This window comes from Taudactylus pleione, unplaced genomic scaffold, assembly GCF_031769625.1.
Source record: "Taudactylus pleione unplaced genomic scaffold, aTauple2 ptg000065l, whole genome shotgun sequence".
In the NCBI taxonomy this organism is placed as follows: domain Eukaryota; kingdom Metazoa; phylum Chordata; class Amphibia; order Anura; family Myobatrachidae; genus Taudactylus; species Taudactylus pleione.
The window spans coordinates 13,050,382-13,122,470 of record NW_028284467.1 but is presented as its reverse complement, the minus strand read 5'-3'; the positions used below and the strand labels follow the sequence as shown (position 1 = coordinate 13,122,470).

The window sequence follows — 72,089 nt, the reverse complement described above, 5'->3', positions numbered from 1 at the left end:
CATTAACTATGGTTTCCGGCTTTTTCAATACATGTACTGTAATATGGTTTACGGCGTTTTCAATACATGTAATATGGTTTACGGCTTTTACAATACACTTTACATTGTTTCCGGCTTTTTCAATGCATTTACTATGTTTACGGCTTTTACCTTCTTCCTCATTTGCGTATGTTTTTTTCTACAGCTGTATGTACATCGTACACAAAATACAACACTTAAGTGAGATGTTAGCAACCCCATGGGCCACCAAAACAACACCAAGGAGGGTGCAATTGGGTACCCCTTCTTTATCCATTTGTTGGAGTGCGTGTAGTGATGTCACAATAACTTTATGATATTTTGGAGCTGACATCTATATAGTGCTGTTTGTTATCACCAAATCATAACAATTTAATTAAAGCAGTGACCTATTTTATTTCCCATAACCAAGTCTCTCTCTGTTTGCACATGTACATAACAATCTTTGGGTAGAATGCCCAGGGAGAGGGAGACATCAGAGGTGCATTGAGTTATATGCTGTATTATAGCAGCACTTTTGGAGCCAACTACAGATGATTTGTACAGTTTTGCAATAATCTTGTGGGCACATGTATCAACCGTACCCAAGGGCGTATTTATCACAATCCGCATTTTCAAAGCAGATTTGATGTGAAAATGATGGGGGTCATTCAGACCCGCTCGCAGCGCAGGACGCTCACAAGTGGGTCGATGTTCCTCCACTGCGCATGCGCACGACGGAGGGAGCTCCGTCGTGCGCATGCGCGAGACCCGGCGAGCGACGGGCTCTCCATCGCTCCGGGTCTCGCACCAAAGGGGGCGTGCTGTCGATGTTGATTGACAGCACGCCCCCTTTGGTGGGCGTGCCGGGGGCGTGCCTGCCAGACGGAGGCGTTCCCGTGGGAACGCCTACGTCTGAAGCCGGCCCCACGGACATCACTAGTGATGTCAGTGGGAGTGATATTGGCTCTTATAGAGCCAAAATCACTCCAGGGCTTGCGGCAGCGAGACCCTACCGCAGGGTCTCCGTCGCAAGCCCGATGGTCGCGATGGTGAAGACCATCGCGACCATCATCATGGACGCTCGCATATGCTGTGGGTGGTCACCCACAGCTGTTCGAGCGGCCAGGAGGCCGCTCTATTTTCATGGAGGAGGGCCCTGATTCAGAGCGAGCGCTCTGGGCAGAGCGTTCGGCTCTGAATCAGGCCCTATGCCTCAACTCACAAAGCCAAGATGAGTATATTTGCTGCATTTATCAAAGTAGGGGTGCCATCACAGAGCTTCCAAGAAATCCCTATCGTGGCAAAGCTACCACTAACACTTTGCTTCTGGCAAGCAGACTGTACATGCACAGATGTAGGGCTGCACCTGAGCCAGTTTTGGCCAATAGTGAAGGATCTTTCTCCGCTAAAAAATGTGCTGCAGAAGCCCACATGCTACTATGGGCTAACACTATTTGAAGATGGCTTTAGGTGCCGGGGTCAAGCTCTTGAATGCTACATAACGTTGTCAATTTAGTCTTTGGGGGCTGTTTTTTCTGTAGGAAATAACAGCAAATATCTGCTACAATATCCAATACCTGTTACGGAACTCACTTCATACATCCTACATTTTGCATGTATTCCCCACGAAATTAGTTTCAGAAATAAGCCCCCTAACCTTTACAGCTCATAACAGAGAACAACCTACTTTGGACATGAATGGGTCATTGAAATTACAGGCAATGACCTGTCTGCCCATTATCACTGCCATGCTCAGCTGCGCACATATCAGCCAGTTACAGAACCTCCAACATTTTTTTCTGTGCACCTCTGGATGCGATGTGCCATTCTGGACCAGCACATCACCTATAACTGAATTGCTCACGAAGAACAATATGTTTTAATATCGGTTAAGAGTAGATGAAAGCAGAGGTTACATGTGATACATGTGATATTCCTGTAAATAAATAGAAGCAGTTGCCAGAATCTTGAGTATGTGTTTTTCTACAGTTGTACAGTATATGCGGTATGCAGTCGGGATGCCAGCGGTCTAAATGCCGACCGTCGGCATCCTGACTGTCTAATCCCGGCAAGGGTCTAATGACAGGCGTCGAAATGCCAATGCCTGTCATTTTACCTACACCTGGAGCCCAACATCCCGATCGAAGGTAAGCCAGGCGCGGACGCGTGGGGGGGAGGTTTAGGTTAGGGGCTCCCGGGGGGGACTTAGGGATAGGCAGCCCCCCGGGAGGGTTAGGCTAGGGGAAGGGGGAGTTAGGGTTAGGCGCCCCCTGGGGGAGGTTAGGCACCACCTCGGGAGACAGGTTTAGGCTGCGGAGAAGGGGGGGATAGGTTTAGGCACTTGGGGGGGAGGTTAGGGTTAGGCATCCCTAAAGGAGGGTTAGGATAGGGAATTAGGTTAGCGATACTTACCTAAATTAGCAGTCGGGATCTTCCCCCCTGCCGGGCTTCCGCTGTCGTATATTCTGTATATGCAATTTACACAAAATTCATCACTTATTACGATTTATTTTGGCAAAATCTTCTTATGAATTGACAAAAAAAGGTCATACACTGATGTAATTGGGCTGGGGATAAACCCTACAAAGTTCTTTTGAAACATGTTATTCTCAAAGTTGATTGTGTTGCCTTATACGGTAATTAAAGTCTTTCTTTGTGCCACAACAGCAAACATCACTTGCACTCCAAAACGAGATCATTCAAGGTACAGTATGATTATGAATCAAAAATTTGAACTGTAGCTTGAGCCAGTGATGCTTTCAATAAAGACAAAAGTGCCAGTTCTAGCCCAATCATGATGGTGGGCAGCATATTGCAGCACACAAGCATGCTGTGGGGAAGTAGTGCAAACCATCATGGAAGTAGTATGTGTGGCTTTGCTATGTATACTGGGTGTTTTGTTATGGAGGCTGAGGCTACTAGGAAATTTGAAGGAAATGTTCATAGTTTAAACAACGTTGACTTATACACAGGTATTATGAATGGCATGTAATTGGGATTCTGACTGTCTGTATTGTGATCACAGGCATCCCGACTGCTGGGATCCCGTACCCAACCCTTATGAATGTAATGTCACATATCCCTACAAACACAACTAGAGAAGTGGTACTAGGTAGTAAGTAAATGGATAACAAAACATGGCTCTCTCTTTTGGGCTAATGGTTGGTCCTGCACCCTGTGAGCCACAAATCTACCACCAGATTTGGTCCTGCAACATAGACAATGCACATATGTTATGTGCCAGTAAAAGGGAGGTGATGCTGACTGTATACAGTGTTATCATGCTTTTCAGTGATGCAGTGAGTCATTGATAAAGAAGAAATACATTTACAATTTTTTTGAACAACTTCCAATAAATTTGGACAAGAAAACAGCCCGGTTAGATAAGTAACTTACAAATAGATGGGTTAATAAGGAAATGAGTAAGGAAATGTTAATCCAGTATGTACACATATGATATGGGAGTGGGGGAAAACATGTTAGGGGATATCACCAGTATGGCAGCCATCTTGGATCCAACTCTATTTTTTTTTTTAATTGGGAAGATAGTCATGTGACATTAAACAGACGCAGAATTTCATAAGAAAAACAATGCTGTTCTTTGTTTAACATATCTATTTATTCTCGAGTTTTAACAAAGTTTATAGAATATGTTCGAAGTGCTGTCCATCATGTTGCAGTGTTAAGGCTAGTCTCTTTTCCCTTTCCTGAATCTGAGCACAAGCATTGACAATTTGTTGTTGCAGATGATAACGACCTTGTATCTTCACAGCATAAACACGTTCTCTCAGGTAACCCCACAGAAAGAAATCCAACGGAGGTTAATCTGGGGATATTGGTGGCCACTGGACTGGACCTCTATGGCCAACCCACCTTGGGGAAACTGCACATCAAGATATTTTCTGACAATGAGCCCATAATGAGGTGGGCACAATCTTTCTGGGAGAAATTAGGATATGATCCATCCTCTAATAACAATGAGGGAAAAATCTCTTCATCTAACAATCTCTCCATGAATGAAGATTGGTCCCACAATACGGGTACCACACAAACGACACCATATCAACTGTTTTGTAGAGGCTACAACCCTACAGGCATACATCCAGTGTGGGTTTGTCTCTGACCAGTACCTGTGGTTCTGTTTGTTTACCTCACCATTGACAAAGACATTTGCCTCATCGCTAAACAATACCTGGTGTGGTAAATGAGGGTTCTATTGAAGTTGCTGTGTTAAAACACAGGGAAAATGGCGGCCATTTTTCCGGTGACTCACACATGCGCAGAAAAGATGTTCCAGGGAATAAGGCTCTGGCATCATTTTCCCGGAGACCCGCATGCGCAGTAGATTCTGCATTAAGATGTGGGGGCACAAATGGAGGCTGCTTCTCTTAAAACAACCCTGAGTCTGGCGTTGCAACATCTGAAGCTTGTAGGGGTACCATTTATATGTGGACAAATCTCTCGAAATGGGCATTCGGCTAACCCCACATTCATGAGACAGAGTGCTACGTTGTGGGCTGCGGGTGTATCTACATGCGAAACGCTATGTTACAATTTTGTAACATTTCACATGCAGATACACCCGCAGATGCACAGAGAACATAGATATGCTCAGGGGTGGATTCGGATAGAAAACCAGCCTGGGAAATTTCTGGATGCAGCCCTAATGGGGGCCGGTCTGTTGAGGAGGTGGGGTCTGTGGAGGAGGGCAGGATACTCCCTCCTCTTAGGGCCTGGAGGGGTTTTTCAAGCCACTGAGAGGAGCAGAGTCGGCAAAATAAATCTTGGTGAATGATACACTGTTTCTGCCCCCCATCATCTCATCCCATCCCTCTGCACTAGGTACAGTCCAGTCAGTTTGAAAGTTTTTTCTTACCTATATGGTGATTTCTCTGCAACGGGAAAGCTCTGAAGACTTTGAGCGTCACTAGGCAGCATCTTCATTGTCTGGAAGATGCCCGTTTATGTAGAAATATAACCAGTGTCATCATCATAACCAGATAATATATAGTAACAGAAGTTTTTGTGCAGGACAAAATGTGAAGTTCCCCGATCAAACAATTTCTGTGTCAGAGTGTCGCTCCAGGCCCCTCTGTGTTACTCCAAACTCCCCTATGTCTCCATCCACAGGTCCCTGTTATTCTCCAGGGCCCCTGTGGTTCTCCAGGCTCCCTGTCTCTCTCCATCTCCAGGCCCTCATCTCTCTCCATCCCCAGGACCCCCTGCGCCTCTCCATCCCCAGACCCAGTGCGTCTCTCAGCCCCATTCCATTCTCCAGCCCCAGCGTGTCTCTTAGCACTAGGAAGTTTCTCAGCCCCAGTGCGTCTCAGCCTCATTCTCCATACCAAGTGTCTCTCAGCCTCAGTGCACCTCAGCCTCATTCTCCAGCCCCAGTGCGCCTCTAAGCCAGGCCCAGTGCGTATCAGCCCCAGTGCATGTTTCAGCCTCATTCTCCAGCTCCAGTGTGTCTCTCAACCCCAGTGCATCTTAGCCCCAGTGCGTCTCTCAGCCAGCCCCAGTGCGTCTCTCGGCCAGCCCCAGTGTACCTTTCAGCCAGCCCCAGTGCGTCTCAGCCTCATTTTCAGATCCAAACACCCCATCGCTCCCGACACTTACCTGCTGGTCTATTGTTTGGCTGCCCGCCGCTTGTGTCTGTGGCCGATCCACATCACCGTGCAAGCTGCCTGTTGTCCTGGAGGCAGGACCGAGCCTCAGAGGGGCTGGAGGTGGAGCCGTCAGTGGTTCCCCCGTTGTCCATTTTAAAAAAAAAACTTTTAGATAAGCTTCTGCACATGCGCACTGCGCAGAAGCTGGAGACTACTAGAGGCTAGAGCTGCCTGATCGAGCTCTGATCGTGGCAGAGCTGCGGGCGTGGGTGAGTGGAGGGCGGCCGTCGGCCCCTGTAGGGACCAGCCCAGTGGGAACCGACCCAGTGTCCCGGTGGACCAATACACCCCTTAGCATGCTGCATATAATTTTAATTAGCAGAAGCTGTTTGTGCTAGCTATTCGCATCACTGTGTGAATAAGACACCTTTGAAGGTAATAAGTCGCACGAAAGATGCGCTACTGAGGCACACGGAGCTCCCGCATTGTTTTGCGACTTGTAGCGCATGAAGGATAGATGTATGCTGACACATCTGTATATCGTCAACTTTCTTAAATGGACTGATTTACCTACATTTATGCCTATGAGAGGGGATGTAGTTTGGAAGCCGACGGTCTAAATCCCGACCGCCGGCTACCAGACGTTCTAATCCCAGCATGGTACTAATGACAGGCGTCTAAATCTAGACGCCTGTCATTAACCAGACGCCGGAAGACCGACGCCCCCGCATCCCGATCGAAGTGATGCCGGACGTGGACAGACGCACGGGGGGGAGGGTTAGGTTTAGGGCTCCCGGGGGGGGGGGCTTAGGGTTAGGCACCCCCCCGGGAGGATAGGCTAGGGGAAGGGGGGATTAGGCACCCCCCCAGGGGACTTATGTTTAGGCAGCGGGGAAGAGGGGTTAGGTTTAGGCACTTAGAGGGGGTATTAGGGTTAGGCACTTGGGGGGGAGGTTAGGGTTTGGCACCCCTAAGGGAGGGTTAGGGTACGGGGGGGGGAAATTAGGTTAGCGATACTTACCTTAGGGACAATCAGGATTTTCACCCTTGCCGGGGTGCCGCTGTCGGACGGTAATACCTACTACACCCTATGAGAGAGGTGAGGTATTTTGGCAGATAATTTTCATCGATGTGTGGTGACTTTTTGGAATGTTATTGTATTCTTTATGTGAATGAGTACTTGGGTGTTTTTTTTCTAATATTTACGTTTAGTAGTTACTTTTTTTTATAATTTTATGTTTATTGGTGTATGTTATAATGGACATATTTGACGTTTTGCTGGTGTATTTTGAGACCACTTAATTATATATTTTTTTCAGTGCATACTAGAACCTTCTTTTACACCTTTTAGGTTTCTGATTATACTTGTTGTTGATATATACTGTATTTGTCCTAAAATCTAATACAAAAGGTGCATACACACACATCGATTTAGTTAATGAACGATTTTAATAAAAGATTTTCTACCTTGAAAAAATTAACTAAAATCGTTTACTAAAGTTGTTCATTTACTATGTTCATTTAAATGCAATGAACGATTTTTATGAACTACAAACGATTTTTGCATATTAACTTAATGAAAATCATTGAGTTGACAAGTCTGACTGAACTACAAACTACAAACGTGAACGCGCATGAATAAGCGTTCATCGTTTGAAAAAATCGTTCACTTTCTGAGTTAAACGATTATCGTTAAACAATATCGTTTAACGATAATCGTTAAAAAAATCGTTGTGTGTGTATGCTCCTATAGAGTTTCAAAAAAAAAAAGAATAGAATTCTGTGTAATATATAGAAGGAATCCTGGATATAGTGAGAATAAGAATGTGGCACACAAGCTTCTAGTGTAGCCTGCTTGTTGGAATCAATATAGGTATATAAATAGAGCACCGGAGGTTAGGCTCAGTCCAACATGAGAGATAATAACAACGAACAATACAAAAAATAACAAGCAATGAGAATAATATTAGCAATTGCCAGTGAATAATTCTTATGGTGCATACACACGATCAGATTTTTTTCTTCAGATATGGACGATAACGATTTAAAAATCGTTCAGTCGTTCATATCTGAAGGAAAATCGTTCATATCTGACATGCCTGAACGATGGACGATCAACGATGCGCGTTCCCATTTGTCAGATAACGATATCTGACATCTGATGGGTTTGCAGTCAGACTTGGACGATTCCATTCATTTTAATGCAGTCAAAAATCGTTCAATCGTTCAAATCGTTCAAATCGTTCAAAACTTTGGTAAAATCGTTCAAATCGTTCAATCGTTCAGTCGTTCATCTGACAAATCTGACAAGTCTGACAAATCTGACCGTGTGTATGCTCCATTAGGGGTATATTTACTAAAGTGAGAGTTATTAGAAGTGGAGATGTTGCCCATAGCAACCAATCAGATTCTACTTAACATCTAACTAGCGCCTTCTAGATCTAGAAGATAATAGCTAGAAGTCTCACTTTAGTAAATTTACCCCTTAGCATCATTGTGGCTGAGAGTTCCAGCAGTTGTAAGGATCTATAAATTTTTTGTTATTTCTAAAATTACTAGTTCATGTTTCAATGCCCCATCTCATATGGTATTCTCCTTATACAAGAGGTTCCCAAACTCGGTCCAGGTTTTTAGGATAACCATGCTTGGGCACAGGTGCCTTAATAAGTACCTCAGACAATTTGATTTAGCCATCTGTGCTCAACTATGGATATCCTTAAAACCTGTACTGTTAGGGTGCCTTGGGGACCAAGTTTGGGAACCTATTTATTTATTACCAGTTATTTATATAGCGCACACATATTCCGCAGCGCTTTACAAAAAAAAAAAAAAAAAAATGGAGCTTACACTCTATATTCCCTATCACATGCTCACATGCTCACACACACTAGGGTTAATTTGTGTTGGGAGCCAATTAACCTACCAGTATATTTTTGGGGTGTGGGAGGAAACCGGAGTACCCAGAGGAAACCCACGCAAGCACAGGGAGAATATACAAACTCCGCACAGGTAGGGCCGTGGTGGGAATCGAACCCACGACCTCACTGCTGTGAGGCAGTAACGCTAACCATTACACCATCTGCCTTATACCATCTATATTACATCATCTGTAATGGTACAGAAATACTAGTTGTCACGAATTGTGGTATTAGGATCCCATAGAGGGTTAAATGTTCATTCATTGCTGTGTCTAAAACCTCCAACAGCATATCCCAGTGATTACCGCTCACCTGGTCAGTCTGACCAATTACCTGTTACCACTCCCTATATAATTCCAGGCCTAGGACAGACTCATTGCCTGAACAACTGTGGATCATTCCAGAGCTTTCTCCTGTGGATATTTTCCTTGCTGAAACTCAACTATTATCCACTTATACCATCGCTGTGGCTTCCACGCCGCATACAGATAACCACCAGGACTGTGTACCATCGCCGCTGTATACCATCTCAGCGCCACAGCTTCCACGCTGCACACAGACCACTTGCACAGTGATAGATGGAATGCAGACAACGATGATCAGTCTGTGTGCGACGTGGAAGCCACAGCACTAAAAGATGATGCACAGCAGTAGATGGAATGCAGACAACAGCATCATCTCAGTGTCGCAGCTTCCACGCTGCACACAGGCTGATCATCGTTGTCTGCATTCCATCTACTGCTGTGTACCATCTATCAGTGATTCGGCTCTCACACTGCACACAGGCCGCTTCCAGTTCTGCCAGTGTACGTGCGGTGCATACCATCTGCTGTTGCCACACATCTAATCACCTGAGTGGATTCCCCTCTTTGTTGTGCAGGCATCATCTGGACTGTGTTGCAAGTATCACTACTCTCTGTGGCCATAGTGGGTTACTGCATAATATAGATTGACTATTTTGGCTATCCTGTACTGTGTGCTCTTGGGCTGACAGTCAGCATTGGGGTTCCAGGTCTGGATGGCATGATCGGGACACAGGGTTTTAGCATCGAGGTGTAAGTACTGTGTGCCTGTAGTGTCTCTCTATCCTGAGTTCCCCTTCTAGATTATGATCCAGGTCTTGAGTCATAGCTGTACCAGGGATATAGCTTCATTAGTTCTTCCCTGGTTACGCAAGACTTCAATTCTTGGCTTGGTTCCCAAGTCCAGACTGTCAGTACTACTGCCATGGCCAAAAGTTTTGAGAATTACACAAGTATTGGTTTTCACAAAGTTTGCTGCTTCATTGTTTTAGACCTTTTTGTCAGAGCAAAGCATCCTGAGGCCATTCATGTGTGGGGTTGCGTCTCAGCCAAGGGAGTGGGCTCACTCACAATTTTGCCTAAGAACACAGCCATGAATAAAGAATGGTACCAAAACATCCTCCAAGAGCAACTTCTCCCAACCATCCAAGAACAGTTTGGTGATGAACAATGCCTTTTCCAGTATGATGGAGCACTTTGCCATAAGGCAAAAAAGTGATAACTAAGTGGCTCGGGGAACAAAACATTGAAATTTTGGGTCCATGGCCAGGAAACTCCCCAGACCTTAATCCCATTGAGAACTTGTGGCCAATGCTCAAGAGGCGGGTGGACAAACAAAAACCCACAAATTCTGACAAACTCCAAGCATTGATTAGACAAGAATTGGCGGCCATGAGTCAGTATGTGGCCCTGAAGTTGATTGACAGCATGCCAGGCGAATTGCAGAGGTCTTCAAAAAGAAGGGTCAACACTGCAAATATGGACTCTTTGCATAAACTTAATGTAATTGTCAATAAAAGCATTTGACACTAATGAAATACTTGTAATTTTACTTCAGTATACTATAGTAACATCTGACAAAAAGGCCTAAAAACACTGAAGCAGCAAACCTTGTGAAAACCAATACTTGTGTCATTCTCAAAACTTTTGGCCATGGCTGTATACAGTGTTGAGTTCAGGTTCTTCTTGTCACTGGATTAGTTCTCTGGCCTGATTGGTCCTTGGACTATTAGGTGAGAGGCTGCCCGGTGGCTTGGGTTACTGTTCCAATTCCAGTATCCTTGCATTGCTCCGGTCTGTGATTCCTAGTGTTTCTAGTCTGCCAGTACCTGTATTACCTATGAGTCGTGGCATCTTGAAGCTTCCCAGTTTCCTGCACTTCTCAGTTATACCCTGGGCCCCGTGCCAGATCTACAGAATACCAGAACCGTGACACTAGTCAATTATGACTGCTTTATTGTTGGTGGTTGATAATGGTGCTGCTCTACCTTATGTATATAGTGTTCCCTTTACTTCTTAGATTGTAGGCTCTTTTTGGCTGGGTCATATTTACCATCTGTTTCATGTCCATTGTATCCAATTAATTTGTGTCATGATCCCCTCCATGTACAGCACTGCACAATAGGTCAGTCATTTTTAAATAAAATATAATAGTAAATTCAGCAATATATATATTCAAATATGTAGTATGGAATAAATACAATAAAGTAAGTGAATAATTACGGACCAATGGAATAAGAATCCAGAGTAGTTTGCTACTGTAGGTGCTGTTCTAGTTTCAGAAGACTTTTGGTATTTTTATGACTGGATGTCCTTCTTTTTTGTGTCAGAGGGGCAGGCAGCCCATGAACCATACACACAAGAGAAAATGTTTGTTGTAGGCAAAACATTTATTTACCATAGTAATAAAACATATACACCTACAAACTGCAATCAAACTCTTAGTGATCCAAATATAATTTCTGTTCAAAACAATTTAATGCTCCCAAACTACGGGCCTCATTTACTAACGAGTTTTATCACCAAAACGAGTGATAAATTTCACTGTGTATGATAAATGGTGCTCCAGCCAATCAGCTCCCAGCTGTTAGAAAAATGACAGTTGGGAGCTGATTGGCTGGAGCACCATTTATCATACACAGTGAAATTTATCACTCATTTTGGTGAAAACTCATTAATAAATGGGGGCCTAAATCCAATGTCTGCTGTATTTTTCTAAGTCTTGAGAGCTTTGCGGCATACTACTTTCCATAGAACAGCTTTTATCTTCTTATTGTTCTCCAAGTATTACTGTTGAATAAAAAAAACAAAAAGGAACATATTGTAAAAACAATAAAAAAATAGGAAAATCAAGATTTTATACTCACTATAAAATCAATTTCTCGGAGTCCATCTGGGGGACACTAGAAAGGTTAAGTGGGAAGGCTGAGGAGTAGGCAGTAAGCAGTTAATTCTATTGAGACTGAGGCTCCCCTCCTTCTTAAACCCTCCCGTCTCCACCTGCAACTCAGTTTTTACTCTTCCAAAGCCGTATGAAGAACACAATCATGCACCATGCAACAAAATTGAGACGGTATAAAAAATTTAGTTGGTATAAAATCTTGCTTCCTCTTGGAGTTGAAGCAATGGGAGTTTTCAAACAGGGAGAGGTACGCTCTGGAAATGCCATGCTCAAAATGGGATGCAGTCATATTGCCGGCGGACGGGATGCTTGCTGTTGATATACCGACGTTAGGGTTAGGCACCACTAAGGAAGGGTTAAGGGGGGGGGGGAGACGGGAGAGTTTGGGTACTTACCTTCCCTCGTTGGGGTCTCCAACTGTCGGGCTTCCGCGGTCGGTATTTGATTGTTCAGCTGCCGGTATTTCGATACCATTCCGCTCGTAACTGTCATCTTTAAAAACAAAAATGTGAAAACTAACATTTTGTAAAAGGTGTGCACAGAGTTCCAAGTAGCCATCGTGCACAACTGCTCAATTTAGGCACCCTGCTCAATAGCTGCTCACAGCCATCTAATAATGTGCCCTAATGGGATCTCTGCATAAAAATCGGCATTGCTACATCTCTGAATCAGGCCCTGTCTGTCTTGTGCAATGCTCTGACCACATCCAAGAGATGGAGAGAAGAATTTCCCTCTGCAGAATTTGACTGCCAAAATGCTTATATGACACTTGAAACCACCTAGAGTGAAAAATGTGAAATAGGAATTACAAGAGAGAGCTGCCAGCTAAGAGACTCTTCCTGCAGAAGCTATAGCTAACAAAAAAACAACATTCCACGTAAGCCACCTTACCTCTACCGCCTGAAGAGGTTCCAAAGGAGCTTGCTGTAACACCTCCAAAACCAGTTTCAAGTCCCATGGTGGAACTGGCAGAACATAGGTAGGCTGAATCCTAACAACCCCTTGCATAAGAGTCTGTACCTCTGGCAAAGGCGTACTTGTCGTGGCTGGTGCCTTACAATATGTTTGCAAATGTACAGTATGTAACAGATCTCTGCATTGATATTATCATGTAGGATGCAAGTCTCTTTTGCCATCCCATTTCAGTGTGCTGGGGCAATGTTTCTGGGTTTTTGTTTTTATACACACCAGGGATGGGCCAATAAATTGAGTGAACATCTACCAATCTGTGTATCACTGTCCTGAGGGGAGTGTATGTGCTCAGTAGCTGAGGAGTGTGCTGATCTTTGTAGATCCCACACGTTTATAATGGAGAAACATGTTAATGACTTATCCGCAGTCTTGTCCACTGTTGCCACAGATTCTGGTGACTCATATGAGACTAATCGGGACCCCGTCGATACAAGTACTTTGGATCTTTCACGCTAGTTCACCTGCGTCTCCCTCCCTAAATACCGGCCGATGATGTGTTGCTCCTTCTGACATAGGCCCTGATTCAGAGCTGCTCGCTCTGAATCAGGGCCCTCCTCCATTAAAATGGAGCGTCCACCTGGACGCTCGTATAGCTGTGGGTCACCACCCACAGCATATACGAGCGTCCAACAAGATGGTCGCAATGGTCTTGACCATCGCGACCATCGGACTTGCGAAGGAAACCCTGCAGTCGGGTTTCCCAGCCACAAGCCCTGGAGTGATTTTGGCTCTATCAGAGCCAAAATCACTCCCACTGACATCACTAGTGATGTCAGTGGGGCCGGCTTCAGACGGTAGGCGTTCCCATGGGAACGTCTCCGTCTGGCAGGCACGCCCCCGGCACGCCCACCAAAGGGGGCGTGCTGTCAATCAATATCGACAGCACGCCCCCTTTGGTGCGAGACCCGGAGCGATGGAAAGTCCTTCGCTCGCCGGGTCTCGCGCATGCGCACGACGGAGCTCCCTCCGTCGTACGCATGCGCAGTGGGGAACACCGACCCACTTGCGAGCGTACTGCCGGTCGCGAGTGGGTCTGAATGACCCCCATAGCTCCATCTCAAACATCAGGTGGATACATATACATCTTATGGGGAGCGTAATTCACTCAGGTATTGCCCTCCCACCGCTGCTACTCTGGGACAAAGAACTGGGGATTGAAATCTGCAAGGTGGTGAGGTTAATTCACGGTGAGGAGGTTGAGCATAAGAGCCAGCATTTGGGCTTATTGATCCTTATATTGGTCTACTCGGATAACTGTTTATGCTAATTTACAAAGTGGATCCCCACATTACAACGGATCTCTAAAGGCATAGTGGACTTTATATTTGTTCTTCTTGAGGCTATTTTGCCTTACTTTGTAAAAGTTTTTTATATATTCAAACTATTTTTGGCCATATTACGTGGTTTTACTATAGCATTTAAGGTGTAAAGTATATTTTAATAATCATGTCATATTAAATGAATTTGTAACCTTTTATTTTAGCGCTCCCTTGTGTATTTTTATTTTTGTTAATCATAGCCTGTATCACCGCATTTGAGAACCCTCTAGATCTCAAGATCTGGTTTTCAAGTTCCATGCCATTAAAGCCAGATGTTGCAAACTTAGGTACCAAAATGCCCCCCCCCCGAGTGTGCAGATCTTCTCTCATAGTAAGGCACCAAGGGAGATCCTCTAACATGGACAACAGACCAGTATACCATGCCCTTCTTGTCCAAATTGGAGAAACAGATAAACCATCTGAAATGCCCAAGGTGCCGTCAGGGCATCCACTAACGTGCTGATCCTTGTAGTGCCATATTGGTGGGATCCTGTGTTGCCTCCAGATGAGCTAGCTCTCAATTTAAAAATACCTAAATACATCATACCTTAAAACTCTGTGGAGGTAATTAGGTTTAGAACTCGCATGGAGTTCTAAACCTAATTATTCCTCCTCCCCATAACGATTTCGAAAAGCTGTCATTTTTGCAATGACAGCTTTTTTCGGGAAATAGATAGAGATAACTAACTTACCGCAGCTGGAATCCGTTCTGCGCATGCGCTGTTAGATTCGTAAAGCCAGCGCATGCGCAGCACTGCCTACAGCGGCTGTAAGTTTGTGTCCCGCCCCCCCCTCATCCCCGCACTTACCTGCCCACTGCAGTGCCTCCGGCGGCTGTGCAGACACGCGTTCTCCCAGCAGCCCACAGTACAGGTTAGAAAAAAACATATTTTTTCTAAACTTTGTGTTCTGCTGGGAGAACACGTGTCTGCACAGCCCCAGGAGCCAGAGGACAGACCAGAGCACCAGAGGGAGACGCCGGGGCACCTTACCAGCTGGAAGCAGGTAAGTGTCACCTGCTATTCGCCCCCTCACAGTGGCGGATAGTAACTCCATAAAATTCCGCAAATACATAATTTTCGGAATTTGATGAATAGCATAATTTCCATATCCCCATACTAATGTATGGGAGTGTGGAAATTAACGCAGGGGGACTTAGCACAGGAGATATCAGTGATATCTCCTGTGCTAAGTGTGTTCATGATGTCAGGGAAATATGGATCAAGATGGAAGCGAAGCTGAATGTGTAAGGGTTAATTATTTTTGCTGTGTTGTATAGACCTGTAAATGACTCCTTTATCTTTTCCCTCACCCTCTAGACATAGTATTACTTACATGGTACAAGAACAAATGCTAAATCTCCAATCTAAGTTTAAACCAAAAGGGGGTCTTTGGAGAGTTCATGATCTGTAGAAATGATGGATAATGTCTCTCTTTTGACATATGAACCTTGTATGACCGACCCTGAAGTCCCCCATGTCTGATTTATAAATAGTTGTGTTCAACCTGTCAGCCCTTCGTCATATTAGGAAATACCTTGTAATTAGTTATGCTTGCGTCTGATACCATGGGCCAAATGTAACAGGGTGAGAGTTTTGAAAAGTGAGAGTTTCTGACACTTTTTAAACTTTGCCAATGTAATAGAGTCCAAAAACAAAGTAAGAGCGAACTTGCATGTTTTTTTAGACTTAAAAAACTCTCACGATTTAAAATCTTATTCAGATGTTTTCCCATTTTGAAGATAAAACTCGACCAATGTGAGAGTTTACTGCTAAACTCTCACATTTTCTAAACTCTCACCCTATTACATTTGGCCCCATATGTGGGAAGAAACCTGCCTATTTAAGACTGGAAAAAGACTTGTGCAAATTGTCTCCTTTCATTCTGAATTTAAGCGGAAAAGACATCCATACATGTATGTATTTAAATAAATTACTATGTTGCTTCTAACTGATCTGAGTGTATTGAATCATTAAGCTTATTACTACATCAATGAATACTAAAATAACGTCAATTAAGGAAAATGTCCTTAAAAACTTTATTTTAGTGTTGATGAATAGGCCCCCCAATGTGGTGCTATTATCATGTAGTGTAGGACCACCAGAGCAAAGACGCCATGCTGTGGCTGATGGCTTACCATATGTTGCAAATGTATGTAACCAAGATCTTTGCATTGCTATTATCATGTAGGATGTAAATCTCTTTTGCTGTTCCATTTTGGTGTGCTGGGGCAGTGGCAGAGGACCCACCACACACCTGAGAAGCATGTGATCCTTAACCTAGATTGGTACATGTAAATAAGTGTCTTTGATGTTGCATGATTCTAGGAATTTCCTGCCCATAATTGAAGCAATTTAATTGGTGAGATTTAATCTTGAATGTGTCGACACGTAAATGACAGATTAACCCTTTGAGATTGAGCACTGGGCGAAAAGAGCCGTCTGTTTTGTAACCAGAAAAAGGGCACCTCCCACAAAATGATATCCACCTCAAAGAAAGGATACATAAAATTAAAACCTGGTGGAACCTTAAACTTTGTCAGGCTTTAGCCAGGACATCCTCAAAATGTGAAAATAAAGTAAAAGAAACTGCCTGCTTTTTCTGTTTGAAGAGGGCAGATGAAGTTCTTCCGAGATCTGTAAAGTCTGATGAATAGCCATAATCATATCCTAAGCTCACACACTATCAGGCAAGTCCTTGTCCCATTCAGAATATTGAAACCAGTTCTGAACTAAAGTCTCCTCCTCCTAAGAGGAATCTTCTGAGACTGCTTCGCCAGGAAAGATCGCTCCATGGTCCACCTGACGCTTCGTAGAGCACGTTGCCACTGAACAATCAACCAATTTGTCTATAGCATTACAAACTCAAGAGAGTCCCTTCTCAATGTTAAGGGGCCATCCCAGTTCTACCGTATTACCCTGATCCACAGTAATAGGTGACCTGGGAGCTAACAATGCACAGGATGCAGTGGAAACACTTACCTCTGTGTGCCGATTTACCTGATGGGCCAAATCTGCTATGGGCTGAGCCCTGACCTTCGCCCAGACAGGCATCTCCTTTAAAGCAGGCAAACCCAGGGCCATAGCGAGCCTGGCCAGGCCCGGGTACTGGCAAGGAGTGTGGCCTAATGTACTGAGGCCACACCTCCGTTATAAAAAAATATATTAAACCCCCCCCCAAAAAAAAACAAAACAAAAAAAAAACAGTACTTGCAGCTCGTGCTTTGCAGGGGCAGATCCAGGAGGGGGAGCGCAATCAGTGCGATTGCTCCCCCCTTCCCTCCACCGTACAGCCAGGGAAGAAATGCTGATCAGCGGCAACAGACTTTCCGCACCCCAGCACACAGAAGCGTATGCTGGGATGGGAAGACACTGCCGCTGACAGGGCCCCTCCATCAGGCTCGGGAAGTTAGTACCGCTTCCCCCCTCTCTGCGCCACTGGGCAGACCCTCAGATGGGCGCTGACTGAGTATCTGAGCATCGCATGCTGCACAAAGGGCATCCAGACATACTTGCCGACACTCAGCTCCCTCCTTCAGGGAAGGAGCTGAATGCCTGCATTCTGCGGGGGGCGTGGCCAGGCTATGATTCTGTTTTGTGGGCAGAGCCAGGGCGTGACCACACGATCGCATCATCGTGGCCCTGCCCCCTCTTCACAATGCCGAAAAAAGGCATTGTGAAGCAGGGGGCGGAGCCACGATGACGCGATTCACGTCATCGGGCCCTCCCGCAACGGGGGTTTTTACTAGTTGTCCAGGGGGGTAGGCGGCAGCCGGGAGGCTTGCCTGCCTTTCCGGGGGCGCGGGAGCGGCACCCGATATTCGGGAGGCTCCCGACCAAATCGGGAGGGTAGGCAAGCCTGCATCCAGATCTGTGCTTCCACCTAGAATTTTGGTATAACATTTTGAACATCCATAATGCAAAGCCTGAGCAGTCCCCTGCGTTACTTTGGAGTGCTTACCCGCCATTCATACACAGAAAAGAGGGATAACTTCTGCCTAAACTCCAAAGCGACAGTGCAAAAATCTTCATTTTGTTTTCAAAATCAGAGCTCAAACATAAACTTAATCATTAAAGCAGGGCCTGCTCCCCTGTCTGCAACAAAAGTTATAGCGAACACTAGTATTTGAGAGAAAAGAAAAACCCACTCCTGGCAACGTATGGAAATATTAGCAGAGCCGAGCAGCCTCCTTATCCAAGACAACCCCAGAGACATTCACAAACAACCTACATGCAGAGCCGGATTTAGACCTCATGGGGCCCTAGGCAAGATACCGGTTTTGGGGCCTCCCTCAGTCAAACAATCCATATCACCATTCCTACAGTAATTCATGCTACTGTACAGAACCCAGAAGAAAAGGTCCCCCGCGGCCCAGAAATGTCGGCTATGGGGTATATTAACTAAAGTGAGAGTTCTTAGAAGTGGAGATAATTCCCACAGCAACCAGTCAGATTCTACTTCACATTTAACTAGCACCTTCTAGAAGATAATACCTAGATTCTGATTGGTTGCTGTGGGCAACATCTCCACTTCTAAAAATTCTCACTTTAGTAAATATACCCCTATGTATTTACAATACACTTGATCTTCGCTAGCTATCGCTAAGCTTTTCCAAGTTTGGCCCCTTTGATTGCCCCCTCAATTAGCTCTCACTGCCAGTCCATTCCATATCACACTGACCTACTGCCCTCTCACATCACTCACTCACTCAGCACACTGACATCCATCCCTGCTCACTCATTGCCCCCCATAGCACACACACTGACCCAGTTACTGCCCATCTTACTACAGCACCATATATTGCCCTCTCACAACTCTCACAGCACCACTTACTGCCCCCTTCACTGTCATTCTCACATCACAGAACTCCTCTCCCCTCACATCACAGAACCCCTCTCCGCACCTCTCCCCTCACATCAGACAACTCTCAACCGTTAAGCACAGACCCGCTCCCCCTAACAGCACAGAACCCCTCTCTCCACGCAGCACAGACCCCACGCAGCACAGACCCCTATCCCCTCACAACACAGACCACCTTCCCCTCACAGAACCCTCTCCCCTCACAACACAGACCCATTCTCAGCAGTTCCCCTCTCTCCTCACAGTAGACCCTCTTTTCCCTCACAGCACAGAAGACCCCCTCCCCTCTCAGCAGACCCTTTTCTCCCACAGCACAGAACACATCTCCCTTCACAGCACAGACCCCCCTCACCTCTCAGCACAGACCCCCTTCACCTCTCAGCACAGACCCCCTCACCATTCAGCACAGACCCCCCTCACCATTCAGCACAGACCCCCCCTCACCATTCAGCACAGACCCCCTCACCATTCAGCACAGACCCCCCCTCAACACATCCCACCTCCACTGAAAACACAGGCTCCTCTGCCTCACAGCAGACCACTTTAGCAGAGACCCCCCCGCTCCTTTCTCAGTACTGATCCCCCCGTCACAGCTCAGACCCCTTCCCATCCCCTCACAGCACCTTTGTCCCCTCTCCGCCAAACTTATCTGCCGGGGACGTTTGTATTAGCACTGCTGACCTCCATGGCTCCTCGAGTGGTTCTTCCTCCGTCAGTGTAAAATTGTGATGTGACGTGATGACATCACATCGCATTACGGAGCAGTGCCTCGTGATAGCGCAGGGAGAGGGGATAGTCAGCAGTAACAGGCTGGCTGGCCTGTAACAGGCGAGCTGGCTGGCCTGTAACTCCGCCTCCTCCTCCCTCGTGCTGCTGCTTACAGAATGCCTATGTGTGCGTCCAAAACAAACACTGCAGCCAGCAAGTACTTCTTCAGGACCAGATTTCAGGGAAGCCCAGCCACGGGCCCCTTGGGACCGGCCGGGCCCTAGCCGACAGTCTAGGATGGGTAGCGGTAAATCCGGCCCCTGCTTACATGTAACCCACTCCTCACCTTCAGCCACAAACAGGCATGAGGAGGAGCTTTTTTTATATGTCCCTGCTGCCTCAACCAAGATGGCTGTGCTTATCTGTAATTTCCAATCACAGTTCACCAGAGGTGTTAAACAAGGCAGGGCCGGATGTACCGCTACCCATCCTAGGCGGTCGGCTAGGGCCCGGCGGGTCCCAAGGGGCCCGTGGCTGGGCTTCCCTGAAATCTGGTCCTGAAGAAGTACCTGCTGGCTGCGCTGTGCAGCACTGGAGGGGGACCAGAGACCTCTCCAATGCAGCTCTGGCCCCCAAATGAGCTTCCTTTCCCTCCACTCAGCACTACCTGGTGGTAAGCTGTAGCAGGATGCAGCGGATCCGACAAGATTGTGCCATCCATTACCGGAATACGCGGACAAAGTGACGGGATTAGCTGTACTGCAGCGTGCTCCCTCCATTGTCTATCGCCTGACCTAAACCCCACTGTGGCAGGTTCCGGTTGGTGTTTGTACCCCCCTGACACATCCAGAAGTGATCCTCAGGTAGGCATCACTTTACGGCTGAGAGTTCCTGAGATGGGGGTCTTTAAAAAGTGCAGTATTTTGAGACCCATGCCATTAAGAGAGTGGCCATTCGGAGCGGGCTGCAGCCCTATAGGGACAACACCAAGCTACTGGTACTGTAACCCCAGCTCTATGGGTACACTGACTCCCATAAGGGGTCTGAGGTGCCATGGGTAAAATATTATATAAAATAAAAAACTGGAAACAAACAAAAGCCACCGAAAATCGTCATGCCTCTCCTGCTGGCACTAAATAAAAAAAAAAACAGTGAATTGCAGGTGGAGATGGGAGGATTGAAGGGGGGGGGGGTTTGTCCTTGAGAGAATTAACCATTTAATACTTACGCCTCAGCCTTCAGACTTAACCCATTGTTTACTGTGTTCCCCAGATAGGACGAAAGAGGAATAACCTTATGGATAATCACCTTATTTGTTAAAGAAATTATTTTGTACACACACACACACACAAATATATGAAAGGTTTCACAGACCAGAGAGCAGATTTCTTTTGGGACATTGGCTACAGAGCCAATTTGTAAATGGTTTACTGATCAAAATTATGTGGCCAGGTTAGTTTACTAAAGCAAGAAGTAGAAAACTGCTCATACATTTAAACCACCATTTCACGGTTAGCCATTATATCCAGCTTGTAGATTTGCTGAAAGTCCCATTACCCATCTTTAGTAGGTGTTTGGTGGGTGATCCCTTGATGAAGCTGAGCATTCACAAAGTCGGCCCAATCTACAAAGTTGCCTGCATTATATTGACCTTACTTCTTACTAACTTGTAAAAGTTACATTTCCAGTCAAATGTAATCAGGGATCTCGCAAGGCAGCAGAAGAGGACAACAGGGAACAGGCTCCCTACTAAACTGGAGTAAACCAGTTTTATTATGTATTTATTTTTAAATCCACTTTCTTTAAAAATGTAACACATATACTAACTACATCTTGAAATACATCTTAAATGCCTTAACCATTATGTAAAAATAACCTTTTTATTTTTGGTGTTAGACAGACATTTTTTCATCCCATGAATAATGGTTAAATATGATTTACGTACCACTTATTTTATAGCACATCCAACTATGTGGTGTTTGACGGGGCTCCATTTAAATGGAGCGATAATGTGTCTAAGTTTCAAATGTGAAAATTTCGCTTTTTCCAGGTATTTCCATGTTTCCTTTGTAAGTATACATCCATCCAATAGGTGTTTCCATGTTGGATCCAAAATTATCTGGAAAAAATAGCTCCATGAGGAAGGATCTGCAGTAACGTGCTCCAAGAAGTAATACGCACCTCCCTGAAATGAAACATTTGAGAAGTCAGAAAACCTATAAACCAAGATTGTTGGTCTCTAGTAAAACATAAAAGTAAAGCAAAGCAGCACAATATAACTGAGTGGAAAGGCAAGCTGTCTGAGTACACTTTTGGACAACCCCTGTACACCCTGCTTTTTGTATTAACCACCATCCCAAGCCAATCATTGGTGGAATGTAGCTGCAGATGATACTTACTCTCCCGAAATGGCTGGGAGGCTCCCATATCTCGGGTGCAGGGCTGGCCTGACCTATACGCCGGGTACGCGGCCGCATAGAGCACCAGACTGAGGAGGGCGCCGCAGCTGTCACGGACAGCGAGTTATTCACTACTCCTGATGGGCGCCTTGAAGGAAAGCATTCGCCGCATCAAGCTGCGCTGTCTAGCGAGTGAAAGAGCTAGGCGGGGGGCCGTGGCTGGGACTGATCCCTCCTTCTCCAGGTCCTCCCATTGTGATGTTTAGGAATCCTCATCCCACCATAGCTACATTCAGGGCCGGTTCTAGACATTGAGGAGCTCAAGGTGAAAGTTCCCATTTGCGCGCCCCCCCCCCCAAATACAGAAATAACTTTTGTTACATGCCGTTCCTCTGCGCGCTCTGAAAGGGGTGTGTACTTGCAGATCACCCCCAATTCATCACACTGTGGGGCGTGCTCAGCACTTACAGAGGTGCTGGGCTTCCCCCAAGCTCACCCCTCATGGCGAATAATTGCCATGTGCAGTAATGCGCCTTACACAGTATGTCTTACACAGTAATGCCCTTTATAACACATTATGCCACATGCAGTAATGCCTTGTCTAACACATTATGCCACACGCAGTAATGCCCTGTATAACACATTATGCCACACGCAATAATGCCCTGTATAACACATTATGCCACACGCAATAATGCCCTGTATAACACATTATGCCACATGCAGTAATGCCCTGTATGAAACATTGTGCCACACACAGTAATTCCCTTTATAATACATTATCCCCAATTCAAATTACGCTACACAGCATTCCCTTATTCATGTTATGACACACGGTGGTGCCCCTTTTATACAATGCCCAAATCAGGTGAGAGTTTTAAACCCTTTCTGTGCTCCAGTGATTATTCCAGCTGGGTCTGTGTAAATATGAAACCCTGGAATTCCACACCTCCACTGCTAATGCCGAACACACAGGTTTCACTCCAGCCTCCCTTGGAGGTAGCCAGGGGCGGATTGGGGATTAAACGTGGCCCTGGAAAAATCTCTGGAAGTGGCCTCAAGTAGGCGGCACCAAATTAACTGTAGGAGGAGCCAATAGCAAAGTAGGCGGGATTAGAGATCTGTGCATGTGCAGGTCTCCTATTGCAAGATTGCTCACTCTGGGCATGATTCAGATAAGTTCGCTAGGATGCGTGAGCTCGCAGCCATAATGACTGGCAGTATGCAAATGCCGAAATCGCATGCTAAGACATAGGACGCCCTCTAGATCTTAACGTGCGTTCGCCGGGTGAAGTCAGATGCCCACCAGCCTGGAGAAAAGATGTCCACTTTCAGACATCCTCTCCAGGAAGTATATGAAAACATTGGTACCATCGGGCGACATCGCACCAGCAAGCAGTGCTTGAGGTAGACCCTAGCCAACTGCAAGCATTCCTGTGTGTAAAACAGCTCAGTGACGTGTATGCTGACGCTGCATCTTAATTATGCACGCCCTTCAATTGGTGTAAAGACACCCAGCCACGCCTGCGCTAGTGCAAGCACACCCCGTTTACACAGACCTGCCCCAGCCACCACCCACACACGCCTGGTTCTGTCACTCAAACTATCGCTCTGGAAGTATGCTGAGAGCGATAGTCTCCTGATCGCAGTGACTGGTTCGCGCACTGCGACTTATACGCAACAATCGTCCGGCTACGAGCGAACGCAGCCTAGTAAACGGGTCTGAATCGCCCCGTGTCCCAAAAATGTCATGATTGATATGCTGCTGGGATTGTGTCCTTATAAAGTTACCAGATACACATATACATAGGTACATACAGACACTCATATCTATATATAGTTACCAGATACACATATACAGTTACCCAGTGGAAATTTTTAAGTGGGGGTATGAAAAAAAAAACACACACACAGGCCCCCACAGGAAAAACACACACACAGGCCCCCACAGGAAAAAAAAACCAAACACACACAGGCCCCCACAGGAAACAAACACACACACACACACACACACACACACACACACACACACACACACACACACACACACACACACACACACACACACAAAACACACACAAAACACACACATAGGCCCCCAACAGACCATTTCACCTACCTTTGCTTAAAGTTCTTTCCTCTTGGTCTCTCCAACAGTAGTAGAACAGGCCTATACATAGTTTCTGCAAAAAACAGAAATAATTCTAGCCAAAATACATTAAATATGTGCACAGTGTTTTGAAGGATTTCTGCACTGGACTCTGGCGGCTTGAGGGTGGGCTGACAGTACAGTCGCCCAGTGTGATGTAGCCTTGAATAGCACAGTTTGAATCCTCTGACCACCCATGGCATGCCTCTGTTGTATACAGCTGACACCCCTGGCCCTTCTCTATTACTGACCATGCTGCCTGCCACTGATCCGGTGCAGCCACTGTCACCAATCTCCTTCTCTGGAGCGTGGCAGCAGTCAGGTGAGGAGGAAAGGGCCGAGGGGGCACAGAGGGAGTGGAGATGAGGAATGGAGTGGGGAGCAGGGACCGGACCAGTCCACCCCATCAGTAACCCGCAACCCTGTGAGAGCCAGGAGCAGCATCACTCAGGTGAGGAGGATGGGAGGAGAGGCATAGAGGGAGTGGAGGGGAGAGCAGGGACCAGAGTTCCATCCAGCAACAACGCAGGAGCAGTCAAGAGCCATCCAGCCTCCAGTCCTGAGCAGCAGACTTCAGGCTTATACAGCCCACGGGCGGCACTGCAGGGCTGCAGAGTGTGTGGCTCTTTGTGAGTCACGCATGCAGAATTCAAGCCACTCCCCTGCTGTACAGCCGCTGACTGTACAGACGCACAATTCAATCAGAAATTTCCAGTCTGTGTGTGCAAATCGAAGTGTGCTGCATACCGGCACACTTCGACCACTGCAGTTACCAGATACACATATCCATATACAGTTACCAGATACACATATACATAGGTACATACAGACACTCATATACAAATACACATGGGTAACATAGATACAGACACTCATCCATATACAGATACTGTACACATAGTCAAGATACACATATACACACTGTAGGTACATATATACATACATATACAGATACCAACCCATAAGCACACATTCATATCCATATGTACAGGTACACATATATTCATATATACAATTACAAATATGCATTAGGTTACATACCACAGTCACAGCTTCACAATACAAACTGGAAGCCCGGCATCTGATCTGGCTCCTAGAGGAGGGGAGAAATGCTGGGAACAGGCACCTGCGCTCAGAGAGACAGGTACAGCGGAGCTTACACACTGCTCGGTATAGGCTGCCTGTTACTGAGCCTCGGTGGCAGGCAGCCTATACTGAGCAGTGTGTAAATATGAGGCACAGTGGGGTTGGGAATAGCGGGCGGCGTCGGCGGCTAATAAGAGCCACTGCCGCCGTCAATGCTATGTGACAGGAAGATGTCTCTTGGACATTCTTCATTTGTTTTGCTACTGGCACTTAACGGCACCTCCAGGGGCCGGCAGTCTGCTAGTGCCTGTGGATGCGGTGGATGCGCCACAGGGGGCGGGGCCGCTGACAGGCAGCAACGGGCTGTCAATAATATAAGAAGGCCCCAATTAGTGATGCCACAAGATGCGCTACTTGAGGCGGGGTCACTCACAGGCTGGGGTTGTCAATCATACAAGGCGAGGGGTAAGTGATGAGCTACTGGGGAGGGGTGACAGGCGGTCCCACAGTCCGGCCAGCCCACCGGGAAACATGCCGGTGACTTTAATGGCCAATCCGCCCCTGGCAGTAGCTAATTCAACCAGAATGTAGGAAATTCAGGTGAGAGACAATCCCTCTCGCCACACATGCCCCCTTTCACTTTTCCAAGCTTGGGGAAGCGCACATCTTCTTTCACGACAGCCGACTTCGCTCAACTTTCTCAAACTTCTGGGACAATGCATCCGTGTTTCTATGTTGAGCTCCCGGCCGATGCTGTAAAACAAACTCGTACTGCTGGATGGTCAAGAACCAGAGTGTCACTCTAGGGTTAACTTTTGTTGAGGTGCATCCACCTCAGAGGTGTGTGATCTGTAACAAAGACAAAATTCTCTTCCCAGGAGATAATACTTCAGGGCTTCTACTGCCCACTTTATTACCAAGCATTCTAGCTCCACTTTGCCGTATCTGATCTCTTGTGGTAACGGCTTTCTTCTTAAGCAGAGGATCAGCTTGTCTTCGTCTGCAATGACTTTGACAAAACAGCTCCTAATCCTGTCATGGAGGCGTTGGTTTGCAAAACAAAGGGTTTTCTAAAATCCGGTGCCTGCAGAGCCGGTTTGGAACACAGAGCCATCCTCATATCTTGCCATGCTGCTTCAATTGTTTTGTTCCAGAGAATATTTTCTGGCTGAGCCTTCTTATGGGTCTCAGTCTAAAGCTCTGGATGCAAAAATTTGGAATGAAATGGCGGTAATAGCCTAGCAGCCCAAGGAAAGTTCTAATTTGTTTCTTGGTGGAGGGTCTTGGCCAGGACTGAATCACCTCCACTTTCTGCAGCTGAGGTTTCACTTGCCCATTGCCAATCACATACCCGAGGTAATTGGCCTCTGAAAGTCCAATGGTACACTTGGCTGGATTAGCCGGAAACCTGTGCAGTCGTAAGCTGTTTATCATCTTCTTCAAGTGTTCTTCCCAATTTTCTGTATAGATGACAATGTCGCCTAGATAGGTTATAGCATACCCCTGGTGTGGCCTGAGTAGGTGATCCTGCAATGTCGCTGGTGCCCCATGAAGGCCAAAAGGGAGAATTTTATATTCAAACAGGTCATCAAGGGTCGAGAAGGCAGTCTTCTCCTTGGCGGTTTCACTTACAATTTGCCAATATCCCTTTGTGAGGTCCAGGGTCGTAAGATACTGGCTACTTGCCAAATTTTCTACTAATTCGTCCAGCCATGGTAGTGGGTATGCATCAAACCTGCCTAAAGTCGTTGCAAAAACATATGGCTCTTGATGGTTTGGGGACCAACACAATATGATTTGACCAGTTACTGTTGGACTCCTCAATGACCCCAAGTTGGAGCATCTCTTTCACCTCTTGCTGGAGTGCTTGCCGCTGTGCCTCAGGGATGCGATACGCTTGCTGCTTTACAACCACTCCTTCAGGCGTATTTATCTTGTGCTCTACTAAAGCAGTGCGCCCTGGCAGGGAAGAAAACACATCCTGATTATTGCAAACTAAGGTTTCCGCTTTTCGCTGTTTTGCTGACAAGGTGTCCGCCAGCGGAACTTCTGTAGGGCAAAGCAAACTAGAGTGGCCTCCAGGAACCTGAGGGGTGGCAGTTTCCAGTACATCCATGGCAACATCTGTATTGGGTATGACGTCTCTGCCAATAATTTTGTCTAGCCATAACCGGGCAAAGTGTTGATTCCTTTTGTCGAAGCCAGATAATTGGCTGAGACAGAGTCGGTTTACAATTAAATTGCGTGGCGCCATTTTGCGAATGGCAATGAGACGCCATTTTGCGACTGGCCGCCCAGCGCCATTTTAGTGAATCTCGCCCATTATAAGTACATACGGCGATGCTATTATATAGCGTTGTGCGATTCCCACGCAATAGAAAGAAGTTAAGTCCTAAGCACATAAATACAGAAAGTCACTAAAACATATAAACTGATTAAACCTGCAAAACACGTACCATGGTGTACTCCACAAAACACAGTCGCACAGAGCTAACTAGCGTCTTTTCCCAATTCTCCAATACTTACACACTGCACACTTACATAAAAGGTTCCCTAGTATTAAAGTGTAATATTCAAGGTTTATTCAGTAATTATTAATGTTGTGAAATAAAGGTAATTTGATATCTAAGGTTTAGTACATGGTAAGCAGACTGTGTTTGGTGTTGTACTGATCAACTGTGTCTCAACAGATTTCCGGTATCATCGGTGAGAAGATCGCAACATGCGTCTGCAAACTATGGACTATAGAGGGTTAGAACATTAAAATGTACTTTGTAATGTTACCAGCTTAGATTAGCATGCAGCGGGAAAAAGGATACAAAGGGCTGTTGGAGGCTGACTTGTGTCCATTTGAATTGACCTATGAACTATCCTGTAACAAAAGCACCTTTAAGAAGAACCAATGGAATCATGCCAATCTGTTCTATTGTATTGCCTATCCCTGTAAGTGTATATATGTGCGCTCTCTGGGCCTAATTCAGACCCGCTCGCGAGCACTGAGCGCTCGCAAGCGGATCGATGGTGCCCAAGTGCGCATGTGCACGACGGAGGCGGCTCCGTCGTGCACATGCGCGAGACCCGAATAACGACGGCCAAGCCGTCGTTATGGGTCTCGCACCAAAGTGGGCGTGCTGTCGATGGTGATTGACAGCACGTCCCCTTTGGTGGGCGTGGCTGCCCAGATGGAGGCATTCCCATGGGAACACCTACCGTCTGGGTCCGGCCCCACTAACATCGCTAGTGATGTCAGTGGGAGTGCTTTTGGCTCTGACAGAGCCAAAAGCACTCCAGGGCTTGCGGCAGCGAGACCCTACCGCAAGGGTCTCATCGCAAGCCCGATGGTCACGATGGTCTTGACCATCACGACCATCATTTTGGCCGCTCACTATAGCTGTGGGTGGTCACCCACAGCTATGCGAGCGGCCAGGAGGCTGCTCCAAAAAGGAGAGGGGACAGCCCTGATTCAGAGCGAGCGCTCTGTCAGAGCGTCCGGCTCTGAATCAGGGCCTCTGACCCCAGTCAAGAGTCTTCTTGCTGTGCTGTTGACAGAGGTTTCTATTGCTGATGCCGGTATCTGGGCCCAGAGCACATGTGTATGTAACAACTGTACCTTGGGTCTGTATGATTTATTTGCGCTAATTGTCTTTAGATCACACCATGTAACCATCTGTTTTTATATTGAATAATAACTATTTGTGCTTTGGAACCACACTCAAAGTCTGAAAGCATTTATTTACTGTGTGACTCATTACGCTAAATAGCGACAATTTTAGAAGGTATAGGCAGGATTTTAGAATGTATAGACAGGATTGCATAGAGGCATCAATACTTTCCTCAGACATTAATTGCGCAGAGTTTCCCTCTCCCAAGAAGCCTGGCCGTGCTTTTCCACTCCACTCTCCACACCTTTTTGGAGGTAGGGTCTTGGAGACTTTACATTGGCGTTGTATCTGTGGTTCCTTTAAGAGCTCAACAAATCCTGGGAAATTGCGTCCCAATATGATCGCAAAGGGGGGCTTAGGACCAACCACCTCATAAGCGCGCCCCTTTATGGTGATGCTCACTTGCACTCGGGAAAAGTTCTGTGGATCCATGAATGCAGAGTACTTAAACTAACCCTGGCACCTTTTCCACTGGCCTGGGCAGGATAGTCTCTGAGATCAGGGTTAGCTCACTCCAAGTCTATAATAGCTGGGAGTTTTCGCCCGTTCAGTAACACAGTTTCCCACATTAATGGGGATCTGGAATCCAGGGTTACCATCATGCAAAAAGCGGGGTACATAGCACCCGTATTAGCAACCCTACACTCCATAGGATCGGTTTTTCTTGTACAATCACACCTTATATTACCTGGCTCTCCGCACTCATAGCAAATGACCCTCGCATCTCCAGCAGTGTTTCTTTGAGGAGGGGTGACAGTCGGGGTCACAGACCAATGGCATGCCAACTTAACGGGTCGCTCATTCCCTGGTTTCTTTTCAGGCATCTTTGTCATATTTCTTGCGATCTCATACTGCTGCAATACTGTAACTAATTCCTCTAAATTCTGAGGATCAGTGTGTATGATCCAGCGCTGCATATTCCGCCTTAAAGTTCTTATACACTGATCAACAACCACCGTCTCTACAATCTGAGCGGCAGCCAACTCTGCCCCTGGCAACCTGCTTCCAAATAGGGATGCCTGGTAATAGGGCCCATTCATGGAAAGGCTACGCTTTCCCAGATGGAGTGATACCGGACCTGGCCAGAATAGTACTTTTGACTAGGTCATATTTCTATGCATCAGCAGGGGACAAATCAGCATAGGCTTTCTGAGCCTCACCAGTGAGATATGGAGCAAGTCTACCAGCCCAAATACCTGCTGGTCATGTTAAACGCTGTGCCATCCTCTCAAATATCAGCAAATACGCCTCGGTCATTTGAGGCAGATATTTTCTTCAGATGCCCAGCACCTGTTGTGGCCATTGTCTGGGTCACTAACTAACTTTTGTTCCTCTGTCTTTTGGTGACAGGCCAACAAAATTTACTATAGTGCGAAAAACTTCCTCCTTTTTTATAGTGAGAGTATATGTACAAGTGTAGGTGCTTATAGATAACAAGCCAGTGTACACAAATAATATATCTCTTTCTTCAGCAAAGCAATTGTAATTCACGTTTAACGCAGAAAAAATAAATATCTTTTTCCAGCAATACAGGAGTTAAACAGAACAGAAATAATGGCTTTTTTTCTTTCAGCACTGCAGTGCTTAATTAGACCTCAGCAATGTGTGAACTTAATTAGACACATAAACCAAAGTTTTGCACAGCAAGTTACAGTGTAAACCAGGTTACTCAATATCCTTAATACAAATGTGATTTTTCTGGTTCGCCAACCATACTCATGTATACCAAATGTTCTGCCTTGTCAGTTCCTTTGCCACACTAGAAGTGGCTGGCATATGCGCTGCGACCAAGCAGTGCAGAGGTCCCCATACCAGCCACTATATGTAAAACGGGGTATAGAAATGTGGAATCCAGATAGGCAGGTACTCGGTAAAGCAGTGTCTTTTTAATCGTAGCAGACACTGCACCTTAGCATATGTGAGGTTAGGCCTGCACACATACAGGCACATAACATAAAAATAAACAAGGTTTGTTTGGCAGATCCGCACAGAAGACAATGACAGGGAATATGTATCAAAATATATATTGCAGAAAAGTGAAAAATGTAATTCAAGTCAATATCTCCTTTAACTGACTTTTTGGTAACTCAAAATAGAATGCAATATTCCCATTCTACTTTCATACAAAGATAACAGTAGTACCTTTATTCAGTCAGTGTTGCTCCCCAGAGTCATAATATGTGAATAATATAGAAAAAAAGAGAAATAAAAAATACTCTGTGAGGGGGCACACTTGAAAACGAGATGGACTAATTAAAACTTAACTTTTAATTAATGTACATGTAAAATAAAATTTAGAACAAAATCATTAAAAAGCCAAAAGTAATTATCTACTGGACTTATTAGTCTACTACTTATGCAAAATGTGAAATATAAATCTCAATAAGAGAACAATTACAACAGTATCATACTGTAATATGTAGCCAGAGGCTCATTCATGCTCAACCTGAACCATATTTGTGGGGTATGACCCCTTATTAGTGAGCAAAAGAATATATTGGTATCTGAATATATATAGCAATACGCTGAATTTACATTCCACACGCTAAATAACCATAGTGTCATTAAATCATATGAAGCATACACATGGTCAGATCTGTGAGATGAACGATTTTACCAAAGATTTGAACGATTTTTGACTTCATTAAATGAATGGAATCGTCCAAATCTGACACATCAGATGTCAGATATCGTTATCTAACCATCAGGAACACGCATCGTTCAAATCGTTCATCTGACAGATCTGTCAGATTTTCCTTCAGATATGAACGATTGAACGATTTTTTAAATCGTTATCGTTCAGATCTGAAGAAAAATCTGACCGTGTGTATGCACCAATACAGTACAAGTCCTTGAATTAATATATATTGATACTGTAGATATAACCAACGCTGTATTCATATGACTTCCCTTATCACAATAATCACAATTCTAAACAGAATGATGGTACACTCCTACAGACAGAAGATTTAAAAAGTGAGAAAAGGAGGAATCCAAGGGAGAGTCTGAAACATTGATCCGCTATTCAGAAGTTGGAGCAAAACAAATATGGGAAATATATAATACTCCTTATTGCAACCTCTTTATAGGATAGTCCTTCTTATGCAGCCTTTATGCATTATAGGACCGATATAATACTATCTCTATTGCGGTCTCTTAGAGGGGTATTCAATATGAAAGGTTAACTTCCCTGGCGAAGTTAACGTTTCATATCGGAGTTTTTTTCTGCGTAAAGGTTTGGTGCGCGCTCCCGCTTATCCCCGTATTCAAAATAAAATTAACGAAAACGGGAAACTCCGAAGTTGGATTTGCATAAAGTTACGAATTTTTCCTTAAAATAATTGTAAGACCCCCCTAAAGTTGTAAAAACATGGGGGAACACTATGGGTACCCCCGTTTTAGCCTTTAATTGAAAGTCGGAGATTTAAATAGCCGCAGCAGGTGTTTTGCAGAAGTGATGCAGAAGAGCACTTAGGTTATTTTTTTCGTTTTTTTTAAGTGGTCCCATCAAATTTGGGGTACATGAAAATGGGTACTAGCATATTTTTAAGTCCCTAAAGTCAGTTTTTAAAAATTCTGCATTTGTGCACCTGCCGCTATAATTCTATTCTAGAAAACATATGCCGCATACTTGCAGAATAGCCCTGAACCTATTTCCCTATTGTTTAACAATTTTTTCCCATTTTTTTTTTGCACCCCAATTTTTAAATAAATTTTTTGGGGTGTCCCTATTTTTTTAAAAAACTTTTTTTGACACAGTTCTTTTTTAAATGTCAATCTCAGGGGTGCAGGCTATTTTTTTTAAGCCTGCACCCCTAAACCCCAATTCTGCACTTTTTTTCGACACCTATTCAATGGTGAAAAGTTATCACCGTTTTTTATCAAAGACTTTTCAAAACTGCAATAAGTCTTTGAAATTGAATACGGTGTAAAACTAAAACCAGTGATATTAACGCAAAAAACAATGTTATCGAACCCATATTGGATACCCCTATAAGTGGGATAATCCCTCTTATACAGCATTTAGAAAAAAACACCTGGTATAATTGAACCTGTGCATAAAACAAAACCCACAAATTTACATATATTTACATATATGCATCATATGCAAATAGTCTTCTTGTGTAGCCCAAAATCATAGCTAACACATAAGTAACATATACTGCTTGTTTGTGTATAATTGCTGATATTCACATATATACAGGATGTACTTCATATAACATATATAACCCAGAGTTTCATAATTATGACATTCATATGTCCCCTGTATAGGGCAATAAAGAGGGAGTAGAGAAAGTAAAATAGAACTGATGTATTTTCCAAATAGCCCTCTTCAACTCTCTCTCATCATGTGTAGGAACACTGGGGGTCATTCAGACCCGCTCGCGAGCGCAGGACGCTCGCAAACAGGTCGATGTTGCTCTCCGTCGCTCCGAGTCTCGCACCAAAAGGGGCATGCTGTCGATGTTGATTGACAGCACGCCCCCTTTGGTGGGCGTGCCGGGGGCGTGCCTGCCAGACGGAGGCGATCCCATGGGAACGCCTACCGTCTGAAGCCGGCCCCACTGACATCACTAGTGATGTCAGTGGGAGTGATTTTGGCTCTGATAGAGCCAAAATCACTCCAGGGCTTGCGGCAGCGAGACCCTACCGCAGTGTCTCCGTCGCAAGCCTGATGGTCGCGATGGTCTTGACCATCGCGACCATCATCATGGACGCTCACATAAGCTGTGGGTGGTCACCCACAGCTATGCGAGAGTCCAGGAGGACGCTCCATTTTCATGGAGGAGGGCCCTGATTCAGAGCGAGCGCTCTGGTCAGAGCGTTCGGCTCTGAGTCAGGCCCACAGAGAATGAGAAATGAGAGAGAGGGCTGTAGAAAACATCCATATCAAGAGAAGCAGAGGGAATTATCCAACTTATACACACTAGGGTTAATTTTTGTTGGGAGCCAATTAACATACAGGGCTCTATTTATTAACATTATTTTTACTAAAATAAAGTGAAAAAGGGTGTTTTCACACCCTTTTCATATTATTTTAGTATCACCTATAGTTATTACAGGGCAACTGGAGTAGAATTCGGAAAATTCTACTCCAACCCCTAAGTATCACTTATTTTTAGTAAGCAGATCGCCTTTCCCATAATTATAATGGGAAATGTGATCCGACCAGAGTTACTAAAAATAAATTGTAAAAAAATATCGGGGAAAGCCCTGTGATAATAACGCCACCTCGAGGTGGCGTTATCCAGGGTCTCCCCCGGTGACCGGACTCCTGCCCTGCTCTAACGGGGAGAGCAGAGCCGGGAGTCGGCCTCATTGATCAGCTGTGTGGTCTAAACAGACCACAAGCTCATACACTGTAAAAAAAAAAAAAAAAGAATTCACAGGGACCGGTGATCGGGGCTCCGGTGATGACTCCCCTACGGTCAGCTGGTCTCCCATGCTGCACTGCAGCCCAGTCATCAGGTGATCGGGTCCCAGTGCAGTACGGGATATCAGCTCACCGGAGGCATGGAAGACATCACCGGTGCACCGATGACTGCAGGTAAGTGCTATTAAGGGAGGGGGGGGGGGTCGCGGGGGGAATCAGCGATCGCGGGGGGCGAGGCTTAGCGCTGGGGGGGATAGCAGCAGTGGCCAGTTGGCGCATTCGCGGGGCACTAGTCATGGTATTTTTTTGCAAAAATATCGAGACTAGAGTGCGGAGGGGATTCGCAGGGACAGATTTGTAGTAAATCCCTGTGATATTGCCTGATTATATCACACTACAATCTGCATTACTAATGCGGATTGTAGTAAATAGAGCCCCAAGTACCTGTATATTTTTGGAGTGTGGGAAGAAACCGGAGCACCCGGAGGAAACCCATGCAAGCACAGGGAGAATATACAAACGCCACACCGATAGGCCCGTGGCGGGAATCGAACCCACGACCTCAGTGCTGTGAGGCAGTAATGCTAACCATTACACCGTCTGTGCTACGTTATCTATGTGCTCTAATGAATTCACATGCCTGGAGATGTCCATGCTATATTTGTGTAATAATTGTGAGTTTAAGTGAGAATTAAGTGTCTGGCGAACGTAAGCGCACTATTTTAATACTTTTCCTGGTGGCAGCTTAGGTGAAACCCACGTCACAACCACCCAGCTACATCAGGTTGGCTTATATGAGCATAGGCTTGGCACTGTGTCATGACAAACTGGGGTTATTTAGCGTGTGGAATGTAAATTCAGCATGTTGCTACATATATTCAGATGCCAATATATTCTTTTGCTCACTAATAAGGGATCATACCCCACAAATATGGTTCAAGTTGAGCATGAATGAGCCCCTGGCTACGTATTACAGTATGATACCGTTGTAAATGTTCTTTTATTGAGATTTATATTTCACATTTTGCATAAGTAGTAGTCTAATAAGTCCAGTAGATCATTACTTTTGGCTTTTTAATCATTTTGTTCTGAATTTTATTTTACATGTACATTAATTGAAAGTTTTAATTAGTCCATCTCCTTCTCAAGTGTGCCCCCACACAGAGTATTTTTTCTCTCTATTTTTATAATAAAGAAACAAACAAACATAAAAGTCTCAGCACTCCTTGTGCTAATCAGTCAGCAGTGGCTTGCAGCCACAAATTGGGCATGCTCTCCCAGCATAACCCTTGGACCCTTGCACTACAACACTGTGGGCCTGATTCAGAGCGCTCGCTCTGAATCAGGGCGTTTTTTTTTTCCTCCTCCAGCCCGCTCGCAAAGCAGTGGGTGACCACCCACAGCTTGTGTGAGCGGCCTGGAGATGGTCGCGATTATCGCGTCCATCGGGCTTGCGACAAGACCCTGTGGTAGGGTCTCGGTTCCCGCAAGCCCGAGTGGACTTCCTGCTCTAATAGAGCAGGAAGTCCGCTACTGACATCACGAGTGATGTCAGTAGGGCCGCCCACACATGCCAGGCGATCCTAAGGGAACGCCTGCATTTGTGCAGCCACCCCCCCTCCCCGCCTACAAAAAGGCAGCGAGCTGTCAATCAACATCGACAGCCGCCCCGTCTTGTAGCGAGACCCATAGCGACGGAGCTACCGTCGCTGGACGGGTCTTGCACATGCGCAGTGATAGACCATCAACCCGCTTGCGAGCGGGTCTGAATCAGGCCCCGTGTCCCTACTTCCTGGCTGCTACTCAGCATCAAGACAACAAATATCAGGTGTGTGAGAGTTTTAAACCTTTCCTGTGCTCCAGTCATTATTCCAGCTGAGTCTGTGTAAATGTGAAACCCTGGAATTCCACATCTCCACTCAGACTGGGGGGCAAACCCAAGTGAGTGGCCCCAGGTTTTCTCTCAAAAAGAAAAAGTGACAGAAAATTATAGTGGAGCAGCCATAACTTATTTATGAATAACTCCTGACAAGGGCTAAAAAATTATGTACACAGTACAATAGAATTTACATTGCTGAATTTCTAACCTGCGAGGTGACCCACACAAGGTACTCACCCTACCAGCAGCCTTCTCCGTCCCTAGTTTGTCTCTGCAGCCTCATGCATTCTAATTGGTGGAAGTCCCCACCACTGTGACTGGTGGATGAAAAGAGCCTTCCACCAATCAGCATGGCGTCGCAGAATCATCATGTACATGCTGGGGCCGTAAGAGACAGCCAGAAGATGGTGATCAGTTGCTCCAATCAGAGTTAAGTTTTTGGGTGTCCGGGGCAGTTAAGGCCGGGAGGGTCCTAGAGGGCAACATTTGGGACACAGGGATTAAGGAGCTTATTCAGAGGCGGCCGTATGGTCTACCACCGCACGGCCGCCTCGATTTTTGTGCAGTGCGCATGCGCACGAGGGAGCCGGCTCCCTCGTGCGCATGCGCACTGCACAAACATCGAGGCGGCAGTTCGGTCGTAGACCGTACGGCCGCCTCTGAATAAGCTCCGACAGCGCTGGTCGTAGCGGGTCTCTTTCCAAAGGGGGCGAGCTGTCGATGTTGATTGACAGCTCGCCCCGTTTGGAAGGCGGGCCGGGGGGGTGGCAGCACAAACGGAGGCGTTCCTATGGGAACGCCTGCCGTTTGGGGGAGGCCCCACTGACATCACTAGTGATGTCAGTGGAGAGCTTCCGACTCTGACAGAGCCAGAAGCTCTCCGGGGCTTACAACAAGTGAGACCCTACCCTAGGGTCTCGTCGTAAGCCCCGATGGTCACGATGGTCTCTGACCATCGCGACCATCACCCGAGCGGTCGTTAGAGCTGTGGGTGTTAACCCACAGCCTAACGACCGCAACAGAGGCGGGCGATCAGGATGCAAGTGGCCGCCCAGTTTCTGAGCGACCGCTTGCATCCTCCGACCGCCTCTGAATGAGGCCCTAAGTCCTTGTGTGCCAGCTTTAGGCACATTAATGAAAATGTTGGCCACAAAGCACCTCCCCATTTCATTTCATGCTTGGGCAGGGCTGTTTCTATGGGCGGATGACCCGTGCAATCGCACTCCTGGGTGCACTGCATAAAGGGCACCACTACTGTGGGCTCTGCATAAGTTGCACTTCCACTGTGGGCACTGCATAAGGGGCATAAATACAGGGGGCACTGCATAATGGGCACTTTTGCCTGAGAGCCAGTGGGGGGGAAGCCTAATACCTGTCGGGCTGGAATGGCAAGGGAGGGGGCTGGAATTAAGTGTGTTTTATGTGAATCTTGTTTTTTTCAATGTGTTTTATGTGGTTCTGGATTCAAAATGTATTTTATGTGGTTCTGGATTTAATAATGTATTTGAGGTGGATGTGGTTTTAAAACGTAGTTTATGTGGCTCTGGCTCCTCCAATATATTTTATGTGGACCTGGCTTATTTCAGTGTATTTTATGTGGATCTGGCTTGTATTTTCAATGTGCTGGGCTCGCCCCCAACGTGACTAAAAACGGGTGTGGTACAAGGTCATACTCCTGCAAATGTCACACTAAAGGAATGCACACACAAATGCAGCGTGGGCTTGTGACAGCTACGGCCACGCCTATTTTTTTAATGCGCGCCGGAGGCTGTCAGTCTTTAATTTGACTACATATATTTTTCAGCGCTTTGCCTCTGACAGGTTAGCCACCCCTGGGCTCATTAGTCACAGCGGCTGACATTCTGACCACGCTCCCTTACTGTGATACCACACCCTCTAACAATGAGGCCACGCCCACTCCACAATATTATTGCTTCTTGGGGGGGCGCATTTTGACTGCTCGCACTGGGAGCCTCAGACTCTAGAAACTGCCCTGTGCTTTGGCCATGCACATCACTTCCCTACCTATAGGCTGGGCTGCCCTCTCTACCTTTCCTCCAGCCTACAGGTGTGACAGCACCCAAAAAACGGGACTGTCGCACCTCAGTCATGATGGTTGGGGGGTATGCACATATGCACTGTATGGGGCATATACAATTAGGTGCGAGGTTTAGCAAGGTAAAAACCTTGCGCCCAATTTAGAAATACCGAGGGTATGAGCGCTCCCGATACCCGCAGTTTTCAATTCCAAAAATACTGGTCGCTGGGTTTTCAGTTCTGAAAACCCTGCACCGCGTAATTTGAAAAAAATAAATAAATCTTCACTTACCTGAGCGGGGGTCTCTAGTGGTCTCCGCGGCTCCCGGTGGCCTCTCCTCTCTCTTCTTACTGGAGAGGGGGCTCCTGGGAGGCTCCTGGGGCTGGTGGGAGGGGCAAGGGCTGCTGGGAGATTTAGTTCTCCCAGCGCCCATTCCAGGGGCCACACAAACACTGCAGGGACACACTGACAGTGGGACACACACACTTACATACTGGGGCGTCTTAAGAGGGGAGGGGGCCCGTGTGCACTCCCCATGCGGGGCCCCGTCCTCTCTCCCCGGGGGCTGGCAGCTGACTGATGCGGCTGACCAGCCACTGGAGCATTAGTAGACTCCGAGCACTGTGTGCCCAGGGTCTACTGCGCATGCGTAGAACACCGGAAAAATGTCCGCGGTGGCCATTTTCCGGTGTTCTGAGCAGCGCTGACACCCAACGTGGGACCACGGACAGGTAAGTTTAAAATAATATGGGTGCAGGGTGTGCGGTGCGGGGCGCCCCTGTACCTGGGGGCCCATGTGCCCTGCACACACTGCACCCATTATAGATACGCCACTGCTTACATACACCACACACACTGACATACTCACTGCTGCTGCAGAAGAGCCGGCTCCCGACGCAAGATGAGGAAGACAGCGCTGCAGGAGGTAAGCAATTAAGGACTAATTAAGCTAATTGGATACTTCCAATTACTTAATTAGTCCTCAGGGGGGGTGCCGCCGGGGTGCCAGAGCAAGTCCCGGTGATTTCACCTAAAATCATCAATTTTAGGAAAAAATACGCTTGCTCAGGAAGTGCATTAAAAAAAACCCGCACATAATAGAATATCTAAAAACCCGCAGCTGCAGGAAAAACCTGGCAGGCGCAGGACTTTTGCTATTCTCACAGCCTATTGAATATGCCCCTATATGTATTGTTTTACACATACGCAGGCACGCACATATACATTTACATAAGTACTGTACTTCAAATAGCCACACACATATATAGCCACACATACATCAGGCTTGCCAACACTTCGCTCCCTCCTTCCGGGAGGGTGCTTTCGGTCTTACACAGCGAGAGGCATGACGCTGTCAAAGGGGCGGGGCCCGCAACTGATGCTTCGTTAGGGCGGACCATGGGGGTGCACCCCACACTGCCGGGGTTTATACTTCAACCGCGGGGCTGGTGCGGACATGTCACCAGGGGCCAGAAGACTTGCCTGCCTTCCCGTGTGCCTAGGAACGGCACCAGATTTTCGTGAGGCTCCCGGCCGAATCGGGAGGGTAGACAAGTATGAATACATAGGGCGGTATTCAATTGTTTTCGCTTTCCGGATCTCCCATCTAAAGTGACGGAAGATCGCGGGGCGCATTCAATTGTTACTGCTTTTCGCGCCCAAAGTGTCGGGTTTAGTCACGTAAATCGGTTTCCCGACCAAAGTGCTGGGTGCGATCGCGAAAAAGTGTAATTTGGGCCCCCAAACAGGACACTTTTTGCCCATTTCAGATCGCACCCCCCTGGGGCTGCGAGCTGAAATGGAGCACTGGCAGCTGATCGCTCCCGACAGGAGCTAATTGAATAGCTCTGTTGGGCACGAAGAGGGATGGAAACAATTGAATTCCACCCATACTGTCACACACATATGCAGTAACACACTTGTACACATACATACTGTCACACACATATACACATACATGTGTACAGTCACATTTATTCATACAAAACTATCACACACATATACACATACATACAGTCACATACACGCATACATACATACAGGCATCACATAGTCACACATACAGGCATCACAGTCACACATACATACAATCACACACTTGTCACATATACAGTATACATAGAGACAGTGTTCTCCCTCCCACGTACAGTAAACTCTGCCACTGTGACGTTACTGGCTGCAGCTCCTCCATGCTCTCTCCTATCATGCTACTCCTGGCCCTGCTCTAGAGCCGTGTAGACCCCCCCCACTAGGACTCCGCCTCCACCATTTCTTTCTTTAGTTTATCTCAGATGATCGCAGCGCTTTAGCTGTGATCAAGGGCTGGGGGGAGGCTTCTGAGAAAGGAAGGGCACGGGGGCACTTACCACCTACCCCGTGCCCTCTCAATCCGGCTCTGGCTCCATTATGTGTGCAACACAAATGGAGTGGCCCAGCAGCATCCTCTGCCTGTCTCCAGCCATTCAAGCAGGGTTTAGCTGCAGGCAGATGGCGACCCCCCAGGACTGACATAATACCGGCCCAGGAGGCAGATGGCACCCTGCCCCATGGCCCAGCCCGCCCCTGCCTCCACTGCTAATGCAGAACGCACAGGTTCACTCCAGTCCCCCTTGGAGGGAGCCGATTCCACCAGAATGTGGGTATTTCAATCCCTCTCACCACTAATTTATATATATATATATATATATATATATATATATATGTATATATATATATTTTCTCACAGGGGCTCTGCACTCACCATAATAACTAAAAATAATAATAGACAGTGGGGTTTTGGTTCATGAATTGATCAATGCCTTAAACTTGCAGCCCATACTTGCCGACAAACAGCTCCCTCCTTCCGGGGAGGGAGCTGATTGTCAGCTAACAGCGGGGGCGTGTCCAGACAGATGTGACATGTTGGGGGTGGAGCCATGCGATTGCATCATCGTGGCCCTGCCTCCTCTTCACAATGCCATTTTCGGCACTGTGAAGCAGGGGGCGGGGCCACGATGACGAGATTCAGCGCGAATGCGTCACTGGTCCCCCCGCTGTGGGGATCTCTAGTGTATTCTGGAGGGAGGGTTGGGGAATGTCGGGAGGCTTGCCTGCCTTTCCGGGGGGCCGGGAGCGGCACCCGAAAATCGGGAGCGTAGGCAAGCCTGTTGCAGCCCCCGTCAAGGGACCTCACTTTACTGTAAGTCCCTACTCTATTGCTCAGAATTATAATATGGAAATAGCTATCACATTAGTGTTAAGCTCAGGGTATGCTATCAAGGTTTAAAGCTCACAGCAACTTTGCTTTCAAATGTTGCACACTTGTTGCAAAGCACCTAGGAAAACAGTTGACACAAGCTAGATTAAATAGGTTAAAAGGGGTGCATGAGGCAATGTGATCACTAAATGATTCATTTAAAAAAAATAAATCAAATAAACAAAAAGCACCACTAATCCATGGCGCTCACCATTCCTTTGGGGTCCAACATGGTGTGTGGCCACATACCATGTTGCACCCTAAATCTAGGAATGGTGAGTGCCCTGGATTAGTGAGAAAATTATATATATAAATAAACAAAAGATCAGCGATACTCTGGAGACTTTGTTAATCATGTGAAAAAAAGCGTGTTTAGGGGCATATGTATCAAAGCTTGATGCGAGATAAAATTGTGAGATATATATCACCAACCAATCAGTGGCGTAAATTCATCCCAGACGCCAGGCAAGTTATATTTTGGTGCCTCCCCTAAAAACAAAGGGTAAATATATACATAAGCACAAAAACACTAATATAAAATAGCCTTAAGCGGAGTGAATATATTGTGGGCAATGGAGGAGGTGCCCCTTCAGTGCTGGCACCCGGCGGCAGGCGCCTCCATTGTCTCCCATAGTTCTGCTCCTGCAACCAATCAGCTTCTAACTTACATTTTGCAGGCTGTATTTAAGAAATGATAGTTTGGAGCTGATTGGTTGGTGATATATATATCACAATTTTATCTCACATCAAGCTTTGATACATATGCCCCTTAATCATACTTGCCTACCCTCCCGATTTGGTCGGGAGCCTCCCGAAAATCAGGTGCCACTCCCGACCACCCGGAAGGCAAGGCAAGTCTCCCGGAACCATCCGCAGCCATCCCGCACCCCCCCGTTGCCGGCCACTTAGTATGCAGCCCGGGGGATCAGATGACGCGATTTAACGTGAATCGCGTCATCGAAGCCCCGCCCCCCGCAGTACAGTGCCTGTATTACGGGCTCTGCACAGCGGGGGGTGGGGCCACGATGACGTGTTGAGCCGCCACGCCCCCTGCTCCGCCTACCTGCTGTGTACAGACTTTCGTCCAGGCTGTCTCCTCCCGGAAGGGACAGCCTAAAGGTAGGCAAGTCTGCCCTTAATCTCAACGTTTTAGGGTACGGTGACCCCTTCCTCAGGATACACTCAAACAGTGGGTGCTCACAGGCACTGATGGGGTAAGATATTTAACTTTTCATTGTTACATTGTTTTAGTGTATCCTGAGGAAGGGGTTACCGTACCCCAAAATGTTGAGATTAAGGGGCATATGTATCAAAGCTTGATGTGAGATAAAGTTGTGAGATATATATCACCAACCAATCAGCTTCTAACTTACATTGTGCAGGCTGTGTTTAAGAAATTATAGTTTGGAGCTGATTGGTTGGTGTCTTGGTGATATATATTTCACAATTTTATTTCACATCAAGCTTTGATACATATGCCCCTTAACACGCTTTTCTTCACCTGATTAACGAAGTCTCAAGAGCACCGCTGATCTTCTTTCCTGTATACAGGGGACGCAACAGGAGCAAGGTAATGGTCCGCAGTGACCAGTCCGGTGCTGTACTGTTTGTGTGGATGGAATCGGTATGATTTACCGCTGGACCCCTGGTCGGTGGTTCAAATCCCGACAGCGGCAGGTCGACAAGGATGAAAATCCCGATGGTCCTAGAGATAAGTATTCACTAACCTATTCTACCCCCTAACCCTCCCTTAGGGGTGTCTAACCCTAACCTTCCCCCCCAGTGCCTAAACGTAACCCCCCCTTCCCTGCCGCCTAAACCTAAGTCCCCCCCGGGAGCCCTAGACCTAACCCTACCCCCCCCGCGCGGCTGTCCGCGCCTGGCATCACTTCAATCTGGTTGCCGGGCGCCGGTAAGATGACAGGTGTCTAGATTTAGACGCCTGTCATTTAATACTCGCCGGGAAGCCGACTGACGGGATTAAGTCTGCCGGCTTCCCGACTGCAAACCGGGGAGGAGGGAGGGAGGGAGAGAGAGAGGGATAGATAGATATATCTAATACACGTATATACACCCACAAGGGTGGTTCAATAAGTAACAATAGGTAACAAGACCTCTCACGAGTGCATTGCAGCAGGGTCTTGTGTAAATAGACGCCTCCTGCATGCTTGTGTGATCCAATGCTGCGTCCGGTAGCTGAGGTCAGTAAATCTGTATCTTCAGATGCAGACACTGGCCTTGGCATTCCCATAAAACGGGGGCAGTTTTATGGAACACTGCCTGGCGCCACCCCGCCCCGAAATGGCTTAGGGAGCACTGCTTGCGACCACGCAGGATCCGTTCTTCACACGTTTGTGAACCATACAATTTCCGCATAATTATCGGGCATGAGGACATTGATAAAAAGGAGTTTATTGCAAAACCTAAAAAAAGGAAAGTTTGCACAGTTCAAACAAAAAGTTATGAAACAAACACCGAAACAAATGCAAATTACAAAGTTATAACACTGAGGGAGCGACTTCACTTTTTTTTTTTTTTGCAGAACCCCTACCAAGTAATAAAACAGTTGTCCAGCTGCAGTATTATTTTACACAAGTACTTAATTTCCAAACATGGGTTTTAAGAAATATACTTATATTTTTCTTCTAGAAATAAAGCAATTGATTGATTCAAAATTGAAACATGGACAATGACAGTGACTTTTAGAGTTCTTGTAGTCACATGCCCTACCCAAATGCTATAGAATTGTGGGTTAGAGTAAATATACATGTTTTATTATACGGCTAGCAGGCCGGAGTTGAATATAATATATAAATGAGGATTCGCAAGACACATTGGGGTTAGTGCAGAGTTGCATCCACAGCTGCACAAAAATAATTGTGGGGTACATTCCCCTCCCCCCCCCCCCCCCCATGCTTTAGGTCTGCGGATACACAGCAAACAGCCATCAATGGCTTAAAACCATCGGCCTTCTTGAGCATATACAGATCTGGTCCTGCGACGTTGGACGTAGTGCGGCTGCACGCGTCGGGGGAGTGACAGTCTGGAGACACTTGGGGGCAGGAAGAGGGAGCATTGCAGGAAACGGCGGAGTGTTGGCCCCATATTCTGGGTGTGCTGAAGCCAGTGACTGCGTCCTCAAACTTCACTGGCCCCAGCAACGTAGTTTTTCCAGACATTCTGAGTATCCTGAGGATTACTCACATGTCCAATGTTCACCCAGTGGATTGGATGCTGCATCTTTGGACACAGCTAACGGATCTGAGCAGTTGGTTTTTCTAAGACTCCACTTGCTGCATTAGTATATATACTCAGAACCGCTGCGTCCGAAGACACAGCACCGATCCACACTGCGTCCACCTCTGAATCAGTTCCTAAGGTACTTCCCCATTTAGGACAATTGGCAGATGTTAAATATGTAATTGTCAACGACAACACGCTGATTGGAAATTTACCCCAGATGGATTACAAAAAAAAATAAAAAATTGCTATTGTATTACTGAACTATTCAAACTTCAAACTGATTAAGCATTACCAACTAAAGCTAAATTATGAATCATAAATAAATATTTGGTTAGGATGCATACATCAAATAAAGGCGACATATGCATATTAATACTACAGGCCCACCCTTGGGCCACTTTTTCTGTGCCAACCCACTCACTGTCATAGACCTTATTGGTATCAACACCCATTCATGCCAGGCTCTCTTCCCTCACTTATACCATCATCTACTCCCCACTGACTCCTACAGTAGTTCATGGGTTCTGCCACCCTGCGGCTTATAGAGTATAACTGCTGATGCAGCAATGTTTATACTATAAGTCACTTTTATCTTGTTTTGTTCAAATAGTTTCTGTTTATGTACTTTATAAAGCGCTGCAGTCCCCTTGTAGCACCCTATTAATAAAGGACAATAATAATCCATAAAGCAGAATTAAATAACTCAGCCCAATACATAGAATAAATAACATTTATCAACTTGCACCACAAAAAGGTTATGCACAAAATATTATCCATGCCACCTTAGCCCAAATTGTGACTGATGTCCTGGATGGGTTGGTTATGGGATGCTGGCACTAGGGTTCCCGACAGTCAGAATCCTGACGCCGGCATCCCACCAGGGTTAGGATACTGACACCTGTTGGTAAGTATCCTAACCCACCCTCCCCGTTGCCTAACCTAACCCCCCCCCCTACTGCCCTAACCCCACTACTTATCATCAGGATGCAGATGCCGGGACTCTGACAGGTGTCGGAATTCTGGCGCTGGCATTCCAAGTGCCGGGATCCCGACTGTCTGTATTATAACCACATCCAGTCCTGGATGTACCACTAAAACACCTGTTCTCAGCTGCATCATGCACCGGTATCATTTATACATTATATACATTTTTACAAGACACTTTTTTATATGGTTGTTTGGACTCACAGGCTTGAGAACGCGACGTATTTCTGCCAGGATCCCCTCAATATTGTCCACTGAGCACAGGACCAAAGTACAGACTACAACGTCCATGGAACCACTTGCAACCTGGGGCATGCTCTCCCCTGGGGCAATCAGAAAATCCTGGAATTGCACATGATCATTCTCAGCCAGGCTCTCATTCAAAAACTTCTGGAAGTTAGGGTTAGGATCTACACAGGTGACTCTGCATCCTGAAGGATAAAACTGGAAATTTGCACCTGTGCCACAGCCAAGCTCCAGGACTTTCAGCTCCCCAGAGGGGCCTTTAAAATCACTCATGTTGCTGAATAGTTGCTTCTTGTGTTCCTTCATCTTTTTGTTGTAGGTCTTTGTAATCCTGTCTAGGAGGAATGGCAGCCACTTCTTACCTATCGGTCCCCACAGACCCAGCAAAGCCAGGATGTGTATTGGAAAAGCAATGATACCAACACATATCTGAAAGAATAGTATGTGCAGAGCCATCCTCACTCACTGTATCTTGCAATTTCAGTAAGCAGCAACTCTGCTCTGCCTGCTGGGAGTCAGTAAGGTGCAGAGAGGGGGGTGTGCCTGGAATGTGGGCTGTCCTACTATTACAGCTCAGCCAGAGAGCAAAACATGTATCAAAGAACCTCCACCCTCAGACAAGTTGTAACACTGACCTTTAGAGCTATTTCACACACTCCGGTTCTGGCTGTCCAGGCAAGAACCGAGCGGTAGCTGGCCGGGGTTTCACAGGCACTCTGTGCCTTTCACAAGCAACGGCTTTGAGCCGCTTTTATTTATTTTTTAATCCTATTGGGCTTGCACAAGCCTGGCCGGCAGAAGCCAGTGTGTGTGAAAGGAAATATTGTTTCCTTCACAATACTGGCGTGCAGGGACGGCACGGCACCGTCTTGCATAGTAGTTTTTTCCGGCTATAACACGGCAACCATGCCGTGGCCGTGCCTTGTGAAAGGACCCACTGAATTCCTGCATGTACTAGATTTTACACCAGGCTGAAAACCGGGCGGTCAAAACCGGAGTGTGTGAAATAGCTCTCTCTCTAGTGCACAGAATATGATTAGCAGTAAAGTGAATTATTTAGCATGTAATTAAGACTATGATACTTACAATTTCTGATTAAGTAAATTCAATACAAAGATGCAAGCAGCATGCTACTTCTTTAGGAGATAACTTTCTTTTTTTCTAAGGACATAATTCAAATGCTTTCTTTCTAACATTACAGACTGGATTTTATGATACAAACGAGCTGATGTACATGGCAGGGAATTGTATTAGAGAAACATTACCAGAAAATCTGTCTGGCTACTGAGATACCACAGATCATCCCATGCCATACCCCTCCCCCTCCTTCTATCAACAGCAACTTCAGTTCTTAAAGGGACAATGCAAACATTTATTTTGATCACTTTTTTTTTTGTAAGATTCCCATAGAGAGGAAATTAAAATGATAAACATAATAATACAGATGTTCATTTCAATTTCTGTAATATAAACGACTTAACTGCTGTTTATTATTTCTTCAAAAATAACATTAAAAAAGTAATTTATTTATTTAATTAAAACATTTAAAAAAAAAACCTATTTAAATACTTTAGTGAGACTCCTGCATCCGGCGTCCATGCGTAGATCGCATGTGCTTGGAGCTCTGCTGCCGCCACCAGGGCTGAATTAAGGGGGGGGGCGACAGGGGCGGTCGTCCCTGGGCCCCCACACACAGGGGGACCTCCACTAGCAGCGGTGCAGCTGGTGGCTTCACCCGCCGCTAGTGTCCCCTCCGCTAGTGTAGTGTAGACCGCGCAGTGAGCGCGGCCACACTACACAGTGACATACACACAGCCGCCGGCGGCAGCTGTGTGTATGTTACAGCAGCCGATGAGAGTCACACAGACTCTCATTGGCTGCTTCAACGGAGGGAGCCGCCTGGAGCTCACTCATGAGTTCCGTCTTCCGGCTCCCCCCCGGGTGATGATGGGAGTGACGTCAATGACGTCATGACGCTGATGTCTCTCCCATAGTGCAGGAGAAGAGCCGAAGCGGACAACGGTGGTCGCGTCAGGAGTGGGGATTCATGTAAGTTGTTTTTCTTCTGTGTGTGTGTGTGTAAGGGGCACTGCATAGGGGGGGCGCTTCATGGGGGCACTGGGGGCAATGCATAGGACAACTACTGGGGGCACTGAATAGGGGTGGGCTACTACTGGGGCCAGTGTATAGGGGGGACTACTGGGGTCACTATATAAGGGGCACTGCATAGGGGGGGACCACTACTGGGTCTGGGGGCACTATATAAGGGGCACTGTATAGGGGGACCACTACTGGGGCATTATATAAGGGGCACTGCATAGGGGGGGCACTACTGGGTCTGGGGTCACTATATAAGGGGCACTACTGGGGGCACTGCATAGGGGGACCACTACTGGGGGCACTGCACAAGGGGCATTACTACAGGGGGCACTGCATAGGGGGGAACTACTACAGGGGCCCCCACAAGTTTGTTGCCCAGGGGCCCCCACAGACCTTAATCCGGCCCTGGCCGCCACAGTCAACTCACAACCATACTGGCTAGTGTCTGGGCGACTGTCCTGGAACACCATATGGAGAGATACTTCTCTCCACAGATGCCTGGTAGGAATCAGTTTGGCATGGCCGGCGGTTCAAATCCTGACAGCGGCAGCCTGGCAGGGGTGAAATTCCCTATCGTCCAAAGGTAAGTATTTACTAACCCTATTCTAACCCCTAACCCTCCCTTAGGGGTGCCTAACCCTAACCTTCCCTCCAAGTGCCTAACCCTAATCCCCCTCTAAGTGCCTAAACCTAAGTCCCCCAGGGGGGTGCCTAACCCTAACCCCCCCTTCACCTAGCCTAACCCTAACCTGCCAGGGGGGTGCCTAATCCTAAATCCCCCCCGGAAGCCCCTAACCTTACCCTCTCTCCCATGGCTGTCCGCGCTCGGTTTACGTTCGATCGGGAAGCCGGGTGTTGGGCTCCCGGGGTAGGTTGGGATTTCAATGCCTGTCATTAGACCCCTGCTGGGATTAGACAGTCAGGAAGCCGGCGGTCGGGATTACGTCCATCAGCTTCCCGATTGCTGTCCGCCTGGTAAACATCACAAGGTTCGCACTAACAGGAGGCGCCATTCCCAGGTAAGAGATGCTGCCTTCCCACCGCATGCCTCAGGCTCAGTACCTGACTCAGACCCTCTCCTGGAAGCTCCTGTCACCTATGCTTCAGGTTAACTCCCTTGCTTTTGGTGATTCCTCCCACACAGCGCAAGGGACTCGTTGACAGATGCGGGTGACGTTTTCTATGTTTTACCTGGAGTTGTCTCAGGGTCTCACACTATTATTGTTTATATGCCTGATACACTAGTTAACAAATGTTTCTTACTTTTTGTCACAAGAGTGAATATAGGTGAATCTACTAGCAGGCTCGGATTGCGTCACCGGGGAGTCAGAGAAATCCCCATTGGGTCCCCCTCATTTGTAGCCATGCCTTCTATCGTGGAAGTACAGGGCCTACGGCGCCATTCATTATAGCAGGCTGCTGTGCAGCTTCTTACCTGGCAGTCATCAAGGCTGTGAATGACCTGGCTGGCAGCTACAAGCAGAGCACCAGGGCACACTGCCTTCAGACTCAGCACTGCACTACTGGGTAATAAATCCCAGTAGTATGGATGACCATTGACTATCGATGTTTCCAAAACATCAATGGTGGCTGATCAATGTCAACTATTTTTGCCATCGATGGAAGAGAACCAATGCTTCTCTGCCATCGATGGATGACTGGGAGCTGATGATTTTTTTTTCTCTCTTTACAAGACGGAGCTTAGCCCTGCCCCCTGGTGGCAGCTAAACCCCAGCCCCATTTTTGATTGGTTCGCAGCCCAGCATCCCCCAGCAGCGGTGGCCATGGAGGGGGTGCAAACAATCAATGTTTCTGTGCCATTGATGGTAACCATTGATGGTCACCACACCGATGACCATCCCTACCCAGTAGTGTCTGCAGAGGGGTCAGAGAGCATTTTTTGAGCTCTGATTGGAGGAGCCCATCACATGCTCTTCTGACTGAGATCAACAGCAGCGCAGCCCCATCAGAGTGACTCATTTTGAGGCTGTGGCTGCTGCTTTGCTGGCTGCTTGATGCTGCTGTGGCTTCTAGTGAGTACACTGTGTGGGCAGTACTGTGTGGCATAATGTGTGGGTACTACAGTGTGGCATAATGTGTGGGAACTGCAGGTGGCATAATGTGTGGGAACTACAGCGTGGAATAATGGGGGCACTACAGTGTGGTATAATATGTGGGACACTACGGTGTGGCATTATATGTGGACACTACAATGTGGTATACTGTGTGGGGCACTATAGTGTTGCCTAATGTGTGAGATACTTTAGTGTGGCATAATGTGTGGGCACATCAGTGTGGAATAATGTGTGGGGCACTATAGTGTGGCATAATGTATGGGCACTACAGTGTGGTATAATGTAGATGCACTACAGTATGGCATAATATGGGGGGCACTACAGTGTGGCATAATATTAGTAAATGTGTAGTGGTTTAATTTACTCACAACTGACCAACATTGCAAGGACTACTGGGTGGCTCACCACTATCTCTCTGACTCCTCCATTCCACTACCTCCTTGACCCCTCCATACTCACCACTACCTATCTGCACTACCCTCTTGACCCCTGCTTACCAAATACTATCTCTCTGCACTACATCCCTAACCCCTGCATACTCATCACTACCACTCTGCACTATTCCCTTGACCCCTCCATACCAACACTACCTCTCTGCTGATAGTACTATCCTCCTGGCCCCTTCATACCGAGCACTGCACTGCCTACTTGACCCCTTCATGCCCAGCACAATATCCCTTCCCCACATAACTGACTGCCATGCACAGGAGTAGATTACTGACCTATCCAACATTATATATATACATATATATATATATTGTTTTCTATTTTTAGTATATACAAGTGTCAGAAATTATACCAATATATATACCATTACTTTTCCCCATTATAGATAGCCACACCCCCTCCAGTGACTGGCCACACACCTTTGTGGGCCTCTATTATTGCGTTCCCCTGTGGGCCCTTCATGCAGTCTACCACTGTCTAATAGTATTTTCTGTGCTGAGTTCAGACATCATTTTTGAATCTCTCTATCATAAAAGTATTTTGAGTGACACCCTTAAAAGTTTACAATATTGTGTTTATTAACAATACATACATAATAAACCATTATCTCACTTAGCCGTATAGGATTTCCTGCTGTATTTTGCCTCAGGAGCATTCCTTTTAAGGGTCCAACAATAGTCAGCAAGCATACTTGGACTCCACTTGCCCTGATACCGCCTTTCCATTACGGAAATATCCTAGTGGAACCATTCTCCATGGTCATCGCTGACTGCTTCCAGATTTGCTGGGAAGAAATCCAGATGTGAGTCCAAAAAATGGATTTTTAAAGACATGTTACATCCCATGGTCTTGTAAGGTTTTACAAGATTGTCCATTATTCTTTGTAGTTCCAGCAAAGTTCCGGAAAATACTCTTGTAAGACAGCTTTTGCAGCCTGATTCAATTAAACATTGAAGCTCTCATCTTGAATTAGATCTCTTATTTGAGGTCCTACAAAGATCCCCTGTTTGATCTCTGCATCACTGAACCCTGGGAATCCAAGTCCACTTCGATCCATTGCTTTAATAAAGTTCTTCATAAGACGGAGATTTATATGGTGTGGAGGTACAGATGTGTCCACATATGCCTATCCTCCGTGCGCTACAAATCACGTTACACATAATGCGTGAGCGTTGTTACTCGGTAGCGCTGAGCGTATTTTCCTGCGACTTTCCACTCAAATGCGTCTTATTCGCACAGCAATGCGAATAGATAGCACAAGCAGCTTCTGTTGATTAAAATGATATGCAGCACGTCTATATTCTGTGTGCGACTGCTGCTGTATCTGTATTGGAAATGCTATGTTACATTGTCAGCAGCTGTGACACTGTAATGTAGCATTTTGCTTGCAGATACACCCGCAGTCGCACACAGAATATAGATGCATTTGGAGGGAAAAAGTCACAAGAAAAGATGCTCTGCGCTACCGAATCACACCACGGCAGGGCACGTATAGCAGGTCTGTTTTACGTGCTAGGAGGCTAGATGCATGTGGAAACATCTGTAGACATATTTTTTCTGGATCAATAAGTGGTGTACTGACAACATTCTTCTTTCCAGGGGTTACTGATATTTGCTTTGGCCACTGCTTTTGAGCATAATGATTTCTCCGGTCTCTGCTGTCCCACTCACAAAGAAAACAGTACTTTGTGAAACCAAGTTGTAGTCCAAGCAAAAGAGCAATGACTTTTAAGTTATAGACCAGGGGTAGCCAACCTCGGTCCTCGTGAGCTACTAACAGTTCATGTTTTTCAGACCACTTAGCAGGTGCACAGGTGTAGTCATTACTCACTAACACATTTGAAAAGATCCACAGGTGGAGCTAATTATATCACTTAATTCTGTGAGGAGACCTCGAAAACATGCACCGTTGGTAGCTCTCGAGGACCAGGGTTGGCTACCACTGTTATAGACATTCCATGTGTATTCTTCATACGTGATTTTATCCAGCAGGAGTTTCATGCACTCTTATGTTTCTTTCTTATCAGCAGCATGAACTAGTGGTTACTCAGGGGCGTATCTACCCCTTGGCCAGGATGGCACTCGCCAGGGGTGCCGGCCGAGGGGGGGTGCCACCTGTCCCAGCAGTGCAGTAGATCCGGATGGTCTGATTCACAAAGTTCCTGGCCCTGCTCAGTTCATTAGCAGCCGTCACTAGGGACACTACCAGCATGCCCCACAGCACAGTGCTTGCACTTATTGGCTGGAAGCAGACTGGGCATGGGCAGTGAGGTGAATGCTTGTAAATTGTTGTAATCCCATCTACATAAACCGCCCGGACACCCGCTCACCTGCTGTGAGTGTGATACTGACTCTCATATGTGTGTTAGTGACAGCGAGTGAGATGCCATCCTGTCCCTTCCTGAATCAGAACATGCTGGGCATCCCCCCTCCCCCACTAAGCCCCCCCTCACTAAACCCCACCTCCTCTAATAAAACTGTTAAAATTAGCACAATATATGCTTTTGCAACACTTCTATTACAGTGAAGTTTTTCACTAAAAATGCTATTAGCTTAAGACCTCATACATTTGTGAAGTGTTAGACAAGTCCATGGAAATCTATAAACTAGGGGAGGTTATTCCATAACAAAGTGTAAGTGTCATGCTACATGGGCAATCATTAGTACAGGGGCGTATATACTCCTTGGCCAAGATGGCCCTCGCCAGGGATGATGGCCAAGGGGGGGTGTCGCATGCGCCCCGTCCAGTGAAGAGAACAGCGTCAATATGCTGCAGCTGCTGCCATCAGTCCAGGGGCGTAACATGGGCAGTGCACCTGGAGCACGAGCTCCTGGAGCTATAAGAGACGGGGCACCGCACAACCGGCAAGCTGAATAGCGGGACTAGAGTGAGCACCACTGATCAGCAGTGCTCTTAAAGATCATGGCTGACGGGTGGCAGCTGTGATGCCTGCTGCTGCATGGATTCCTAACCTCCGGCATTTGATGGGTGCCAGCGGTACAGAGCTGGAGGATGACACTTCACCTTTTTCCCAGGATTCAGTGCTGAAAGATCTTGTTATGCCTGTGCCATCTGTTACAGATGTGCTTTAGAATGGAAGTAGATGATTTCTTTTCAATGTTATTCCTGACATGTCAGCATTTCACACTGAACAGAAGAGGCTAAATTAAAGACATACTACTGTGTGGTGTAATGTGAATAAGGGGCACCACTGTGCTGTGTAATCTGAATAAGGTTACAGTTATGTGTGGTGTAATTTGAATTGGTACTAATGTGTGGCTAAGCTCCTTCCCCATGAGGTCACAACCCTTGGCGTGCACCATCCCTATTTGGAGCATCGGTGGGGAGCCAGTCCATTATTTTTGTAGGGGTGCCCAGACCCCTAGATACACCCCAGATGGTAGTGATGGAAACTTATTTCCATAGTGGAGAAGCAGAGCTTTCACGCTAACTATACAAGAACTGTTGTTTTGTTTCCATCACAGAACTGATATAATTGAAAAGTCCATCTTCAAGGGAAAAGAATTTCTCAAAGTCTCTATGAATATATCTAAAAACAGATACTTTTGTTTCTTTGTGGAGGAGATACCAGCCATGTAATCTGGAGCCTAAAAGATCTGCCTGCCTTCTAGATAGGTTGAAATCTCAGACAAGGTTATTGAGATCTCCTTATTTCACAGCATGTCCAATAATATGATAATATATGAGAATTAATGTGGCAACTTTCAGAATTTGTCATTTTCTAGGTCTTTCCATGTGGTCTTTCGTACACTGCAGCCATAAAAAGAAAAACAATTTCCATGTGGGATTAAAGACTTTGGGCTGTATTCAATTAGCGGCGAAAAGTCCGTTATCGGCGATAATTTATCGCCAATGACGTCATTTTCGCCATTATCACTTATCCCCATATTCAATTTCAAAAACTTTTCGCAGGTGCGAAAAGTTTTTGTCAAAAAACGGGGATAACTTTTCATCATAGAACAGGTGGCGAAAAAAAGTGCAGAATTGGGATTTTTGGGGTGCAGACTTTAAAAAAGTACCCTGCAGGCCTTGGAATGTCCTCTAAAAGTTATCTGGCAATTTTTTTTTAAAAAAGTAGCATAGGACACTCCAAAAACAGTGATTTTGTTTTGGGGGTGAAAAAAAAGTTGGGGGACAAACTTAAAAACTATCGATATAGACTGAGGGGGGGGTTCCCAAATATGCGGCAGGTGTTTTTTAGAATGCAGTTGGTTGCGGCAGGTTGATTTTTGAAGAATTTTGAAACTTCAATTTAGGGACTTCAAAATAAGCTTGCACCCATTTTCATGTACCCCAAATTTGATGGGACTAGTTGTTTTCCCCGAAAAATGTTGCTAAATGCTATTCTTCACACCTTTACAAAGATGCCGTTTAATAACCTCAAATGCCTTTAGCAGGCTAATTCGGGGTTACCCATAGAGATCCCCCAAGTCAGACCATCTTTTAGGGGGTGACAGGACTTTTCGATACTTAACTGAATACAGGGATATGCGGGCACGCGCCCAATACTTTATCCCCCGGAAAAAGCTGCAATGACGGCAAAAAGTCCGACCTCTGAATTTTCGCCTCTAATTGAATATGGCCCTTTGTGGAAAAAACGTACCCAGCTGGTCTCATCTGTGGAGCCCACGTGTTTTGTGAAGAAAAAATCTCCACCCTGGAACAAAACAATAGAACAAATACATACATTCAATATAAATATAACTATATGTAATTTCATATAGAGGTGTCTTCTCAGCACTAGAAACCTCATATTACTAGTCTGTAAACAGCTTCTTCCTCTATATGACAGTCTGTGGTTTCTTGCCCCTTTTCCCTTACTCACATCCTCTATCCTTGTTACATGCAGCCCTCTCCTTACTAAATGAAATGAGTGTACAGGCCACTGCTTCCTACATGATCAGCGGGACAGTCCCGCTATTCAGGGATTGTCCCGTTGTCCCACCCATGGGCTGCAGTGTCCCGGGCTGGGGGGAAGTTGGGGGAGATCTCCCTGGCTGCTGCTCTTTATATCATTGCAGGGCAGAGCAGCTGGTGAATAGATTTTCACTGCGAGGGGAGAGTCTGGGGGCAGCCCAGCATCTCTGAGAGTGCTGGGCTCACCCCTGAGTGATGTAAATGGGGATGTGCCATGAGGCCACGCCCCTTTTCCTGATAGGCCATGCCCCTTTTTGGCTGTGGGTGCCTTTGGCGCGTGGAAGTCCAGCTCCTAAAGTTGAAAATGTTGGGAGGTATGGGTTATGTGACTAGCTGGTCCGGCACAGATGTGTGACTGATGGGTGTTTCATTGTGTATTTTCCCCCTATTCATAATTCCTTCCCCATACCCACCCCTAGTGCCTAATCTCCCTCCTTCCCGTGGACTCTAACACTAACTGCCCCCTAGTGCCTACCCCTATCTCTCCTGGCAGCGCCTAACTCTATCTATCAGCACTCTGAGATTGGCAACATTTCAGATGTCAACATTGTGAGCATGTCAACATTCTGGGGATGTCAACATGCTGCCTGTCAACATGTTAAACCATGTCAACATTATGAATGTTGACATTGTAACTGTCACCAATGAGACCGGATACCGGGTCCGGTGACATGTATCCAAAGTGTTAAGAATTGCTTACCTCTCTAGGGGCACTGATCTTCTATCTTAAACAGTGCATGTCCCTTATAGCCCTCAGTGGTGTATCTATAATGCAGGGTGTGTTGGGTCCAGAGGGGTCCTGTGCCGCACACCCTGCACCCAGGAGAGATTTGCTTGTATCTGTGTTAAACATACTTGCCCCCCTCCCCACTTACTTGCTATGGGTGCACGGCCACCTTTCAGATGATCATGTAATCAAAAAGAGCACCGGTACAGCAGAGAGCAAAGACTCTGGCATTGTGCCAGAGTCTTTGTGCTCGGCTGCACAGTGATGGGACCTGCTGCACACAGGTCCCCTCATATCATGAAATAACCCTGGTAGCCCTGTTTGGGCTTTCCATTCCACTGTGACAGTTCATAAAGCAGAAGCGCATAGCAGCGCTGGCCCCAGGTCTACTAGCACCCAAATTTTGAAGCACCCATTGTCGCTCACAGGAAAAAAAACACACGTTGGCCCCCACAGGGAAAACACAAACACATTGCCCTCCCCTAAATAAAAACAAAAACAACACACACATTTTCCCCCACAGGGGAAAAAACACACACATTATCCCCCACATGGAAAAAACACACACACACACACACACACACACACATCGGGTCTCATTCAGACCCGGTCACAAGCGCCGATGCACTCGCAACCGGGTCGATGGTTAGCCCTGTGCATGCGCAGCGGCCACACTGCGTGTGCGCAAGCCCCAGAGCGAGAGAGAAACTCTCTCGCTCCGGAGCTCTCTACAAAAGGGGCGGCTGTCGTTGTTGAATGACAGCTCGCCCTGTTTTGTAGGCGGGCCAGGGGGGTGGTTTCAAAAATGCCTAACGTTTTGTGGGCGGCCGCACTGACATCATCAGTGATGTCAGTGGGGAGCTTCCTGCTCGATCAGAGCAGGAAGCTCCCTGGGGCTTGCGGTTGCCGAGACCCAACCTTAGGGTTTCGTTGCAAGCCCTGATGGTCGCGATGGTGTTCACCATCGCGACCATCAACCTGGTCGGTCGCTAAGCTGTGGGTGGTAACCCACAGCTTAGCTAGCAACCAGGAGGCCGCACTAAAAAAAAGGAAGCGGCCGCCCTCATTCAGAGAGAGCGATCGCTTCTGAATGAGGGCCATTGTCCCCTACTTGAAAATAAACACACACATTGGCCCCCACATGAAAAAAAATAACATTGATTCAATGATAGCCCCCACAGGAAAAAAAATAAAACACATTGATTCATTTTCATTGTCCCAGCTCCTCACAGAAGAAGGCCGTCATTCAGAGGCGCTCGCAAAATGCGAGCGGTCGCTCTGAATGAGGGCGGCCGCTTGGGTTTTGAAGTGCGGCCTCCTGGTTGCTAGCTAAGCTCGGGGCTTGCGACGAGACTCTAAGGTTGGGTCTCGGCAACTGCAAGCCCCAGGTAGCTTCCTGCTCTGATCGAGCAGGAAGCTCCCCACTGACATCAATGCTGATGTCAGTGCGGCCGACCACAAAACGGCAGGCGTTCCTTAAGGAAAGCCTCAGTTTGTGAAACCACCCCCCGCCACGCCTACAAAACAGGTCGAGCTGTCGATCAACATCGACAGCCGCCCCTTTTGTAGTGAGCTCTGGAGGGAGAGAATTTCTCTCTCGCTCCGGGGCTTGCGCACGCACAGTGCGACCGCTGCGCGTGCGCAGGGCCTAAACATCGACCCACTTGCGAGTGCTCAGCGCTTGCGAGCGGGTCTGAATGAGGTCCTGAGTGAGGTCACCTGCTGGGCTGCCACAGAGCAGTTGCAGGACCAGTGAGTGCCACCAGTTCCTCCAGAAAGTTCAGACCAGTGAGTGGCGCCCTCCAGAGAGTCCAGACCAGTGAGCACCTCCCTCCAGAGAGTGCAAACCAGTGAGTGCCTTCATTCAGAGAGTGCAGACCAATGGGTGCCTCCCTCCAGAGAATCCAGATCAGTGAGTGTGCCGCTCTCTAGAGTGCAGACCAGTGAGTGCCTCCCTCCAGAGAGTCCAGACCAGTGAGTGCCTCCCTCAAGAGAGTCCAAACCAGTGAGTGCCTCCCTCCGGAAAGTGCAGACCAGTGAGTGCCTTCTTCCAAAGTGCTGACCAGTGAGTGCCTCCTTCCAAAGAGTCCAGACCAGTGAGTGCCTCCATCCAGAGAGTGCAGACCAGTGAGTGCCTCCCTCCAGAGAGACAAGACCAGTGGTTTGGAACTTGGTCTCACTCCCTCCCTCACCCAGGCTCTCAGCACCTCAGAATGCAGTTCTCAGCTCCTCAGCCTGCAGCCCTCAGCTATCAGCACTGCAGCGTGCTTTATTATCAGTGACTGAGTCACTGTATCAAAGTGTGTGGGCAGGGAGGGTGTGTGACTTTGCGACCGATTATGTGACACGGTGGGCACTGGAACGTGCCTTAAGCCGGCCCTGGCGCATAGAATGGTATGCAATTCCTGGGGAATAGAGATGCTGGAATGTAGAAGACTCTTCTGAATGTTGCTGTGCAACCTGGTTGCCAAGAGGGTAGGGGAGAGGATACTTATGCTGGGGCCCAGGCCTGTTTGAGGGTCCCGGCGGCTATGTGCCTTGTTTTTTTGGGGGGGGGCACACCTCCCAGATTTGACCATCGGCCCTGCTTACGCCCCTGAGGATGAAGCAGACTTTTAAATCGATTTTATCTTTTTATAGCTTAAATATGAAAAAAAACAGATGATGAGAACTAAGGGCCTGATTCAGAGTCATGTTTGTGTAAGTCCAAATGTGGCCACGTCTCGCCATGCCTAGCCAACTGCTCATGCGCCGCTTTGAGTGATTCTGAGTTTACGCATCTTAGTCACTTCTCACTGATGGCAGCATGAGCATTACTGGGTAGCAACTGGACATTCGCACATAAGAGAAGTGTCCCATTGGTGTGTCACCAAAGTTATGAGCTAGTCTGTGAATTGTGCACGTCATTTTCAATCGTTTCATCTGCCCTGGGCTGCAGCATTGTATACCAGACCTGGCCACCAAAACTTGTATTTTGGCTCTACATATGCCCCATGCATGGTGTATGTGTATGGCTGCTACTAGTGATGATGCCTGCTCTCATAGATGGAGAGCTTGGAGCGGCGCGATCGTATCGAAGCATACCACTCAGAATACGTGCGGAAAGTCGCATAGGACTTACAATAACTGTAAGAATCTAGAATTGCGTATGACTCAGAATCAAGCTATAAGTATTTAATTTGCCATAGGATGTTGATTGCTCTCTGCATTTTTTTCAGCTACCGGCAAGGGCTAATGATGATGATTATCCGTTTAGTCGATATCGACTTTCGGACACTTAACGCATCTGTGAACGCCATGCTTCTCTTTCACTGACCGCTTCCTTCAGGTCATTTATGGGCATGTTCGTGTCAGCCTTTATTGTGTCCAGCCAACAAGTTCTTTGGCGTCCTCTTCTTCTGGACACGCTGATTAATCCAAGCATTAGCGCTGTTTCTAGGAAATTAGCCCACATGACATGTCCAAAATACGAGAGTCATTGTTTGGTGATCTTGCCTTCTAATGATATTTTTGCTTTGACCCGCTCTAGGATTGCCTTGTACGTATTCATTGCTGTCCATTGAATGCGCAGCATTCGCCTACAGCACCACAATTCAAAAGCGTTGATTCGCTTGCGATTTGCCTTCTTGAGTGTCCAGGTTTCGCATGCATATATAAAGATCGGAAAAACAATTGCATTGACCAACCGTGCTTTTGTTGCGCTGCTGATATCGTTGCTCTTCCATATCTTCGTCATTCCTAGCATAACATTGCGGCCAAGTGCAATTCGTCGCTTTATTTCAGTAGATGATTCTCCGCTGCGATCAATCTTAGAACCCAGAAAGACAAAGTCTCGTACCGATTCGACTTCCTCATTATCGATTGCAATATGGACTGCATCGTCATCGGCATATCATAGATTGTTGATGTTCCTCCCTCCGATTTTTACACCAGTTGTAGACTCGTCCAAACTGCATCGTCTCATGATCATTTTGGTGTAAAGATTGAATAAAGCTGGTTAGAGAATACAGCCTTGTCAAACGCCTTTTCCGATCTTGAATCAATCTGTGTTGCCAAAAGCTGACCTGACTGTGGCTTCTTGACTCATGTAGAGCGATCGCATCAGTTTCTCCAGGTGCTCTGGAATGCCCAGCTGACGTAAACATTTCCATAGCTTGTCGTGATCAACACAATGGAATGCTTTGCTGTAGACAATGAAGCAAATGTACACGTCCTTTTGATACTCTTGTGTCTTTTCCGTAATCCATCGCAGGTTTGCGGTTTGATCTCTGGACCCCAACCCCTGCGAAATCCAGCCTGCGTGTCTGGGAGCTCCTTCTCTACAAGTAGGCCATGCATCTTTGAATAATCTTCAGCAATATTTTACTTGCGTGTGATATGAGTGCTTATAGTCCGATAGTTGCCACATTCCTGTGCATTGCCCTTTTTTGGAAGCGGGACAAAGATTGATCTAGTCCAATCTTTGGGCCATGAGTTCATTCTCCATATCTGCTGGCAAAGTGCTGTTAATATTGAGACAGGTACCAGCTTGAGTAATTCGGCTTGTAAACCGTCGACGCCTGGGGCTTTCCTGTTTGGTAGTTGTTTTAAAGCCTAGGCAACCTCCTCCTCTAGAACATCTGGTTCATACTCGCTTGGGTTTTCCTGGCCGATGGGCTGATTTGGTCGATTGCCTGCATATAATTCCATTGTGTATTCCTTCCACCTGTGCTTGATTTGGTCTTCATTCAGTAGGATTTTACCATTTCAGTCTTTGATGGTCGCTGCTTTACGTGACGTAAATGATGCACCTGCCTGCTTCACAAAGGCAAACAGTTCACAAATGTGGCTGTTTGACTCCTCCAATTTTGTGCACTGTTCATTCCAGTAACGTTCCTTATCTCATCTTGCTTCTCTCTGAAATTCCGCATTTAGCAATCTGAATTCGATACTGTTGCCAGAGGCCTTGGCTGTTCGTCTCTTTCTTGAAATTTCAATCGACGCATCTGATAACCATTGCGATTTCTTTGCTGGTTCATTGTACGGAACAAATTTTTCGATTCATCCATTATGATTGCTTTAATTTCTTCCCACAGATCGTCTGGGTCTTTTCCAGTTGTACGCAGCAGTTCGAATCGGTTTTTTACCTCTATTCCATATTGTGCTGGAATATTGTTGGTATCAAAACGTCGCATTGTTGGTGTCACGGCCAGGGTTTCTCGGCATGGTGGTCGTCTGGTATTACCTGTGAGGTCACTATGGTGGGAGGTGTCTGGCGCTGGTGTTTGGTGAGGGGCATTGGCTGTACGTGTTTCTGTGCGGGCACATTGTCACTCAGGGCTGGTAGGGCCTGGTGGTGTTTCCGTTCCGTTTGGCATGGGCGCCGCCATCTTGCCTTCTGACCATGTGATTCAACTGCCCAATCTTGGTGAGTCATGTGCTCCCTTCAGCCAGTCATAGCGCAGCATGGGGTATTTAGGAAGGTTCAGAGCCTTCCTTCATTGCCAGTGCAATGTGTATCTCAGCCTAGCCGAGAGGGAGTGCTCTGTGCTCACCTCTTGTTACCTGTAAAAGCGGTACTTGCCAGCCTGCTTGTCAGCTCCAAAAACCCGATGGACTATCCTGCATCCTCCACTACCTTTTTCCCTGCCTGAGTGCCTGAGCCTACTGACACCCTGCACCTTGCCTCCATTTCACTCCCAGCTGGACTCATCACCTCTGCCTGTGTTTTTTCAGCTCACTAACCTGCATACCGGACTGTTCTTATCTGCCACTGGACCTGATTCAGAGTTGAACGCTCTGACCAGAGTGCTCGCTCTGAATCAGGGCCCTCCTCCCTGAAAATGGAGCGTCCTCTTGGACGCTCGCATAGCTGTGGGTGTCCACCCACAGCATATGCGAGCGTCCATGATGATGGTCGCGATGGTCTTGACCATCGCGACCATCGGGCTTGCGATGGAGACCCTGCGGTAGGGTCTCGCTGCCGCAAGCCCAGGAGTGATTTTGGCTCTATCAGAGCCAAAATCACTCCCACTGTCATCACTAGTGATGTCAGTGGGGCCGGCTCCAGACGGTAGGCGTTCCCATGGGAACGCCTCCATCTGGCAGGCACGCCCCCGGCATGCCCACCAAAGGGGGCATGCTGTCAATCAACATCGACAGCACGCCCCCTTTGGTGCGAGACCCGGAGCGACAGCTTGGCTGTCGCAGTCCGGGTCTCGCACATGCGCACGATGGAGCTCCCTCCGTCGTGCACATGCGCAGTGGGGGAACATCGACCCGTTTACGAGCATCCTTTGCTCGCGAACGGGTCTGAATGACCCCCACTGTCTGGACATTCTCCCATTATCCTCGCTACAGTTTTCAAGTGCACTTTAGTGCTAAACCTGGACTTTTGCTTTTGCCATTCCCATGTCTGCTAAATCACTCATTAAAGATTCTACCTTTTTATTTAAATCCGCTTCTGTCACCACCCCGGGTCCACAACTAATCCAGAACATTACAGTTTGCACTGGCCTCATGGATCCGGCCATGGAACAGGAGTCTGGAGCGGATTTATTCCGGTGCATTTCTGGTCGTCTAGAAAACCTGGAAACTATGTAGCATCAAGTGGCTAAATTTCTGCAAGAGATGTCTAAGCGAAAGGATAATTTACAAACTTCCTTATCCACCCCTGGAGTACCAGCAACTACATCTGCTTCAGCGTCTGGGAATACAGGAGGCAAGTTGCCTCCCCGCTTACATCTCCCTATGCCAAGCAAGTTCGACGGCAATCCTAAACTCTGTCGCGGATTCCTAAATCAGTGTGATATACACTTCACTCTACAGCCTGATAACTTTTTAACTGCAAAAAACAAAGTGGCTTACATCGTCTCTCTACTGTCAGGCCCGGCCTTGGATTGGGCTTCACCACTCTGGGAGCGTTCAGATCCGTTACTGGTTAATTACGCAGGCTTTGTGTCATCATTTAGGAGGATTTTTGATGAACCTGGATGTACTGTATCAGCATCGTCTAGCATCATGACAGAGACAAGGAATCCATCCCGACAGCCAATATGCCGTGCAGTTTAAAATTTTGGCATCAGAACTCAAATGGAATGAGGAAGCCCTCACCTCAGCCTTTTGGCATGGCCTGTCATATCGATTAAAAGATGACCTGGTCACCCAGGAGCTTCCTACTAACTTAAACGACATGATTTCACTTTGTAATAAAATTGACCTGCGCTTCAGAGAACGTCAGGCTGAAAAGCACAGAACTGACCGGCAAAGGTCATTCACCCCTTCCTTTCCTACCTGTCCTATTCCTTCCCCTACAGATGAAGAGCCAATGCAGGAAAAGCATACCCACCTTTCCAAAGAGGAACGTCTGAGAAGATTAAAAAAAAACTCTGTCTGTACTGCGGAGAGTCAGGTCACCTGGTAGTCTCTTGCCCCCGTAAACCGGGAAATGCCAAATCCTAACTGACCCCGGGGACATCAAGTTAGGAGTTATGAGCCCGTCCTGAAATACTAAAGATTTTAAAATTACTTTAGCTTTAGATCTCAAACCTAAACCTGTCTTTGTTACAGAATCGGAAGCCCGACAGCGCTTGAAATCCCGATCGTCGCTAAGGTAAGTATAAACTAACCTAACCTAACCCCCTAACCCTCCTTAGGGATGCCTAACCCTAACCTCCCCCCAAGTGCCTAACCCTAATCCCCCCCTTCCCCGCTGCCTAACCCTAAGTCCCCCCCCCCGTGGGTGCCTAACCCTCCCTTCCCCTAGCCTAACCCTAACCCCCTGGGGGGGTGCCTAACTCTAAGTCCCCCCCGGGTGCCCTAAACCTAACGCTCCCCCCCGCGGCTGTCCGCTCCCGGCGCCCGGCATCCCTTCGATCGGATGCCGGGCGCCTGTCTCCCGGCGTCGGGGAAATGACAGGCATCTAGATATAGACGCCCGGCATTTCACCCTTGCCGGGATATGAGAGTCGGGAAGCTGGCTGTCGGTATTAAGGCAGCCGGTTTCCCGATTGTATACCTTAGTTAATGCTTTTCTTGACTCTGGAGAAGACGAAAATTACATGACTTCCAGCTTGATCAATAAATTACAGATTCCGTGTACACCTCTCAATCAAGCTATTTCCCTGATCTCTGTAGATGGACGTCCTCTAACTAATGGAATAGTCACCAAGGAGACTCAACCAGTTCTAGTCCGAATCGGAGCACTTCATTCTGAGTCTTTAAGATCCTTAGTGATACCAGAGGCTTCTCAAGAAATCATCATAGGTTTACCCTGGTTACGACAGCATAATCCCAGGATAGACTGGTGTTCCATGCAGATTCTTTCGTGGGGTTCAGACTGTGAGAAATCCTGTCTTCCCAAAGTACGACCTGTAAGGAAGACAGCTCCATTAATATCACCTGCCATTCCTAAGGAATACCAGATGTTCACTGATGTGTTTTCTGAGCAACAAGCAAATGTCTTACCTCCCCACAGAGAATGGGATTGTCCGATCGATCTAATACCTGACAAGATACCTCCTCGTGGTCGTACCTATCCGTTATCCTTGCCTGAGACGCAAGCCATGTCCGAATACATCCGGGACAACCTGGCAAAGGTTTTATTCGACCTTCCACCTCACCTGCTGGAGCTGGGTTTTTTTTCGTTGGCAAGAAGGATGGTGGCCTGAGACCTTGTATAGATTACCAGGGTCTCAATGACATAACATTACCCACTTCCCCTGATTACAGAGTTGTTTGACAGGGTCAAGGGCTCCATCATATTTTCAAAGCTTGATCTAAGAGGGGCTTATAATCTCATCTGTATTTGGGCTGGCAATGAATGGAAGACCGCCTTTAATACCAGGGATGGACATTTTGAATACTTGGTGATGCCCTTTGGATTATGTAACGCTCCTGCTGTTTTTCAGAGTTTTGTTAATGAGATTTTTCGGGACCTGTTATACGTCTCAGTTGTTGTCTACCTGGACGATATACTAATTTTTTCGTCTTCTGTAGTGGAACATCATGAACATGTGAAGGAAGTTTTAACTCGTCTGAGAAAGAATCAGCTTTACTGCAAGTTGGAGAAATGTGTCATCAGTGTACCCAGTGTGCCTTTCCTTGGCTATGTCATCTCTGGCTCCAGTCTGGAAATGGATCCCAAGAAGGTACAGGCGATTTTGGATTGGATGACCTCAGACTTTGAAAGCCATCCAGAGATTATTGGGGTTCGCCAACTACTACAGACGCTTCATCAAGGGATTCTCGTCATTACTGGGCTCCCATTACAGCCCTGAACCCGTAAATTTTTCCACGGCTTACCACCCGCAAAGCAATGGCTCCACTGAGAGGGTTAATCAAGACCTAGAGACCTTCCTGAGGATTTTTATGACATTGTCTCAAGATAATTGGGCTGCATTGCTGCCATGGGCCGAGTTTGCACATAATGCCTCCTATCACTCTTCAACAAATCAAACTCCATTTCAGATCGTTTACGGTCTTCACCCCCGTGTTCCGTAATTTCAAAGCCTGCCTGTCTTAGATGTCCCAGCCGTAGAAGATACGGTGCGGGATTTTGCTGCCATCTAGACTCAGGTGCGTGCTGACTTGGTGAAGGCTTCCTCCCGTTATAAGATCCAGGCCGATAAAAGCGTAGGAAGGTACCACCCATGCAAGTTGGAAACCAAGTCTGGCTGTCCACCCGGAACCTTCGTCTTCGAGTACCATCTATGAAGTTTGCCCCACGCTTTATCGGTCCCTTCACCATCATTGAAGTCATTAATCCTGTGGCTTATCGCCTACAGTTGCCCCCATATCTGAAAATTCCCAATTCCTTTCACAATTCCTCACTCAAACCCCTGCTGCTGAACAAATTCCACAAGTCCAGACGGAAAAAGGAGGTGAATTCGAGGTCTCCCAGGTCCTGGATTCCCGTCTTCGCAGAGCTCGTTTGCAATACCTGCTGGATTGGAGGGGTTACGGTCCAGAGGAGCGCTGTTGGACCGATGCCCGTGACATCCATGCTCCTGCACTCATCAGGAAGTTCCATTCTGCTCAAACAGAGAAGCCTGTTGAGTGTCCTGAGGCCACCCAAAAGGGGGGGGGGGGGGTACTGTCACGGCCAGGGTTTCTCGGCATGGTGTTCGTCGGGTATTACCTGTGGGGTCACTATGGCGGGGGGTGTCTGGCGGTGGCGCTGGTGTTTGGCGAGGGGCATTGGCTGTGCGTGTTTCTGTGCGGGCACATTGTCACTCAGGGCTGGTAGGGCCTGGCGGTGTTTCCGTTCCTTTTGGCATGGGCGCCGCCATCTTGCCTTCTGACCATGTGATTAAACTGCCCAATCTTGGTGAGTCATGTGGTCCCTTCAGCCAGTCATAGTGCGGCATGGGGTATTTAGGAAGGTTCAGAGCCTTCCTTCATTGCCAGTGCAACGTGTATCTCAGCCTAGCTGAGAGGGAGTGCTCTGTGCTCACCTCTTGTTACCTGTAAAAACGCTACCTGCTAGCCTGCTTGTCAGCTCCAAAAACCTGCTGGACTATCCTGCATCCTCCACTACCTTTTCCCCTACCTGAGTGCCTGAGCCTGCTGACACCCTGCACCCTGCCTCCATTTCATTCCCAGCTGGACCCATCACCTCTGCCTGTGTTTTTTCAGCTCACTAACCTGCATACTGGACTGTTCTTATCTGCCACTATCTGGACAATCACCCATTATCCTCACTACAGTTTTCAAGTGCACTTTAGTGCTAAACCTGGACTTTTGCTTTTGCCGTTCCCATGTCTGCTAAATCACTCATTAAAGATTCTACCTTTTTATTTAAATCCGCTTCTGCTTCTGTCACCACCCCGGGTCCACAACTGAACCAGAACATTACAGTAGGCATCCTTTTGATGGTGTTGAACCGGAGTTTCACTTTAGCGACAAGTACCTGATGGTCAGAGCCACAATCCGAAACCTGGGAGTGTTTTTACTGCTTGTATTGAGCTCTTCCATTGTTGTTGGCCGAGAAAGTAGTCGATCTGATTGCGATGTTGACTGTTAGGAGATGTCCATGTGTATAAGTGGCATTTAGGCTGTTCAAACCATGTGTTCATGATCAGTAGCCGATTTTCTTGACAGAACTGAACCAGTCGGTCCCTGGCCTCATTCCGTTCTTCTAATCCGAATTTGCCAGCGACCAGTGGCTCTTCTCCTTCGCCTACTTTTGCATTAAAATCTCCAGCAATAAAGATGATGTCTTTAGCAAGAATTTGGTCGACTGCTTGTTGGAGGTCTGCATAAAATTGTTCAATATCCTCTTCTGTTGCATCTGAACTGGGCGCATAAACCTGCAGCAGTGTGATAGTACGGGGTTTCCCGTAGAAACGAACGGACATGATTCTGTCATTGATTGCATTGAACACCTGAACGGACCTGACGATTTTCTTTTTCATGATGACAGCTACTCCATTACATCTGATGTTGTCGTTACTGGAGTAGTAAACTGCATAATCATCGCTGTTAAAGTATCCACTGCCAATCCAGTGTAGTTCGCTGACACCTAGGATATCGATATTTAGACGTTCCATCTCCCTTTTAACTATTTTCAGTTTGCCCGTGTTCATGCCACGGACGTTCCATGTTCCGATGTTGTGAGCCTTAGTAAAACACAGACGACTTCTTTCGCTTGAAGCTGCATCAGCATAACGGAATCCTGATGGCTTTATCCGATCCACATCATAAATGCTTGAGTTACTCGAAGGTCGTCGTTGTTCTTCCCTGGTAGCATGTTGGGTGCCTTCTGGCCCAGGGGGCACACCTTCCAGCACCATATTCGAAAGCGATTGTTTGTGATCCATAAAGTATTTTGGCAGTAATAGTGGAGTAGTTTGCCATTTCTTTCTTCACCCCTCCCCATTTATCCGGGCTTGGGACCGGCACGTAGCAGTTGACAACTACATGGCTGGGTTAAGGACTAATATAAATCACAATTACTAATGTGTCATTTCAAAATGACATACTTGCCTACACTCCCAGAATGGACGGGAGACTCACGAAAATCGGGTGGTGCTCCCAGCCGCCCGTAAAAGTGGGCAAGTCTCCAGGCCTTTACCCTCATAGCAGACGGGCCATGATGCGATTCACTCTGAATCGCGTCGCCGTGGCCCTACACCCTGCTTCACAATGCTGGGTATCTCGGCATTCTGTAACGGGGACAGCTCCACAATGACGCAAGTGTGCGGTCACACTCCCGGAGAGGGCATCCAGAATGTCGCCAAGTATGATCTCTGAATTAGTAGGCTATGTCATATACTTTTATCATGATTTTGTGTTCAGTTACATATAGTTACATTTTTCTACAAATGTCTAAAAAACAGTGAGACACTGTCCCAAAAGAATATTTGCATTTATGAAAACAATTTCCACAGCATGTAATAGTAGATTACTGTAGCATTACAGTGCCACCTACTGAGCATTACTGAGCATTACATTACAATCATCTCTGCATATTGGTCATAGAACAGTACCACTTGCAATATTTTCTGAGAATTGATTTCCCACTGCACGATATTAACTCCTGCAAAACCACATGTGTTTTGACCAGACATGTTTTCATGTTTTCTCCATACTCAATTTCACATGAATAACTATTTATATTTCATTATGTACTCAATTATATATTCTATAATATATACTTTTGCTAAAAGATTCAATAGGTATTGATCCTTTCTTATTTATTTTTTTTACATTTACTTTTACAATTAATAAATATAATAAAAACTAATTTTTAACAATCCTGAAAGAAAAAGGACAGTTTTTCCATGGAGTATGTTTTTCTTTACAATTTAAGCTATTTATATACAAATAACTGGAGTACATTTTAATCAGTGAAAGCCACTTTAGTCTTCATTGCATGAAGCACATAGCACATTAAAATGGTGTCATTTTGTTTTCTACGTACGTTACATCAAACACCTTAATTCACTTTTCATCCATTTTAGGTCTCAGACATATTTTATACTGGCAGAAAATGTCACCTCTGAGGGCCTGATTCAGTGTGACTTTTGGCCAGCAAAACTGCAGCTTTATATTAATGCCACAGCCGATGGAATTGGCTAATCAGCCGCCTTGTGTAAAAAGACGCACCATCGGTCGCACCATCAAACATTGCACCAGCCCTATGGCAGTGCAGAATGTCCATTTGTACATCAGAAGTCAGTGCAACTGCGGAAATAGTTGCCCTTGACTCGCCCACGTCTGGTTAGCCACTCCTTATCACAATCCAGAAACGTCCACTGAAATTCCACCTCTCTGCGTCCACATTTGCACTGTGTCCCCTGGAGGTAACCATCGGGGCACATGTGCAGTGCGGCTTGGACGCATGTGTGGACAGAAAACACCGGCCACTTGCGTCCGACATCAACACTGCATCCAACTCTGAATCAGGCCCAGAGCCTTAGATGTACACAGAAAAACAGATGCAATTCCATTCGTAAGCAGAGCTGCACGTATCTTAAGATACCAGCGAATCAGCATATTATGTTAAGTGCGTCTTCTGCATGAGGGTACGTTTACAATGTTCATTCATGCTGAGCGATGCCAGTCATCATCATCCAGATAGAAGTAAATACATAATAGAGAAAAAAACAGCATGCCTCCCCCGAAAAGGGATAACAGATGGGCTGGTAGCACCAGTTTTGGGGGATGAACAGTGTGCAAACCCCTTGAAAAAAAACACTACCCTCTATAATCGACTGGGCTGGAAGCGCTATAGAAGGGAACTCACAGAATGCAGTGCTCCTGTCATCATTTCAACCAGCTCTAGTCTGTTCAGCATGGGTGTTACATTCTCTAAATTGCAAAAAAAAAATCACAAGCTGTGTGCACGTCTGCAATAGTACAAGTAGTGCTCTTATACTATGCACCAGGGTTGTCTGTCAGGCATATGTCCAATACACTTAAACCATACTTTCTGACTTTTTGTAATCTCCTTTCTATGAGAAGCCCAGAAGTGAGATGAATGTGTCAGATGATGGGGGCATGTCCTGACAATTTGGGTCATTAGGCCTCACAAAATGTCACAAATTACGTGTCTAAGAAGAGGGGAGGGGCCCAAATGATGCAGTTATCATAGAATCACGTCACATTGGCCCCATCCCCTTCCCGGCATGATTCTCCCCATCCTGTCCTTTTCACTAGGAAGTGGGTGCAATGTGCGAGAACTACCCACTCTTCCAGGAGCCCAGAAGACTTCCAGAACACTGGGGAGTCTCCGGAGGTTCCAGGTGAGTAGGTAAGTATGATTGAAACTGGCTATACACTGAATGATAATCATTCAGATAAGCTTATGAAACAACTGTTCCGAATGTTTATAGCTCAGTGTCTGGACCATTTGGGTTGGTTATCAAATCTGAACAATCCTCCCGGCCGTCAGTCAGCCGACTTCAGGCAGTGAATGGAGATCACCTGCACACAATTTGCACTATATGGAGGTGCTCCGATTATTGGCCTGTTGCTCCTCCCCTCGTCCAATTTGTATTATCATGCAACCTATACCCTACATTATAGTTATTCTTTAAAAAAAAACCAATTACAATAATATTTGTTGTGATAGTGAAATAGGCATTTGCTATTAGCATTGAATAACATTTTAAAAACCTCTGGAATACATCAGGTATAACTCTCCTTCCCATTTATGAAAGAAACAAAATTGCTACAATACACACTCAAATTGTATAATATATACACAAGAAATGCAGAAAGATCCTATCAACTTTACTGGTGAATTTGCAATCAGCCAATCAGAAGCTGCTAGAAAAGACTGGTGACTCACCATATTCAACAGCGTGTATCTACACCAGTCCTTGGGCACTGCCAGTTTATACATCTTTAACAGGCGCACATGTGTCTCTGTCCAGGTCTGCACCTGCTTGCAATTCTGCTAACATGCCCGACTATACTTTCTCAACATCAGAACAACCCTCCCCTGTACTTCCTCTTGAGGAGAAGGCAGGCACGTGTCATATTTGTGAAAATCTGCATACGCATATATCTAAGCAGCTTGTTTTCTGGGCAGGAGCAGAAATAATTTTTGTATGTTACACAAAGCAAAACGACATTACCCCAACTCGGCATCGGTCCCTCAATGTGGAAAGAGAAATGCGTGTCCTGCAAGAAACAAAAGTCTGACAGCAAAACATAATTATTATAATGTAGTGAATCGCGACAATGTACAGCAGGTACAGGGGCTGCGTAGGTGTGTTTCACAAGGCCGCATCCACACTCTATACACCTGGATGTCCCTTTCAGGATCTCCCGGAAGGGGCATTTAAGAAATGCAGGTTTACCTAACAGCTATAAGCATCTCAGAATGTCTCCACATCTGACGAAATGACACAAAGAGGATAAAAGCAATGTTAAGCATAGCAGTAATTTTATGGATAACCTGGATAAATTTTTCCAAAATCCTAGTTCCTGTGTAACAGTACAATGAGATTAAACAAAACAGTTTACCTTTACTGTGTTGTATATAAATGTACATGTATTGCTTTAGTTAATCTTTTATCAGATTTAAATTTAAATTTTTTCTGTTGTCCCAACAATTTCAGTTCCTGCAACAAAAGCCTCTAACTTTCTCATCTCCTCCTGTTTCTTCAACAGCTGAAAAACCGCTGTTGAAGAAACTTGTACATGGTTGCAGTGGCGTATCTATAATAGGGGCAAACGGGCTCCCGGGTCCAGCGGGGCCCCGCACCGCACACGCTGCACCCATAATTTTTTTAAACTTACCTGTCCGAGGTCCCACCTCGGGTGTCACTGCTGCTCAGAAAATCGGAAAAATGTCCGCCGCGGCCATTGATCCGGCATTCAGCGCATGCGCAGTAGACTACGGGCACACTCTAGTGCCCGGAGTCTACTAATGCTCCGGTGGCTGGTCAGCCGCGTCAGTCGGCTGCCAGCCACCAGGGAGAGAGGAGGG

General features: G+C 46.7%; 1 protein-coding gene and 1 pseudogene across 2 annotated transcripts; both read right to left on the bottom strand.

Moving 5' to 3' along the window:
- Nucleotides 1-11,482: 11,482 nt before the first annotated feature.
- On the bottom strand, nt 11,483-46,436 carry LOC148534694 (thiol S-methyltransferase TMT1A-like). 2 transcript variants are annotated; one of them, XR_015877286.1, is made up of 4 exons: nt 45,841-46,436; nt 21,533-21,772; nt 12,124-12,220; nt 11,483-11,616 (listed from the first exon to the last, which is right to left on the bottom strand). XR_015877286.1 is itself a non-coding variant. In XM_088466383.1 (3 exons), the coding sequence occupies exons 1-2, from the start codon at nt 46,336-46,338 to the stop codon at nt 21,536-21,538; spliced, it is 735 nt and encodes a 244-aa protein (XP_088322509.1). In that variant the 5' UTR covers nt 46,339-46,436; the 3' UTR covers nt 11,483-11,616; nt 21,533-21,535. The 2 variants fall into 2 exon arrangements, 1 of the variants encoding a protein (XP_088322509.1); XM_088466383.1 differs by lacking the exon at nt 12,124-12,220.
- Nucleotides 46,437-51,447: 5,011 nt separating this feature from the next.
- On the bottom strand, nt 51,448-67,941 carry LOC148534693 (protein CFDP2-like; annotated as a pseudogene).
- Nucleotides 67,942-72,089: the final 4,148 nt, after the last annotated feature.

What these genes read in the sequence shown, in the direction of transcription:
- LOC148534694 (XM_088466383.1), bottom strand. Translation starts at nt 46,338, where the DNA reads ATGGCTCTGCACATACTATTCTTTCAGATATGTGTTGGTATCATTGCT. An exon ending in TACGTCGCGTTCTCAAGCCT is followed by an intron (nt 21,773 to 45,840) that starts GTGAGTCCAAAC and finishes GTTTCATTTCAG; the next exon opens with GGAGGTGCGTATTACTTCTT.